At 38.5% G+C, this 72,089-nt stretch overlaps 1 protein-coding gene across 11 annotated transcripts; it reads right to left on the bottom strand.

The window, feature by feature from the left end:
- Positions 1-12,598: 12,598 nt before the first annotated feature.
- On the bottom strand, positions 12,599-69,440 carry ZFX (zinc finger protein X-linked). Of its 11 annotated transcripts, none has more exons than XM_041740767.1 (9): positions 68,121-68,654; positions 45,326-45,414; positions 44,016-44,070; positions 41,818-42,387; positions 19,255-19,404; positions 18,896-19,039; positions 18,114-18,266; positions 17,461-17,589; positions 12,599-16,630 (listed from the first exon to the last, which is right to left on the bottom strand). In XM_041740767.1, the coding sequence occupies exons 4-9, from the start codon at positions 42,368-42,370 to the stop codon at positions 15,447-15,449; spliced, it is 2,313 nt and encodes a 770-aa protein (XP_041596701.1). In that variant the 5' UTR covers positions 42,371-42,387; positions 44,016-44,070; positions 45,326-45,414; positions 68,121-68,654; the 3' UTR covers positions 12,599-15,446. The 11 variants fall into 11 exon arrangements, with proteins under 11 accessions (XP_041596701.1, XP_041596695.1, XP_041596697.1 ...); XM_041740761.1 differs by lacking the exon at positions 44,016-44,070 and adding an exon at positions 60,022-60,056 and having other exon boundaries at positions 68,121-68,653; XM_041740763.1 differs by lacking the exons at positions 44,016-44,070; positions 68,121-68,654 and adding exons at positions 60,022-60,056; positions 60,220-60,268.
- Between the last annotated feature and the right edge of the window lie 2,649 nt (positions 69,441-72,089).

Genomic DNA, 72,089 nt, shown 5'->3' with positions numbered 1-72,089 from the left:
GAAGTTCAAATTGTACCAGTTTGAAATTGAAAAAACCTAAATTGGATGCCTAACTCATATATTTCCTAAAAACCAAATGTGAATTAAGGAATTCAGTAAGGAAAGTCAAACTATAGAGCTTTTAGAAGATGATATTAGAGGGTATCTTCTTTATTATAGGGAAGGGAAGCCTTTCCTAAGACACATAAAGCACTAATCATAATGAAAATATCTCAATTTTACTACTTTATTTTTTAAATATTTTATTTTTAAGTAATCTCTATACCCAACGTGGGGCTCAAATTCAACCCGGAGATCAAGAGTCATGTGCCTCACTGACTGAGCCAGCCAGGTGCCCTTCAATTTTACTATTTTATTTTTTTAAAAAATTATTTATTTATTTATTCATGAGAGACACACAGAGAGAGGCAGAGACACAGGCAGAGGGAGAAGCAGGCTCCTCGCAGGAAGCCCGATGCGGGACTCGATCCCAGGACCGGGATCACGTCCTGAGCCAAAGGCAGACCCTCAATTGCTGTGCTACCCAGGTGTCCCAATTTTACTACTTTAAATAAAGAACTGTTGGGCAGCCCTGGTGGCGCAGCGGTTTAGCGCCGCCTGCAGCCCAGGGCGTGATCCTAGGGACCTGGGATCGAATCCCACGTCGGGCTCCCTGCATGGAGTCTGCTTCTCCCTCTGCCTGTGTCTCTGCCTCTCTCTCTCTCTCTCTCTGAATAAATAAATAAATCTTTTAAAAAAATAAATAAAATAAAGAACTGTTCATCAAGAAACACAATAGAAGAGTGGCAAGCTACAGATCCCAGAGAAAATATTTGCTGGGATTGTTAAATATCAAGGACTAATAAAAAAAAAAAAAGATCAATACTAAAAATATACAAAGGATGTTTATAAATCAACAAGAAAAAGGCAAACAATCTAACAGCAAATGGATGAACAAACCCCTCTACAGGCATGTCACAAAAGAGGAAAGAGATAATCAATAAACATGTGAGAAGATACTCAATGTTATTCATTGTTGGGATATGCTAATTAAAGCCTCAATGAAATTTTTTTAACATGCACAAAATTGGCAAACCTAAATAGTCTGAAAATATCATTCTTTGGTGAGAGTGCATAGCAATGAGAATTCTCAAACAATGCTGCACATCTTCACCAAAACCATGTTTTCAGATTTTGCTGGTGGGAGTGTAAATTGGTCTGTTTTGAAACAAAGCCTGGTGTTCGTTCAGCCTGGCATGTTCAATTTGAGTAAGGTGAGATAAAATAACCAGAGACGATGGTGCTGCCTGCTATCATAATGCTCTCATTCTTGCCAGCTTAACAAGACTTAGAGCATTCCGGGAGAGAAAGATGTGGGGAACTCTGATCCAGTACTAACTATATGCTAAGCATTAAGTTAAGTCTTTTTCACATGCCTCTTTAAAGTTGAGGCTCAAGGGGTGCCCAGGAAGCTGTTATTCTACAACAGGAAGCTTCCGGCTGAAATTCCTTCTCCTAAAGAAAAATATCTCAGGAGCACTCTTACTCCACCAGGACAAGCTACACATTTACAAATATTACCGTTCTCTGGCGTCTTCCTTCAAGAGATGTTGATTTCAAACATTTCAATTTTTCGGTACAATAACGATCACACACTGGGATGTGGGAATAAAGGGATTTTTCTCGTCAGTGCCATTTTATGATGATGAGACAAATCCCAGGGATCTTATACGTGAATTATAGGAAGGCCCAAAGAAGCAAAGTACCAATCAGAGAATAAATACAAACATAAGCAAATTTCCCTCAGCTGAGTAGGGACTTGACTCATCAGGAAGAAAGGGTTCGACAAATAAATCCCAGACATGATTAGAACACACACACACACACACACACATACACACAGGATAGATCCTGGTGAACTTTCTGAATTCCAAAGATAAGGAAAAAAATCATATAACCTTCAGGCAACAAAGGAACAGGCAATACATTAAAAAAAAAAAAAAACCCAAACCATCACACTAGCATCTAATCTCTCAGAATACTGACGTTTGGGAAACAGTGAGACATCTATGAACTGTAAAAGAAAAGGGTCTATGACCTGAAGTGGTGACCTCCCCACTAAGATATTGTTTGTCAAGGCAAAGGAGATATTTTGGGGCAGTCAGGGCCTCAGGAAGAATATACGCCCACACAGCAGAGATGAGGGAACAAACATGAAGTATACATCAGTCAAATGACAATTTCTTCAGCGCACAGATGTCAAATGGGGAAAGAGATAAAATGACTAAGAAACAGCAGTAACAATAAATCCTGTGGTGTACACTTACATCTAACTAGATCATGATAACATGACTGAGATTTGTAATACAGGAGATAAGAAAAGATTGTTGAAATAGAAAACATATCAAACAAAGCAGAATTCAAGATCAAATATGTTGAAGAGGACAAAAATGATGCTCTGGAAAAGAAACAATCATGAAGATGTCACACATCTATATAACAAAAATCTATATAGACACCAAATATATAAAGCAAAACTTGAAATACAAGAAAATCACATAAAACATCCTTATGGGGAGAGATTTTTTTTTTAAGATTTTATTTATTCATTCATGATAGTCACAGAGAGAGAGAGAGAGAGAGGCAGAGACATAGGCAGAGGGAGAAGCAGGCTCCATGCAGGGAGCTCGACGTGGGATTCAATTCTGGGTCTCCAGGATCGCGCCCTGGGCCAAAGGCAGGCGCTAAACCGCTGCGCCACCCAGGGATCCCTGGGGAGAGATTTTTATATATATTTAAAAATTCAAAAAGTAGTAAAAAATTAGCAAGGATATAAAGGATTTGAAAATATAAACAAGCTCAATTTTATTTATAAATTTATAGCAGATATGGAAGAGTTAACATTATACTAATATGTCTGTTACATTTCCAAAACATTCTGTGCTTCTCCCAAAAGTAAAACTTCAAACATTCCTCAAAAATGTAGAAGTTATACAGGCCGTACTTTGAGCTCAAACCAATAAAACTAGAGATCAACACTGGAGAAATTAATAAAAGCTTTCACTATTTAGAAGTTAAACACTATCTACTGTAAAGAGGAAATAAAAACTGATGTGTAGAACTATTTAGAAAACTACAAAAAAGAACAATTACTATTCAGTGGGGCACAACTAAAGTTGTATACCAAATAAAATGCACAGCTTTCAAGGAGTTCATTTAATAAGAAATGAAAATAAATGAAATATGAAACATAAGACATTTCAACTAGATAACAAAATAAACCAGAATAGGAAAACTAATAAAGATGCAAGAGGAAATTAAATAGAAAACCAAAACATACAAGGAATAAACAAAATTAAGAAATTACAAGTTCTTTGATAATATCTACAAATAGCTAAACCTCTGAAAGCCTGCTTAAAGAAAATCAGAGAGGGGGAGCCAGGCTGGCTCAGTCAGTGGAGAATGCAACTCCTGATCTTGGGGTTGTGGGTTTGAACCCCACATTGGGTGTAGACATTACTTAAAATCTTTTTAAAAATAGAGAAAACAAAATATACAATATTCAGGATGCAAAAGGAGATAAAACCCTTAATGAAAGAGAATAAAATCATTATCAGAATACTGTGTACGTCTTTTGGGCAATAAATTGAAAATCTAGAAGACTAGCTTCCAACCTTAGCTATGCATTATAATCACCTGATGAGCTTGCAAAGTTACTGATGCCTGAGCCCCACTCCCAGAGGTTCTAATTTAATTGGTCTGGGTATGAGGAAGACAAAGGGTAGGTCACATGAGTCTGATGTCCAACCAAAATCTAGAAGCACTAAATCCTTACAGGGCTTCAGCCATGTGGTCCATGAACCAGCAGCATCAACATCTCCACGGAGCTTGTAAGAAATGCAGAATCTTGGGCCCCAGACCTACAGAATCAGGATGAGCATTTGCATGGCAACCTCCAGGTTGATGTGTATGCACATTAACATATGAGCTGTACTGATCTAGAGAAAATGGACAATTTCCAAGGGAAATATAGACACTAAAATGTATTTAAGAAGAAAACCTGATGGATTAATTAACACAGAAGATATCAGAAAAGTAAAGACCTACCATTTATAAAGAGGCATTAGACCCAGGGCACCTGGGTGGCTCAGTTGAGTGTCCAACTCTTCATTTTAGCTCAGGTTATGATCTCAGGGTCATGAAATGGAGTCCAGTTTCAGGCACCATGCTCAGTGGGGATTCTGCTTCAGACTCTCTCTCCCTCTCCCTCCCCTTCTCCCCCTCCACCTGCTTGCTCACTGTCATAAATAAATAAATAAATAAATAAATAAATAAATAAGATCTTTTTAAAAAATGGTGAACACTAAAATAAAAAAAGAGGCATCAGATCCAAATGCTTTCACAATTGATTTTTTTCACCTAATCCTTAAAAATCAGATAATGCCTCCAGTTTTTAAAATTTTTTTTTATTTATTATTTATGATGGTCACACAGAGAGAGAGAGAGAGAGAGAGGCAGAGACACAGGCAGAGGGAGAAGCAGGCTCCATGCACCGGGAGCCTGATGTGGGATTCGATCCCGGGTCTCCAGGATCGCGCCCTGGGCCAAAGGCAGGCGCCAAATCGCTGCGCCACCCAGGGATCCCATGCCTCCAGTTTTTAAACCACTCTCGACTATAGAAAAGTTTCCATGTTTATCTTTTTTTTTTTTTTTTCAGTTTCCATGTTTATCTTATGCAGCTAGTGCTACATTAACATTCAAACCTGATGACAATAGTATAAAACAAGAAAATGCCACAATTACGAACACAGATACAAAAACTCTAAATACTAGCCAATGTAAGCAAAGAACAATAAATATTGCCTAAGTAGGGTACTTTCACTCTAGAAATTCAAGAATGGTTTAACTTTAAAAAATCTATCAATGTAATTCAGTATCCTTCATGACATTAACAAATACAAAGAGAAAAATCAAGTAATTATATCAATAGGTGGCTAAAAGGTATGTGATATTATTAGACATTCCTAATAAAATCTCTAAGTCAAATAATAATGGAGAGAAACTATCTAACCTTGGTAAATACTACTTTCCAAAACCAACATTATATTAAGTAGTTAACTACTGAAGTATTGCCATCCACTGAGCCACCCAGGCATCCCCCCCACCTTTTTTTTTTTTTTAAAGATTTTTATTTATTTATTCCTGAGAGACACAGAGAGAGGCAGAGACATAGGCAGAGGAAGAAGCAGGCTCCTTGCATGGAGGAGGGACTCGATCCCAGGACCCTGGGATCACGACCTAAGCCAAAGGCAGATGCTCAACCACTGAGCTACCCAGGCGTCCCTGAAGTATTGCCATCCAAAGGAGTAACACAGAAATGCCTGCTATAATATATATTATTCGGCATCGTTTTAGAAGTTCTAGCTAAGACGCAAAAGGGAAATAATTGACATCTTTTTGTGATGACCACACACACAGAAATTCAAGAGACTACAAAAGCACAATTGGAATTGGGAAGACAATCTGGTAAATTAGCTGAGTATGTAAAAAATATATATAAACCAATAGCTTTTCTCTATACTCTAGCAGCATCTAGGTAGCTAAATAATTATAATGTACTTATGACAAATATGACCTATATGAAGGAAGCAGTAATATTTTATTAAAGAATGTAAAACAAAACCAGAATAAAGGAGGAACATGGATGTGAAGACAGTATGATACAAGTATCAGGCTCAATTTAATATTAAAAATTCATGCAATTTGGAATAAAAAAGTCCCAATGGCTTTTTAAGGGAAACCAGGTTAAAATGCTCTTACTGTTCCTATGGAAGAATAAATGTCGAGAAAACAGTGAAAAAGGAAAAGACTTGTCTTTTGATATTCAAGTTCAGCATAAAGTACTGTGAGTAAAACAATATGCCATTGGCACAAGAATAACAAGTAGAGCAGTAAAACAGAATGCACTTCATATATAAATCCAAGGTTAAGTTATGAAATTAGTATTTATTTATTTGAATGAGAGAGAGAGAGAGTGAGCAAGCAAGCAAGTGTGCGCACACAGAGTCAGAGGGAGAAGGAGACTCTCTGCTGAGTAGGGAGCCCAGTGCAGGGCTCAATCCCTGGACTCCGGGATCATGACCTGAGCTGAAGAAGGCAGACGCCTAACCGACTGAGCCATCCAGGTGCTCCAAGTTATAATCCTAGTACATAAAGTGTAATTTCAGTTCATCAGGGTCAAGGATGGCTTACTATAACTGGCTCTCTATCCAAGAGAAAAGGGAAATTAGAGCCCCTGACAAATAACATACACCAAAATAACTTGAACTGTATATAAATCCAAACAAAATCAAAACATCATTAGAAAATCTATGTGTGTATTTGTAGAACCTTGGGGGGGGCAGAAAAGACCTTTTTAAGTAGGACAAGACACCCTAGGAATCATAAAGGGGAAAATAAATATAACTGATTATACAAATATGAGATTTTTATGTATGCAAAGATAACGTAAACAATAACAAGGTAAACCATAGACTGAAAAACTGTGCAGCAAGTGTATTAAAAAGCTAATCGGCCAGATGTTCAAAGGACTAAATAGGAAATGGGGCACAGCATTTGAACAGGTGATTCATAAGAGAAAACTCAAATGGCTATTAGCCACGTTAAAGTATTACTTAACTCCACCAGCAGTCAGGTCAAGGCAGATTGAAACAATGATGGATATATATATATATATATATATATATATATATATTTTATCTGTGATACTGGCCTAAACCGTCACTATTTATAAGACTGAGGGGAGTGGCTATAACCCAGAAAACCTCAACATCCAACAAGTGTTTCTTTAGTATCTGCTATACACCATGTTGTTACAGGTGAACTGCAATGAACAAAACAGACAAAAATCCCTGCCCTCCTGGAATTTACATTCGAACAAAAAATAATTTGCTAACATCTAGTGACATTTAAAAAATAGCACATACCCTCTCATTTAGCAATCATGTCATAAGGGAATCCATCCTACAGAAATCGAAGCCCAAGTATGTAAGGATTATATGCACAAGGACACTGATTTCAACATTCTTATAGTGGCAGAAAACCAGAAACCTAAATGTCCACTAAAGGGGGAATGGTTGGGGATCCCTGGGTGGCTCAGTGGTTTGGTGCCTGCCTTCGGTCCGGGGCCTGATCCTGGGTCCTGGGATTGAGTCCCACGTCGGGCTCCTTGCGTGAAGCCTGCTTCTCCCTCTGCCTGTGTCTCTGCCTCTCTCTCTCTCTCTCTCTCTCCTCTCTCTCTCTCTCATGAATAAATAAAATAAAAATCTTAAAAAAATAAAAGGGGAATGGTTGATCAAATTATGGTGGGTTCAATCTCTGGAAAGTTATTCGGCTATTAAAGAGAATAAACGTGATAGAGCTCGGTCTCCTGTCCCAGAGAGATGGACATAATATATTAAGTGACTTGCAAAGATACGTAATCGGACTTTGGTCAAAAACTGTGAAATCTCTGCCTCCTCTACTCCCCCAACTTCCTCATACTCTTTTTATTATCTATCTTTGTACAGGTCTGTATGAGGATAGAGGGAAAACACAGTCTGTTAAATATGGTGACCACAAGAAAATGGCTTGCAGGAAGCATGAGGGTGAGCTCAAGCTTGTCTTTATACTTATTTGTACAACACTTGTTACAAAAACACGTATTTTGCAACTAAAAAATCTAAAAAAATTAAAACTCAGTAAAGATTCTTAAAAGGGTAGTATATTCATTAGATAGGTCTCCTGAGGGAAGGGAAACAAAGCAAAAATAAACTACTTGGACTTCATCATAATAAAAAGCACAGCGAAGGAAATAATCAACAAAAATAAAAGGCAATCTATAGAATGGGGGAAGATATTTGCAAATAACATATCTGATAAATGGTTAGTCCAAAATCTATAAAGAACTTATCAAATTCAACACACAGAAATCAAATAATCCAATAAAAAATGGGCAGATGGGGCACCGAGGTGGTTCAGTCAGTTAAGTGTCTACCTTCAGCTCAGGTCATGATCCCAGGGTCCCGGGATGGAGCCGAGTCGGCTCCCTGCTCAGCGGGGAGTCTGCTTCTCCCTCTTCCCTCTGACCCTCCCCACTCCACTCGTGTGCACTATCTGAAATAAATTTTTAAAGTTAAAAAAAAATAAAAATGGGCAGAAGATATGAACATTTTTCCAAAGAAGACATGCAGATGGCCAAAAGATACATGAAAAGATGCTTGCTATCAATTACCATCAGGGAAATGCAAATCAAAACCACAATGAGATACCACCTCACACCTGTTACAATGGCCAAAATCAACAATACAAGAAACAATAGGTGTTGGTGAGGATGCGGAGAAAGGGGAACCTCACACACCTATTGGTGGGAATGCAAGCTGGGGCAGCCACTGTGGAAAACAGTATGGAGGTTCCTCAAAAAGTTAAAAACAAAACTACCCTATGATCCAGCAATTGCACTACTAGGTATTTACTCAAAGAATACAAAAAATACTAATTCAAAGGGATAACGCACCCTAATGTTTATAGCAGCATTATTTACAATAGCCAAGATATGGAAACAACCCAAGTGTCCATCAATTGATAATGAATAGAAAAGATGGTGTGTGTGTGTGTGTGTGTGTGTGTGTGTACACACAATGGAAAATTACTCAGCCATAAAAAGGATGAAATCTTGCCATTTGCAATGACTGGATAGAGCTAGAGAGTATTATGCTAAGGGAAATAGAGAAAGATAAATACCATATGATTTCACCCATATGTTGAATTTAAGAAACAAACGAGCAAATGGGGAAAAAAAAGACAAACCAAGAAACAGATTCTCAACTCTAGAAAACACACTGTTGGTTACCAGAGAGGAGGTAGCTTGAGGAATGGGCTTAAATAGTTGATGGGGATTGGGGAGGCACTTCTTATGATGAGCACTGGGTATTGTATGGAAGTGTTGAATCACTATGTTGTACACCTGAAGCTAATATAATACTGTATGTTAACTGGAATTTAAGTGAAAACTAGAAGAAAAAAAGAAAAAAGATAGTATGTTCTAGGTAATGGGATTGAAAACAGAAAGCATTTTACTTTCTTCTCAGTACCATTCTGAATTTTCTATATTCTCTCCAAAAAAAATGTGCATTAAAACAGTTTAAAGACAACCAATCGATATGGAAATAGTTGATGTTTGAAATGAAAACTCCTGAACACAGAATTGATGCTGTGGTAACAAGACAGATAAAAGATTTATGTGTATGGGCTAAGACTGGAAGATGAACAAAGATGAATCCCTTGAATAAAGCAACTGGCATTGTGGGTGACAATTTTTCTAAATATTGTTACAAAAATATGTAATAAAAATAACTTGCAAAGTTATCAGCTTTGGATAGTAAGTTAATTTCCCTTGAAAAGTTACTTTTCTGAAGAAAAACTAAAGCATACCGCCCTAAAAGAAACAGGAACTAAATAAACCTTTATTTTTTTTTAAATCATTTTTTAAAGATTTATCCAAGAGAGGGGAAGAGCACAGGGAGGGGGAGATAGTCTTAAGCTGACTCTGCACTTAATGCAGAGCCTGATGCCGGGCTCAATCCCACGACCTTGAGATCACGACCTGAGCCGAAACCAAGAGTCAGCCGCTTAACTGACTGCACCACCCCGGTGCCCCAGGAACTGAACCTTTAAGTCAGTCACACAACAACCACTCCAAGAGGGGAGAAACAGAAGTCAGCTAGGGGGAAACCTCCAGTATTGAAAGCTGAAAGTAAGAACCTCACAGTTTGCTAGCGGGCGAATGCCAGAGGGCAGCCCAGAAGTGGACTAATCCTTACTATTTTACGAACCTGGCACGAGGAACTCTTCTCTGCCTTCCGGGAGTCCGGGCCTGGGAGGGCTGGTGAGGATGCTGCAGCCATTCTCTCCCACTGGCTCCACTTCTCTGGTGGAGGACACAGCGGTCTCGGCTCCAAGTGCCTTCGGGTGCCTGGTCACACAGGTCAAGGCCTCGACTGAGGGGAGAGAGATTTGGCTTCTTGCTTTCCCAATTCAGCTTTATTAGAAGTTCACACGTTCAACTGGTGGTTTATGTCTATTTCCAATGTGGTTAGAACCCAAAGAGGAGAATGGATGTAACAGAACCTCCCAAACCACCAAAGATGGCTCTCTGCAATCTCTCTCCTTATTTTGAAGTTGCTTGGGCAAAAGGAAATGGCTGCTGAATTTAAAGCCAAATACAATCATTAAGGAAAAGCAGAAACTTGCCTCTCTTGGAAAGCAAAATAACATGGGTCTCGTTAACTATCCTATTTTCATCAATGGGTTTAGCTATTTGTGTGGTAATTCACATCACGGAAGAATAAACACGGAAGAATAAAAACCTCAGCAGGGTTTCTGTAGCAAAGTACCACAGTGGCTTTACAGCAGCAGGTCACAGCGCCAGAGCCTTTGTGTTCACCAGTACCAGCAATACAAGTAACACGAGACCAAAAGATCAGGAAAAACCAAGTAAAAGAAAATGATTCTTTTTTTTTTTTTTTTTTAAGATTTTATTTATCTATTCATGAGAGAGAGAGAGGCAGAGACACAGGCAGAGGGAGCAGGCTCCATGCAGGGAGCCCGATGTGGGACTCGATCCCGGGACTCCAGGATCATGCCCTGCCCTGAAGGCAGGCGCTAAACCACTGTGCCACCCAGGGATCCCCCAAGAAAATAATTCTTGATGTTGACCTCAAACTTGGCAAACTTAAGAATTTCCCTCAGAAGTCATGAAAATGATTTTAAAATCAGTTAGGTGCAGTTGCTACAGTGATATTTTCACTGATGCTAGAAGTGCTGAAGGGGAGGGGGTCATATCACTTCCAGTTTATATGATGTTGGAGATTTATTAATTTTGTGATTTCAGTCTCATCGTAACCGTGTGTGTTTATGCCTTGTCTATAGCCAACACTCCACTAGAATAACTTAAAACAAAATAGGAATTTATTTACAATAGCAAAGATGTCAAAAATAACAGCAACAATATATAACAAACCCAAGAATTATTTTATGAAAAAGGCAAACAATATATACACGATAAAACAAAATCCAAAAGGGCAAAACTTAATTTTGACTTACTCTAAAACAGCTGCAGAATGTGGCAAAATCACTTTTCATATATGAATTATTTAAGTAATGTTGGGCCAATTAAACACACACTTCTCAGCTTTTCTCTTCTATTTGCTGAATCTTCCTCGGATTAACCTTCCTTGGAATCTCAGAAGGAATCTTCCTTCTATTAACCTTTGAGAAAATGGAACTTAAGGGAGACTATACAAGATTTATGAAGTATAGGCTACTTAGGTGTGTACTGAAAAGGATACATACACACTGTCTGGTGGACTCACACTTCAAAAAGGTAAACCAAAGGTGTCAACTAAGTCCCCTTTAAACCTCACTGCTAAAAAAAAGAAAATAAATAAATAAACCTCACTGCTTATTTCTTGGATTGTGTGTGTCTGTGTGTTTTCTCATCTACCACACAAAATTTGCACCAGTGATTTTTTTCGTTCCTTGGGTGCTCTAAAAGTTTCCCAAACTTGAGCATGCATCAGAATCACTTGGAGGATGTTAGGACACAGATCACTGGGTCTCATGCCCAGTTTTCTGATTCAGTGGGTGGGACATGCAGCCAAGAATTTTTATCTTTAACAAAGTCCCAGGTGATGATGATGCTGTCACTGTTGCCAGACCACACTTTGAAAACCATTGCTCTAAAATATCACCCCTTTAAGATTTTGGCCAGTCCAGGCTTTTCCTTCATGGAGCCTAGAATTTGTGGGCAACAAAATTGTTAACACTGAGATTCCCAGAGAATAGAGCAATACATTATGTGACTGCCTGGGATCAGACCGGTAAAATGCTGTCTACCAGGCACTGTACTACAACTAAATTTTTCACATGCTATGGTTTTACGTGATTCATGGCTCTGGGCAGTGACACCATGTTCTCTTGACCAATGACCCCAAGTTTTAATTATTTACTATTTCAGGCCAACACCTGTTCCTACATAAAGATCTGAAGGATCTCATCTTTAAAAATGAAAGATGTCTCAAACCCATCTGTTACTCTCTTTGGACTCCTGGTAACTTTTATCTAACTTCTCATTTTTGTAACGATGCCCATTCTCTATCTAGCATGTTATTGTCTACAAATCAAAGCCCTCCAAACGTGATACAAAGGTGTCACACTAAGGCAAGGCTTCTGCTGTGGAGGTGGGGACAACACCCAGTGATTAAGTATGCTGTGGACTGATACTGAAATGAACATTAAGTGCTCTCAAAAACCACTTTATGCGTGGCAGATTCATCTCAGGGGAACTGGAGATGCTAATAAAATAAATCCCTTATGAAGATAAAAGAAAAAAATGAACTTCAAGGACACGCTCATCAAAGGACTCACCAATCATCTCTTAAGTTCTCTGATATATTACTTGCAAATTCGCACGGCTCAACTATTATGAGTATTTGCATCGAGTCACAAAATTCAAAGCAATCAAGCATTTTGCAATCCAATGCTGCATAAAAGGAATTAAGAAATGGGGAAATGAAAATAATCCACTGCTTTTGATGTTTATTAGGTTTACAAAAACTGTACATTTTTTTCCTTAAGAAAAAGCATTAACTTAGTACTGGTATCAAATAGACTAAACATCCATTAACAGGAAAATATTCTGATTTTTATTTTTGCACGTTATTCTCAAGTACACAATTACAATAATGTCACACATCCCTATATGATTTTCTTTTTATGTATTTTACTTTTTTTACAAAGTGTACAGAGGGAGGGACATACAATATTTAATAGGATATTTCTACAGAACAATAACTTATGTCCTTGTAAAAATCTGTACCTCTTTAAAACATTTAACTGAAACATCCATTTTTTTTAGCTTTGCTAATCAAAATCGTTTTAAGAATTAAAACTAGGTTGTAACTAATGTCAGTACATAACAGTGACTACAATTTCATTTTCTCTTTATACAGACACATTTTATCATATTCACTTGACCAAACCCTTAAATACCTTTTAAAGGTTTCAATATTGTGCTTTAAAAAGAAAAACATAACTGTGTATGATTCCAGACTATGAGAGAAATATAAAGTGTGTAGAGTGTTGTGTTCTTTAATCTTTCAGTTTATTTAAAAAAATATAGTTAAATGACCAATTATTTATATTTTCTGTACTAATTTTACAGCATGTTTTAAAGTCAATAAATTTCCGCTTTCATTTAAGTGTCTTTTACGTGATTTCTGGGGAAAAAAAAAATTAAGGGAGATTTTAAAGGTTCTCACAAAAAAACAGACAGAGCTTTCAAGGATAGTACTGCAGGGCAATGAATCACACAACTGTAAGTTACTTTAAAAAAAAAAAAAAAAAAAAAGCATGTTATGAGAGCCAAGAGGGCACAGAAGCTCCCACTGGGACAGGCCCATGCCTTGGCTTTAACTGGCATTCAGGTTGGAGTCCATACCAGCCTAAAGCACTTGATTTACAACTGGACAAAATCAATCTAGCACTTCAGAGGCTTGCCAACCACCAAATATTTAGATTTCTAACCCTATAAATATAATTCTTGAATACAAATATCAATGGCACAGAGAAAGAGGAGAGGAAAAAACCTAACAGCACGAAAGGGATGGAGCACCATAATGAAGTGGCAAGGCAGCTATCAAGTGGGAAGAAAGTTCCTAAATCTCCTATAATGTGCCAGATACTCATATGCTGACAGCCAATTCAAAGGACCCCAAAAACTGTTTTCCCATTTCCCAAAATCCATCTTAACATAACCAAATTCTAATTAACCAAGTATATTTTATCCATCTCGGACTCTGATTCCAAACTGTTTGTTTAAAAAATGTCAGCTCTCAAAGAAAAACAAGACTGTAAAAGACTTGGTGACGTTCCAAATAAGGCCTCAGATTTTCCTCATGCACTTAAACACACCTTTATCTTCTAACCGAAGCCAATTTAAGCGTTCAGTTTTTTTAAAGTTTGCTAACTGCAGCTAAGAAAGAACAGAGCAGGCTGGACCTGCCAGGTGTAGTCATAATTAGCACCCAATCCCTGGTACATGGCGCTGTGGCTTCCTTGATCCCCCTCGCTGGGTGACGCACAGCTCCCTCGTGGGCTTCTCAGAGAGAACTGAGGGAGTTAAGTCCAGATATTCATTAGCTTTTCAGAAAAATATAAAGGCATGGAGCTGAAGTTGTATGAAAACATTCTATCTAGAAACATCTTAATGTCTATTTTTCAATTACCAAAGATATTTAAAAGAAAATACCTTTACTCTTTAAAAATACTAGTGTCCTTATTTTCCTTCTAATTCTTCACCTGAGTAGTCTCTCTGAAGAGCATGATTTATAAAATGCTCTCTCATGCATCCCTGCATCTTTCATGTTATTGTAAATTTAATACTTTTCATTATAGATCTTAACTACTACTGGGGTTGTGTGTATAAATATGTAAAATAAGCAATACACACAGATACATGTTCTCTATATATGTGCATATATATAATTCAGGGTACATTTACATATATAAAGTCGCAAAAGATCCTACGAGCCACGAATTACCTCTAGGAGATTCCAAAATGCAGTCCTCAATAATCTCATTTGTAGCACACAACCATTCCAAGACAAAGCAGCACAGACGGAATAATCAAAATACAACAGCATCAAGCAAAATTTGTCAAGAAAGTTTTCTAAGTTTGCTATGCTGACAAAAGATGTAAATACATCAAAGAAAGCCCCCAAAGAAGTACAGTTTGTCTGCTAAACAAAATGAAAAGTAAACACGAACCCAGCCACTGTTCTTTCCTCAGCGATGCCAGGGACGCAAAAGCTCAAATGGAAACTTTCATTGTCAATATGGTCTGAAAATAGTAAGCAAGACAAGTAAATGACTCCCATATTAGGATAATTAGATCTGACTGTAAAATCTCCCATTTATGTTAGTCGATGTCTCTGACAATTTTATTGTGAGAAATTTATGGGAAAAAAAAATGAGTCAACATGAATACTTTCCAAGTTACCAATCTAAAGTTACCTTAACTTTAAGTTAAATGGTCTTAGAAGAGTACCATCAAGGTAAGCAAGGTAAATATTTAAATAAATATAAAACTTCTAAGATAGAAAAATTCAGTATAGAATCAGGGATTACTTTATTAAAAGCAACTTGTTGCTGCTTTCCCCCATTTATTAAACAAACTGAATAGAATTCAGAACACACTATTCAACAAAATGTAAAAAAAAAAAAACCAACCAACTCAACTAGAAGCAATAATTCTATTTGTATACAGCATAGATCGATGTACAGTATTGTATTTCAATGAGACTGATTGGCTTTCAAATGAAATTTCTGTTTCAAGGCCAACATCTCCACAAATGTCTACAGAAGTACTTTTAGGGCAGGCCAACTTCTTTATGATGTCGCATTATGTGCTGGTTCTTTTCTGAAGGTCTCCGGAACCCTTTCTTGCAGTACTCACAACGATGAGGATAGTCTTTCGTATGAATGGAGATAACGTGCCGTTTAAAGCCTGAGGCATCTGTAGTGCTGTACTCACAATATTCACACTGATACACTTTCCTGCCACTATGTGTCTTCATATGCTTTTTAAGCTCATTCTGTTGCCTAAATCCCTTTCTACATCTCTTACACCTAAATGGAAGATCTTTTGTGTGAACTGACAAAATATGGCGACTTAGAACAAATGGATCTGCAATCTTAAAGTCACAATGTCTACACTGGTGCATTTTCTTACCCTTGTGGGCAGCCACATGTTTCTTGAGTTCGGAAGGCCTGTGAAAGCCTTTATCACACATGTCACACTTATGGGGGTAGTCCTTCGTGTGAACTGAAATTATGTGTCGTTTCAAATCGCTTGAGTTCGAACTCTTGTGGTCACAATGCAAACACTGGTGTGTTTTGCTTTCTTGGTGGATGACAGCATGTTGCTGGACCTCTTTGGTATCTGAGAAAGTCAGAAGACAGATGTCACACTTGAATGGCATCTCTTTACTATGCTTGGTTTTCACATGTGTTTTTAAGTTAGAAGAGTCTGCAGACCTATATTCGCAGTATTGGCACTGGTATGGCTTCTCGCCAGTGTGGATTCGCATGTGCTTTTTGAGCTCTGACGGGTGACGAAAACCTTTACCACACTCCACACAAATATGAGGAAAGTTCTTGCTGTGAACCGCCAAAAGGTGGCGATTCAATAAGCCTTGTTCAGCTGTCTCATATTCACAGAATTTACACTTGTGCATTTTGTTGGTTCCCTTTTCCTTATGCACCATTTTGTGTGTAAACAAAGCCCCAGAGTGAGAGAAATGCTTCCCACACTCCTCGCATTCGATAGACTTTTCTGCCTTGCTGGTTAGCTTGTGGCTCTCCAAGTGGTTGTGTAAACTTATCTTCTTATTTGTAGTGTAATCACAGTCAGTACAGCGGTACTTCTTCTTGGAAAGGTGTTCAGGATGGTTTTTCATGTGCCTTTTCAAAAAACCTCTTGACTTAAATTTTTTCCCACAAATCATGCAAGGATAGACAGTCAAGGGATGTCCATCAGGGCCAATAATTATTGCTAAGAAAGGAAAAGAAAAGAACATGAGTGATCAAACCAAGTTCTGCTTTGGTTCTTCAACCAGTTAAAGTGTGTGTTCTGAACGTTATTAGGGAAGTATGCCTATGTTAAGCTATTTGCTACTTAACATTCCTTTTGCCATTTTTTGGTATAAGAGATATAGCAACCCTGTCATAAAAAGAACCCTGGTCTGAAAACTTCATTCAGTATGACTGTACCAACCTCAGTCCCTCCAGTTTAAAAACTAAATCAATAAATATGTAACTTCTACCAACTAGTGATCAAAGCTATGTCAATTTAGAAAATCACTCATAAAAATAAAGTTTTATAATCACAATTCCTGCTTTGGTTATTCCAAAAAACATAATTTTGTGTCAATTTACAGTAAAGCTTAAATCCACCTATGGAAATTTTAATATGCAAATTGCCATCCATGAATAGACAGGGTCACACGAACTGAAGTACTTGTCCTGCTGCTCTGTAAATTATGCCTACCTTAAGGGAACATAATCAGATTCTTTGTATTAATTTTGTTTTTAAAACAGTTAATGCTTACAATAATTTGAGGGATTTCTTTTTATTTCCACATAAAAACCACCCGAGTTTTGAATTTTTTTTCCTCATCCACAATGGATCCGTTCCCTGTTTCTTTTTATCCCAGGAAATCATTCATGAATATCACTGAATTCTTAAAATTATATTTTCAATACACAAAAGCTACATGTGGTCTAGCAGCTAAAATGCCATTACAACACCTCCGTGGATACATACTAGAGTTTCATCTGAGAGCTCGCAAAGCACGCTGCGCTGTGGAACTCTTGTGCCCTCACCTGTTTGGTACTGTCTTCTTCTTTTCTTTGGTTTTTGTTTAGCCAGTCTGCCAAGCCCAGCAGACTCATCTATATGCAAGAGGGCACTTGCAGTGCCATTCCGGTTTTCAATGCCATCAGAATTATTACCTAACAATGTGTATTAAAAAACAAAATTATACAGTATTCTTTATAAAGAATTAGGGATTCTTTATTTACTACAACAACAAAAAGTAAGCCATGATACTCATGAATGACAGAGCCCCCATTCTAGGTAATGGGCTTTATGACCACATTTATTATAGTGAGACAGTAGGAAATGCCTAGCTTCCAAATCTAAAAAACACGTCATCATTGTGCCCCATGAACTCCCTTGTCTCCCAAAATTGTAAAGTCATGGGCCAGATACAATCAACATGAAAAGTTTCAGCTTGAGAGCCTGTGTACTTCTTGCAGTACTTCCTGCTACGTAATATACACATGAAGGAAATTCCTGTTAAAAATAAAGACAAAAGGTAGACTTTATAATCTTCCTCTACTCTTGTTCATATCAAGTAACCCATACAGGGTAGTGGTGTTTCCTATTTTGGAAACCTAAGACCATAGACACCGCTCTCAATCATGAATTCATGTTCGCAAGCCAACTCCATCCAAAGAGCTGTCAAGTGACTTACCGTAAGCTGCCGCCCAAGCGATTGGCATGAAGGTTTTTATTTCATTGTCATCAATCTGTTGCTCGTGTGCTGCAGCGGCCGCTGCAGCCGCCGCAGCATCCTCCTCCCCTACGATCACCTCCATATAAACTTCGTCGGCGATTTCCGCAACATCTAAGTAGGAAATTATATCAACTTTTGTGACCAGGTTTACAGAGATCACAAGAAAGACGTTTTTATTTGAATTCAGTTAACAGACAAGTAGAAAGAAGGTTCATTATACATCTAGAACACAGCTTTCACATAGTCCTAAGCAGGTAATGCATATTTGTTGAACGAATCATTGATTTCTTGGCTTTCACCTTAAACTTTTTTTTAAGATTATTTATTTATTTATTTATTTATTTATTTATTTATGATAGACAGACAGAGAGAGAGAGAGAGAGAGAGAGAGAGAGAGAGAGAGGCAGAGACACAGGAGGAGGGAGAAGCAGGCTCCATGCTGGGAGCCCTACGTGGGACTCGATCCCGAGACTCCAGGATCGCGCCCTGGGCCAAAGGCAGGCATTAAACCGCTGAGCCACCCAGGGATCCCCTTAAACTCGTTTTTTTTTTTTTTTAAACTCGTTTTTAAAGCAACATTTTACACATCCGTCAAGAGTCACTGAGACTTCCCTTGGGATATGGCAGCAATATAATCTCTACAATAATGCTAGTTGTTTTCCTTTAAACACTGACCATATTTAAAAACAGAGAGCTACAAAAACATAAAATTTTCTCCCACAAAAAGGCCACCTACTTACTTAAATCTTCATCTTCTTGCTGAGAGTCGTTGACAGTCATATAAACCATCTTTTCCCTTGGAACTCGAATACTGCTATTCTGATCAAGTAATTCAACTCCATGATCATTCTCAGGCTCACTTTCCACAATGTCTACGGTGCCACCTATCAGGGAAGAGGACAGCTCCGAGAATTTATCTGAAAACTCCATTTCTCCCCATCTGACTTATACATTCCATATACTTTTCTACTGCTACATGGAAATCCTTGTTTAAAAGTTATCTTCAGAAAAGATTTCAAATGTTCTCAATCTAAACCACCCAAAAGAAATCAGGGTGAAGGGTCAGATCAGGATGTATATGCTGAAGCTTTCTTCTTACCTAAGTCATCCTCTCCAGGGTCAGCTTTAAAAATGTATACCTTGATGACTTCAGGGCAAGTGCCATCCACCTTACAAGGATCAATTTCCGACTCTGCATCCATGGTCATTCCAGAGGAACCATCGTGTTCTATTTTGCCAGCATCATCCACTGAAAAGGCAGGAAATACATTACAAATAACAATAGCAGACCCTTAAATAAAATGTTAGTTTCTAAAAGTCCTTTTTACAAATATAATCTCTAACAGGCTTCATATAAAATCGGAGGATTTTTCCCTAGACATGTAGACACGTGGGGCACAGTGGGAAATGTGGCTGACTGCTACGTCAAAGCAGGGGTCATGGAGGGCCTTGTGCAACCCGGCAGAGGGGTTCAGATTTGACAATGGTAGGTCAGAGGTTTCTCAATCTGGTCAGGTGTCATTATCTCTTAGGGAATGTAAGAACACAGTTTCCAGCCCAGCAGCACTAACAGAGTCAGAATCTGTAGGGGGAAGCCAGCTGTGTGGAGAGATTTAGAGATTCTGCGCAGAGACTATTCAGCAGAGCAGCGGTAACAGCAGATCACCGTTTCCCGAACACCATACTGGCCTTTAGGAAAGTGGATGCAAAGGGATTGAGGCATAAAGTAAGGATAGCACTTGTGAGTCTACTGCAAAAATGTGGGCAGCAGATGCCAAGGCCTCACATCAAGACAGAAGTAGGATGGATGGGGAAGGACGCTAGACTGGAGCCCTGTCTTAGGACTGAAATGGCAGGACCTAAGAATGAAAACTGAACAGGCAGGACAAAAGAGCCAAGGATAACTTTGGTGTTTCTGATTTAGGTGACTGAGTATCTAGGGGAAGAAATGCTAAGAAGAGAAATAAGGAAAAGGATCTCTTCCTGCATGGTGAATAAACTTAAGGTCTGGGAGGTAACATCCCTGAAAGCTCTCACACTGGTGCCTGTCCCTATCCTTTTATTTATATATTTACTTATTTATTTAATTTTATTTATTCATGAAAGACACACACAGAGAGGCAGAGACATAGGCAGAGAGAGAAGCGGGCTCCATGCAGGGAGCCCAAAGTGGGACTCGATCCCTGGACTCCAGGATCACGCCCTGGGCTGAAGGCAGACGCTTAACTGCTGAGCTACCCAGGTGTCCCTGTCCTTATCCTTTTATATTCACAGCACCCTCTGCTTGTTTCTCTCCGAGTGTACTAGTCACTGTATTGTCACTATCAGGGATTTCCCTCCATCTTTCTCATTGATAGAGGAGAGAGAACCTGTCATTTTATAAGTCATTCTCTTAGGGCAAGCGTCCGGTGATGGCAGACGCTTGGAATATTGATGAGCCAATGATTCAGTGAATGAGATGTGAAGTCAGTGGCTGGGTATTTGAGTCTGAAAGCTGAAGGCTGACACACAGATCTGGGAGCCATCAGATCTGTGTTAACTAGCCCTGAGATCACAGTGAGGACCTACAGCATGAGGAAAGAGTGGGGTAAGGCTATCCTGCGGACTGTCACAGTTTAAGGGAGGGACAAAAAGAATTCACAAAGGAACCCAAGAGAGGAAAGCCAGAGAGGCTGGTGGGAGATCCGGAAGGAGGCTAGCTAGGGAGTTATAAATCCCAAGAAGCCCATTAAGGCCCACGGCAATAATGCAGTGCACATCCAAGTCAAGGAGGAATGTCTGTACTGACTGTTATGTCTCTACTGGAAGTTGCTGATGCTCCTGGTGAAAAGCAGCATAGTGAAGGCTACACAGGGTCAGATTAAAATGGGGTGAGGATTCACTGGAAGGTGTGTGTTTCTTCAAGAAGTCTAACTTTAAACTGGACAACAAAGGGGCAGTAACTAGAATGAGGTGCAGAGTCAAGGACTTTTCTGTTTAGCTGATAAGAATACTCAAGCATATTCAGTCTGTGGGAGCAAATACAACAGACGGGAAGAAGCTGAAGCCAGAGGACATGGTGGACACTTCTGGATTGAGATGTCAGAGGAAAAGAGGAAGATGACATGAGAGGCAAAGATGAAGAAATTTTCCTTAGACAGGGGAAGCAATATGCTATCCTTCTGAGACCTGAGGTGGTAAACCTGGATGCAAACAAAGCTACAGTGTGTAAAGGGGGAAGACTGTAATGCTAGAAGCTGGAGAAGTTTGTGGCTGGTGGCTTCAACATCCAGCCTGACGTGTATTTACCCCCTTCTCAAAGCTCAATATTTTTATGACATAGCCGGCTGACTGAGCCAAGGCCATTTTGTTAAAAGCAGCCCTGGAATTTCAAAGTGAGGTAGCAGTTACAAGGATGAAGATCTCACCAAATGAGTCAGAGAGTGCTGAATAAATCTGTTATATCTTCAGAAAACTCATCTCTGAACAGTTTGATACTATTGAGGAAGCTTGCCCTTTTTTGGGCAAGGCTTGTCAAACTGATTCTAACAGATACTAGAAAATCAAGTGTCCTTGTGTGCACAAAGAACAGGGTCAGGCTAGCTGTTTTAGCATATGTTAGTTTGTTGGTACCCATAAGATAAAACCTTTGATGACTGAAAAACCTCATCATTTTGGAGCTTGCCAAATGTCATGTATTTATCTATAATTCGGAGTAAAAGACCTTTTTCTCTTTGCTTTCATTATTGTCTAGGAAAACACATTTCAAGTATACAGGTTCACCTGAGCCAAGCAAAGCCATTCTATTGTTAGACAAAAGTAGAATTCACCTTCAGGTTTTTGCCTTGAAAATTTGCCCCACTAACTCAACTTATGAAATTATTCTGAATATGAAATATTACAGAAGTGATTTTTTTAAAACCACTTTGATGGTCCTGTTAAGTACTCAAAATTTCTCTGATTTTAAAGCTACCATTAAAAATGAATTTCTAAAAATAGACAAAGAAATCTTGCATAAAACTGAGTCATCATATGTATGATTTCCATCTAAGTGCCTTCTTCTAATGTAGTGATGAAGAACTAGAGGTCTGGAACAAGGCCTCTCCAAAATAGAAGAGCATAATTTCTGTAAATTAAGACTACTTCTAATAATAACTACCATTTGCATGGCATTTTGCTATTTCCTTATCATTTCTATGTGCTTTTATTTGATCCTTACCTTTTCCAGATAAAGAAACAAAGGCTCTGAGATGGTATGTGATTTGCCCAAAGTCAATGAACTAATAAATAAGAGATGGGAGAGAAAAGAGGTGCCTGTCTTTAGAACCCAGATCTTAGGGCACCTGGGTGGCTCAGTGGTTGAGCATCTGCCTTTGGCTCAGGTCATAATCCCAGTATCCTGGGATCGAGTCCCACATCAGGCTCCCCACAGGGAGCCTGCTTCTCCCTCTGCCTATGTCTCTGCCTCTCTCTCTGGGTCTCTCATGAATAAATAAAATCTTAAAAAAAAAAAAAAAAACTTAAAAAAATAGAACCAAGATCTTTATTTTCATCTTCTGATTTTTTAATTTACTGTATAAGACTTATTATTTAAAAAAACACCAATAGTCCCACCAACCAGAGACTCCATCATGTTAGTAAATTTTCTTCCCAGTTTTTCTATTTTTGTTAAATCGGCATCAGTGTCCTCAAGCCTTATATAATAACCTTTACAACTCAGCCAGCATTTTAAACTTCAAAACTGAGAAACACTGGACTTATCAATGATCTCATTAGTAAGAGCAAAACTATAGCAAAATATAGGCAATACTTTATACTGCTTGAAGGAAGCTTCAGTAAACTCTCCTAAAGACCAAAAATTGAGGGATACTTATTTGCAATGGTAATAGATACCACTGTGCCTAAAAAACATAGCTCATTAAGATCTCAAAAAATCCAGTAGTTTCTGGAAAAGAAAAATTACTGGAGTGGAGGTAGGAAATAAACCACTTCAAGTAAATTGTTTTTCTTTTTGGTTTTGGGGTTAGAGAGAAAAAGAGCACTTATGGGGGGGAGGGGCAGAAGGAGGGGGGAGGGAAAGAGGGAGAGAGAGAGAATATAAATCTTAAGCAGGTTCCAGGTCCAGCGCAGAGCCCAACACAAGGCTCAATCTCATGATCCTGAGAGCAGGACCTGAACCCAAAACACAAGTCAGTCACTTAACTGTCTGAGCCACACAGCGCTCGTTTTGGTTTTTTTTTTTCTTCTTCTTTATGAAGTCTCCACATGCCAGGCTTGAATCATGACCCTGACATCAAGACCTGAGCTGAAATCTAGAGTTGAATGATTAACCAACTGAGCGCCCCCAGGTGCCCCTCAAGTAAACTGTTAAATGCTGATCTAATTAGAAGATCAGTAAAACTAAGCTGATGGAGAATCTATGTAACAAGGAAGGATGGTGGTCATGATGGATAATGTAACATTTACTGACCACATACCTTGCACCAAGCATGATGATAAGCCCTTAAAATGTAACCATTTACTCCTCATAAAAACCTTATGAAATAGGTAATACACTACTGGGTACTTACCCCCAAGGTACAAATGTAGTCACCCAAAGGGGCACCTGCACCTCCATGTTCACAGCAGCAATGTCCACAATAGCCAAACTATGGAAAGAACCCAGATGTCCCCTGACAGATGAATGGATATCTATACAATGGACTATTACTCAGCCGTGAAAAAAAATTAAATCTTGCCACTTGTAATGACATGGATGGAACTAAAGAATATTATGCTAAGCAAAATAAGTCAATCAGAGAAAGATAATATAATCTCACTCATGTGGAATTTAAGAAGCAAAACAGGATCAAGGGGAAGAGAGGAAAGAAAAAAAAAGATGAAATCAGAGAGATTGACAAGCTATAAGAGACTCTTAATCATAGGAAGTAAACTGAAGGTTGCTGAAGCGGGGGTGTGGGTAGGGGAATGGGGTAACTGGGTGATGAACAGTACTGAGGGCACATGATGGAATGAGCATTGGGTGTTTTGTTTTGTTTTGTTTTGTTTTTTATGATAGTCACACAGAGAGAGAGAGAGAGGCAGAGACACAGGCAGAGGGAGAAGCAGACTCCATGCACCAGGAGCCCAACGTGGGATTCGATCCCGGGTCTCCAGGATCGCACCCTGGGCCAAAGGCAGGCGCCAAACCGCTGCGCCACCTAGGGATCCCGAGCATTGGGTGTTATATAAGACTGGTGAATCACTGACCTCTACCTCTGAAACCAATAATACATTTTATGCTTATTTTATTTTATTTTATTTATTCATAAGAGAGAGAGAGAGAGAGAGGCAGAGACACAGGCAGAGGGAGAAGCAGGCTCCATGCAGGGAGCCTGACGTGGGACTTGATCCCGGGTCCCCAGGATCAGGCCCTGGGCCGAAGGCGGTGCTAAACCGCTGAGCCACAAACCCAGAAGGCTTAAAAAAAAAAAAAGAATAGGTAATACTGTTTTGTTATTCTCACTTAATCTCACTTAAATTTCTAGACAAATTTCTTGCAACTTTTACCAAGATAGAAAAATACATATTGGATTGCAGTGGAATTGTATTGTGAACAAATTAACATCATAAAAAGAAAGAAGAGATCTTTACCATTTGATCTCTTTCTTCCTAGGTCTCCTACCAAATACTCCTAGACACAGCCCTCAGTCAGCTTTCCTAAAACAAAGACCCAGTTGCATTACTCTCTGGCCCAGAATGGTACCCTATTTCCTACCAAATAAAATACAAACTGCATAGTCTAGCATCCAACCTCTGACCAAGGCGCCTTGTGCCTTCGGCCTTGCCTCCCCCATCAGGCCCTAGACAACCCCATGTGCCGTGAGCTTAAACAATACATTTTTATTTCCATGCCTTTATGCTTATTGAACTTGTATATAATTCACTGTAGGAATTGTACATCTTACTGTTTGAAAAAAAGTATTTTTAAAGTATAAAAGTAAATTAAAATGTGATCAAAATCCTACTACCCAGAACTACCAATTTACAGATTATTCAGACATTTGCCTATGCATATTTATAAATTAAAGAGTGAACAGATATTTTAATGAAAACTAGAGACTGTAATATGTCATTTTTAAACAAAAATTATTACATTATAATTTACTTGAACTCAACTTTAATTCCACAGTCAATCTCATTCCCTTGCTCTCCAATCCCCTGCCCTCCCCCGCCTCCTCTCATTCCATCATACTGGCTTGGTAGAACCATAAACTTGCCTAATTTCAACTTTCCTCTCTGCCTCTGCACCAGCATCTATGTCACTAATCTGATAGGAAACACACATGCACACTGATGGCTTCACTTTAAATTCATGACCCTGAACCTGAAGCAAAGCTTTTCTGCTACTTTCCCTCTCTCTTATTTACTAGTATCCTCTCTCCTCAAATCTCTAATTTCACCTCCCCATCCTCATTCTCAGTTGATGATCTTATTTCACAGAGAACAAGTGAAATGATTGGAAGATTCACTGACAGCCAGATCTACACACCTACCAGCAACCAAACCCAGCCTGTTACCAAAGACAAATCACCTGCATTCCTAGCTAAAGCCTGCCCCCTCTTTATTGCTCCAACATTCTCTCCCCGCTACTGGATTGCTTTTATCAGTATATAAACAAACAATTCTCTTTCCCCCTTTAAAACAAAAACTCTTGACCTCATTTCTCCAATTCTTGTCATTCCATATCCTCTAAACTCACTTCAATCGGGCCCATGACCTCACCAAAACTGCTCATCACTTGACTCTAATTCACTTTCCTCACTTGGCTTCCAGGATGCAAGTTCTTGCTTTCCTCCTCTCTCACTGGCCATGCCTCCTCAGTCCTTTGCAGGAGCTGCCTCTTACTTAGCCTCTTAATGTTGCAAACCTCAGGGCTTAGTCTTTGGTCTTGGTTTATTTACAATCACTCCTTTGACAATGTCATTCTGTTTTATAGCTTAAATTTTATCTGTATGCCAACAACTCCCAATTTTGCATCTCCGTTCTAGTCCTATTTCCCCAACTCAGATTTGTACATGTCTTTGATGTCCATCAGGTATCTCAAAATTAAATCTGTGCTCAAATGTCATCTCAGCAAACCCTGACCACATCTGTAACCCAAAATTCTCCTTATACTCTTGTCTTCTACCCAAGAAGGTATCACTCATACTACATCACTTATTTGTCTGTGTAACTCTTTAGAACATAACATAAGGGAGGGAAAAGCACTGGCATGTATGTTCCATTGTATGTATCATTGTTCACTGATGTATCCCAAATGTCTACAATACACTGACATAAAGATACAACATTCATTTCTTAAATGCTGATCTTCAAGTAAATGTCTAGTCATTATCTTATTAGTTCTTAACCCTCTAAAGTAAATATATTACAAAAACATTTAGTCATAGTTTGCTCATAACACATGAATTAATCTTTTTTTTTAAAGAGAACATCTGTGCAAGAGAGGGACACAAAGAATCTTGACCAGGCTCCATGCCCAGGTGCAAAGCCTGATGCAGGGCTCAGTCTCATGACCCTGAGATCATGACCTGAGCCAAATCCAAGAATCGGACACTTAACCGACTGAGCCACCCAGGTGCCCCATGAATCAATTTTAAACCCAATATCTGGGGCACCTGGGTGGCTCAGTGGTTGAGCGTCTGCCTTCGGCTTGGGTCCTGGGATCAGGCTTCCCATGAGGAGTCTGCTTCTCCCTCTGCCTATGTCTCTGCCTCTCAATCTGTATCTCTCATGAATAAATAAAATCTTAAAAAAAAAAAGTCTGTATCTACTGTCATCCTACTATGAAAGATACGGAAATGAACACATCAACATACCTTCCCTTCCACCTTTCATTTTTTTTTTTTTGAGAGTGCACACACATGGGGAATGGGGGTCAGCAGAGGGAGAGGGAGAATCTTAAATAGGCTTCACGATTAGCCCAGAGCCCAATGATGGGTTCAATCTCAAGACCCTGAGACCATGACCTGAGCCAAAATCAACAGTAGGGCCCTCAACCCACTGACAACCCAGGTGCCCCTCCCTGTCCCAAATATTTTATAGTTACTTTGATATTAAATGAATGCCAATGCTCACTACCAACCCTTTTACCATGGTTTCTCCAGTCTATACCTCTCTATATTGACTGATCCTTTGGTTTGCTAGATTCCTTACCAAATAGGGCTGTCAAGAGGTCAAATGGATGTTACAGTTCCTGAGTTCTTGAATATTTGAAAATGTCAGTCTGTGGCCTTCATTTCCAAAACAATTTGGCTGGGAATAAAATTTTTAAGTTACATTTTCTCAGAACTTTGAAGAGTTGTTCCACTATCTTCAAACACTGAGTATCTCTGTGTTGATGTCCTTATAACTCTTTACTAAGATCATTAAATTAAATTTCACTAAACATCACTAGGATTATGACTTGCTGTTTTTATCATCCTGTCAATTTCTTGAAACAAGAAAGATTTTATATTTCAGGAAAATTCCCTGAAAGATTCCAATTTTTATCTTAGGACAGGTTCTTCCATTATAAATATTTTTGTAGTTCGTTCATTGTTCCCTTCTTTTAGAATTCCCCTTATGTGTTTGTCTCCTTTATCTGTCTCCTGTATCTAGCCATCTCCTCCATAATTATTTTTGTACTTTTTTCCTTAATCATTTCATTTTTGTGATTTCCTAAAGCTGGATCCTCTGCCTGTGCTTATTTACTGAGGCATATTTATTCTTACCGTTGCTTCTAGGCTGGCTTTTATCTTGATAGTTTTATTTTTCTCTTCAATTTCTTTCTGAATTCTGTTTCTATCTGCTTCTATTGTCTTATATTCTTTGAACTTCTGCATCTCCTTTTTGACTTTTAAAAAAGAGAGCATGAGCAGCCCAGGTGGCTCAGCGATTTAGCGCCACCTTTGGCCCAGGGCATGATCCTGGAGACCCGGGATCAAGTCCCATGTCGGGCTTCCTGCGTGGAGTCTGCTTGTCTCTCTGCCTGTGTCTCTGCCTCTCTCTCTCTGTTTCTCTCATGAGTAAATAAAATCGTTAAAAATAATAAAAATAAAAAAGATGTTGGAAATGTTCTATATCTGCACTAGACATATGTGGTTATTGAGCACTTGAAATATGGTTGGTGCAATTCAGAAACTATAGATTTAATTTTATTTAATTTTCATTTAACTAAATTTAATTAGCCACATGTAGCTAATAACTACCATATTGGAATACACAGGCTCAGACAATTGTTGGGATACACTTACTCTGTTTCTTTCAGAGATTCTTCTTGCAATTAATAATAATTATGTGGTCCAGTACAATAAGAGTAAATCAAGAAAGAAGGTGGCATGGGAATCCAAAAAACAGTAGATAAATCTCAGGAAATGAGAAAAGGAAAATTTCAGAAAAAGGTCTGTATGACATTAAGCCTAGAAAGCAACTACTTCAGAATGGAGCAGAAACATAAAAAGCTTCAAGAGGGGAGTCACTGGGAAAAGGAGGATTCAAAGAAAAACCTAAGTGGACGGAGAAGTCAGTCAAACTTAAGGACAGATTTCTCAGAAAGCACAGACACTTAAGAAGGAAAATCCATGCTATGAGGATGGAATCAGTCTCAAAGACAAAGTTTAATTAAGCTTGAAGTCTATAAACTATGACCAGTACTCACAAGGAGGACATAGATTCAGTCACTAAATTCCAGCCTTCCAGAATCAGAAGCTAGTTATCTGAAAGATCTTAAAAAACAGGCTAATTTTGAAAGAAAAATAAAGATGATTTTACATCCTAAATAATTTATTTCAAGGACAGTCTAAATACACAAATCTTTTCTAAAGTTTAACAAGAGCCCCAGGTTTGAATGTTAGGACTGACACAAGGAGGGAAATCAGGCCTTTCCAGAAGACCATACAGTCAGTATAGCATTCAAGAAAGAATTTGGTTCCCTGAACCAAGAGCCTGTTCTAACTTACTCTGACAAGTCCAATAGTCTTACTACTTACTCACTTCACATTTTTTAAACTTCTAAACACAAAATCCAATCAAAAGAAAAACTACAGAGTAAAAACTTGGTATTATTCAATGTCTTAAGATTTCCTGTGTGGGCAGGTGGCTACTTAATAGTAAAATATACCATAGATGGGCAGTTCCCCTTAAAAGGATACCTGAGCTTATGAACAATTGTTATGTCCTAGACATTGTGGTAAGTGGTGTCCGTCTCTATTTTATCATGAAATCAATGACAACAGCTCCATGACCTAGGTGTTTTATCTCCACTTTACAGATGTGAAACCGGAGCACCTAAAAAACTAAGTAACTTACAAGAAGCATTCTGCTGAGTAAGCAGATGTTCCAGTAGATAAATACATTTTGTAGTTCACTTCTGGACCTCCCTTTCTTAGCTTCCTCCTTAGGAATCCCCTTTCTGTAGTTAAAATTCCATCTTATTTTTATTATATAGCCTATAAAAAAATCTCAGAGAATTAGTTATACTCTGATCTCCTTTACTTCTTGGAACTTTCCTGGAGAGCTTCAAAGATTTAATGAAAATAGCCTTATTTTGTACAAAGGGTCATTCAAGTGCCTAAGTTACAGTGATATCCAGCATAATGTTGAGAGAGAGAATATACAAAAAATATTTGCCAAATTGCACTGAATTGGTCTAAAACATAACTAAACCTAGTTAACCAACAAAGGATTTCTTAATACTATAAATTCAAGAGGAAAAGAAAGGAGTGACTATTACAATCCCAACTTGTGCCTGCCTTTACCCAAAAATTCTCCAGACAACAGCAAGGTCTTAAGTGAAGCCAGTCCAGAGTTAGTCCTACTGGTCCAGATGATGCCACCAGAGAAACTCTAGTGGACGACTAGCTAGCTGTTACTGACAGGCAGGCTCTGAGCTGGGCGCCTGCTGCATGTGATCTCTAATTATCCCAAACCAGCTCACAAGACAGGTAGTAGGCCTGCCATCTTACAAATAAAAAAACGAAAGCCAAAAAGAAGTCAATAATTTGCTCAAAATCATACAGCTAGTAGGCAGCTGGGCTGGCATCCAAATGGAACGCTGGCTGACTAAATCGCAGGCACTGTTTCCATACACCAAACAGCTTCTCAAAGATCCTGAAAGGAGACGTGTTTTCTCTCTCCCCATCTCTCCTCCTCTCAATTTTCCCTGCCCAACTCCCATTATCCCACAAAGTAATCATGGATCTGTTCAAAGGCCAAGCTGTTGGACAATTTTGTCTAGGTCACAAGCAGATAAACAGCAAATATGAGTCACAAGGCTAATCTGAAGCTCCAACTGCTTCTAAGGCTTTTGAGATACAGACTTTTTATCCAATCTTATTTTTGGTGGGGAGAGGGGAAGACAACAATAAATGTGCCTTGAGTGCTTTATTCTTGCTACAAATCGACATACAGGCTAAACATTAAACCGAAAACTCTTAATTCACTGATTTTAGTGTTTTTTTTTTTTTTTAAAGATTTTATTTACTTATTTGAAAGAGAGAGAACACAGTGGGGAAGAGCAGAGGGAGAGGGAGAAGCAGGCTCCCTGCTGAGCAGGAAGCCCAACATGAACCTGGGATCATGACCTGAGCTGATGAAGGCAGAAGCTTAACCGACAGAACCGCTCAGGCGCCCCAATTTTAGAGTTGATTTCTAAATAAGTTTTGGAATGCCCACAGTAAAGACAATAACTTCAGATGGATTAACAGGAAACTTTTTGAATTTTATCAAAACAAGCTCAAAGCTTCTTCAATGTCTTCTCTAAGACTTTTCTCACATTTCAGTAACATTCCCATGAGGATATATATTTTTAAAATTCTATAATTTTATTCTGTGGTTTACCAAATGGTTAAGAAACAAAACTGATAGAGTACATGTATAAAAATAATGGTAAGATGCATAAACCTTCAACAATCTACCCACAGAACAAAATAAACAAATATTTTACCATGTCTCCTGTGCTAATAGCCCTGAGAATCAATAAACCATTAGATTGTATTAACCCTCAGAGTTTATGCATTAAACATAGAAGTTTGGATTTATTTATTCATTCATTCCCGGAACCACTTTTGAGTGGGAAGCAGAGGGCAGAGGGAGAGACTCTTAAGCCCTGACATGATGCTTGATCTCACAACCCTGAGATCATAACCTGAGCAGAAATCTAGTAGGATGCTTAACTGACTGAGCCACCCAGGCCCACCCTTCTCCGCCCCACACCCCCTTACACCAAACCATTTTTTATTAGATGTCTACTATGACCAAACATTGTGCTAAACTAGGAACTAACATCAGACCAACTGGTCAGGATATCTCACCTAGGAGGCCAGGGGCATCATGTGGACAGCGGTAGGCAGCAACCCTGTGGACAGATCTTCAGCATGTCCAAACGTGCTCCTCATCTGGTAATGGTTTTGTCATCTGCCCAGCTCCACAAGCCATAAATCAGGAAGAGAGCTTTGAACTCTCCTTCTTCCTCAGGTCTAAATTTAATCCAAATCCTACTTCCTAAATATGTCATGAAGCCGTTTCTGCCAAACTCTACTGATAAACCTTTTTTCAAACTGTCATCATCTGTTTCTTACCTGAACTACTAAATCTCTCATAGTGTACTTTTTGTTTGATTTTACTCTTACCTTGTCTGCTCTCAACATTGCCATGAGGATGATCTTTCCAAACTACCAATCTGTGTTATTTTTTTTTTAAGATTTTATTTATTTATTCATAAGAAACACAGAGAAAGAGGCAGAGACACAACACAGGCAGAGGGAGAAGCAGGCTCCACGCAGGGAGCCCGATGTGGGACTTGATCCCGGGACCCCAGGATCATACCCCGAGCCAAAGGCAGACGCTCAACCGCTAAGCCACCCAGGCGTCCCTAACTGTGTTATTATTAATCGGCTTACAACCCTTTAACAGCTCCCCTACTTTACAAGGTAAAATAGGCTTCTTAGTGCATTCAAGGGCCTTTAAGATTTGGGCCCTGCCTATTTTGTCCTATTTCTCACCATTTCCTCCATTTTCTTCACCAAAGATGTTATTTGCAATCTGAACACTCCAAGATCTTTCACATCTCCTTGCCTTTAAACAGGCCCTTTTCCCTCCTCTCTGCCATTCCTCCTGCCTTAGCTGTCCACTCATCCTTCAAACTGAGTTCACCTCAAATTGTTTTTTTTAAAGATGTGACCATGAGATTGTTTCACTTTTTAAAAAATCCTGGTCTTTCAGAGATATATATACTGAAATACCTATATATGAAGTATGTGTGGAATTTGCTTCAAAACAATATGAGAGGGAAGGAAATGGAGCAGAGATAAAATATAGAGATGAAATATAGAAATGAAATATAGGAGTAGAGATGAAATATTCAGTTTCCATTGAACTCTGGTTTGTAATGCTTTCACGGCATGTAGCTTACTCAAGTATACCAAAAATTCCCCCACCATTTCCTCCCTTAGTGCTTCCAAAATACTTTGTATTTCCAGTTATCTATCTTTTGCTTCCAAAATACTTTGTATTTCCAGTTATCTATCTTTTCATAATCAACTATAATGATCTGCTTGTCTTCCCTCCAGGACTGTGGACTCTAAAAAGCCAGAGACTTTCACTGTTTACCTTTAACAGCTACCAAGGTTCCTAACTTATCGTGGTGGCCAATAAATGTTTTTGAATGAATGAAGACACAAGGAAAGTAAATACAGGCAAAAGTAAAAATAATAGTTTATGTGTGATTTCTTCTTCTCATTTAACCATAAATTTGGGGAAAAAAACCTATTCCTTAGGTAGCAAAACAATGGAATAGGGTTTGGAAGCTGTCTGGGTGGCTTCTGCTATGAATTAACTATGAAAATGTTTAAGCCCTTAAATTATTTCCTAATACTGCTGAAATTGGGTATTCAGTAACATTGTAAATGTTTTTTAAAGTTTAAAATATTATTGTAAATTTTAATAATCACTGAATTCTATTTGCTTTCTTCATTCACCACTAAGCACTATTTAAGCCAAACTCTACTACTTTGTAGTATGAGTTTTATACACCTACGTATATAAATACACACACACACACACACACACACACACACGAAGAAAGACAATATGAGAGAGGAAGATAAACACTTTGGAATAAAACACACTTGATTTCATATCCTCAACCTAATGCTAGCTGGATGTGTAACTTTGGTCATGTTATTACTTAAACTGGTCGTGTTACCTAGTATGTAAAGAACAGTGATAACACCAACATTATAAGGTTGCATAAAGAAAATAATATATACAAAGTTCTGGCCCACAGATACTATTTATTGAAGGTTTACTATTACCTATTTTTATTGTTACCAACTTGCTACAAATCTCCAATAAGGGGATCCCTGGGTGGCGCAGCGGTTTGGCGCCTGCCTTTGGCCCAGGGCGCGATCCTGGAGACCCGGGATCGAATCCCATGTCAGGATCCCGGTGCATGGAGCCTGCTTCTCCCTCTGCCTGTGTCTCTGCCTCTCTCTCTCTCTCTCTCTCTGACTATAATAAATAAATAAATAAATAAATAAATAAATAAATAAATAAATAAATAAATAAAAGAAAATAGTTAAAAAAAAAAAGAAAAAAAAAAAACAAATCTCCAATAAAATAATCTTTCCTGGGATAACAAAGTTAAAAAAAAAAAGTTTTTTGACGTTGTCCATATTGATTTAACAATCAAACTACAAATGTAGTCATAAACATTTTCCCCCTGAAAAATAAGCTTTACTAACAACAAAGTTCACCAAACTTAATTCCATCTTCTGATGGAAATGCAAACTGACTCATTAGAAAATAGGTCTGATGAGTGTGAAAGCATTTTGCATGCATTAGCACCTGAGCTCTTCCTTGAAATACTAATTCAAATGGACTTAAATTCTCTAAATGCCACCCGACCAAAAGAGCTTAAATAATCTTAGCTAAGAACCAATCTAATGATTTATTAACATTTAGCTTTTATACAAGCAGTTGCATATTATAGAAAATAGTATTTTGAAATCAACTTTATCTTAGTGAAAATATCCTTAGCCTTAGAATATAAAAACAACTAAATGGATAGAACATAGCTATATTATTACTCCACACTCACTGTCATAAAATACTTTTATTAAAGTTATGGTTCGCACAAAGTAAAATTTCCAATTTTATTTATTTATTTATTTTTAAATTTCCAATTTTATAATCAATGTGTTAAAATCTGTCATACTTTTATTTAACCAAACTAGTTTAAAGAGTTCTAAGTTTAAATTCTTTGCTATAATTTTTCTTAATTCATGTATTTTAAAACTGCTTAACATAACTGACAGCACACATTTTATTCAAATGTATATTAGAAATGAAGCATCATATAGGTTTACATTAGAAAAGAGACTCTATGGCTAAGTGTTCAGTTTTTGACAGAAAGGATCCCATGTTCCAGAGGCATATTAGTTGTTTCCTTTGATGTTACTATAAAAGATAGACAAACATACCCAAGTATCCTTTTTTCCATAAGAACATTTTATGTTGCCATCACTTATTGTGTTATACCTTTTAAAACTGAATTATGCATTTTCGCCTAGGCTTAAAAATTTAGACTTTAATATTTAGGGTTGTAAATTTTGCAAATTCACTAAGTACTCTGATAGCACAGAACTAGTGTAAGGATAATCAATGAAACGGAGTTAAGAGTCCAAAAAAAATAAACTTCTCACATTTATAGTCAATTATTTTCAACAAGAGTGCCAAGAACATCCAATGGGTATAGTTTTTTTTCAACAAATGGTGCTGGGACAACTGAATATCCACATGCCAAAGAATGAAGTTCGCTCCTTATCTACCTCACACCCTATATAAAAATAAACTCAAAATGGATCAAAGGCCTAAATATAAGAACCAAAGCTTTATATAAAACTTTAAAAGGAAACACAGGTGTAAATCTTTGTAACCTTGCATGAAGCAACAGTTTCTTCAATAGGACACCAAAGCCACAGCAACAACAAAATATATAAACTGGACTCCAAGATTTAAAACTTTTGAGCATCAAAGGACACTCAGAGAAGTGGAGACTAACTGACAGAATGGGAGAAAATATCTGTAAATCATGTATCTGCTAAGGGATTTATATCAAGAATATATAAAGAATTCTTTCAACTCAATAATAAAAAGCTAAGTAACTCAATTTAAAAATGGGCAAGGCATCCGAAGAAACATTTCTCCAAAGATCATGTACAAATGGTCAGTAAGCACACGAAAAACCACTTCACATCATTAACCATCAGGGAAATGTAAATCAAAACCACAACAGGATATTGCTTCACATCCACTAGGATAGCTATGATTAAGAAAAAAAAAAAAAAAAAAAAAGACAGTATTAACAAGTACTACAAAGGGTATGGAGACACTGGAACTCTCATACACTGTTGGTGGCAATGTAAAATGGTGCAGGCCCTCTGGAAAACAGTCTGGCATTCCTTAAAACATTAAACATAGGAGTTACCATATGACCCAGCAATGCCACATATAAAACATATGTCCACAAAAACTTGAACACAGCCATTAATATCATAGATATATAATAGCTAAAAAGTAGAAACAACTTACAAATGGACTAAAATATATGCCCTGAACACCCAGAAAATGGAATATTCTTCAGGAATAAAAAGGAATGAAGCAATGAAACATGTTGAAAACATTCTCTAAGTGAAAAAAGCCAGTCAAAAAGATTATGTATTATAGGATTCCACTGATAGGAAATATCCCTAATAGGCAAAGCTATCTAGGCAGAAAGTAGATTAGGGGTTGCTTAGATCTGCAAGGGACAGGGATGGTTGATGGGGGTGATAGCTAAAGGGTATGAAGTTTCTCCTTGAGGTAACTAAAATTTTCTAAAACTTGATGGTTGCACAAGTTAGTCAATACACTAAAAACCTCTGGACTGCACACTTTAAATGAACAAACGGTATGACAAATGTCACATGCTGTTATGTTATGTTAAAGCTGTTACCAAAAAGACTAACACTTAAATTGAATCTAGGATTAGAGAGGAATACCTAGCTCCTGCTCATCTTCTAACTGTTCTAATTAAAAGACATGGAGATGTCAATAAGATCTAAAGAGTAACTTCTTGTTGACCATGTTAATATCAGAGGCACCCGGAGAGTATTTTGCTTCCTGCAGCTGTTGTAAGACAGTGCCTGACTCATCATCATCAGAGCTTCTCCAACTTTCCCTATTGTACAAACTGATGTTTGACAAAACAGCATCTTGACTCTACAGCTGCAAAGTGAAACTCCAGGAGGCTGAAGACCACTGCAAAGAAATTAGGGATGTCTGGCAGCTGTCTTGGATTAAAGGAGAACTAAAAAACAACTTAGTTAACAAATGGATGACTCAAACATTCCGCTTCTCAGAGACTTAGAAAACTCAAGTGCCATAAAGCAGTACCACCATATCTAGCCTAATCAGAACCAAGTGAGAACCAATAGGTTTCGGTAGGGAATAAATGTATTATTAATACATTCGATGTGGCACAACATCAAAGACTTGTAGCTATAGCCTTCATATATCCAACAAATATTTACTTCACACTTAATAGGCATAGGGTTTGATGGAGAAGATACATCAATGGCTAAGATGTAGTGGATAGTTCCTATTCTCAAGAAACCAACCATCAAATTTAGAAGCAATCTTAACATCTAGACTGCAAAGATGAGATAAAGAGGTCATCCTGGCCTCAAAGGCAGCTCTACTGTGACAAAGAACATTTGTGTCTATATACATTATCAGGACACTATAAAGAATGAAGATTGCTACTTCATCATTTTATTTTATTTTATTTTATTTTATTTTATTTTTCCATCATCATTTTAAACAAAACCTTCAGAGGGAAGAAATCTGCCAAGACACTAAGACTTTATAAAAGCTGTTTATTAGGCTCTTAGTTCCAATGACTTACTGAAATTTTTGACAAGTATTTCGATGTGTGTTCACGTTCTTTGATGAGGTGATGAATAAATATCACAGGAATTCAGAGATACTACTACCATCTCTCATTATGCTATGTTAAAGTTAAGTGCTAATAATGGCATCTTTGCATTCTCAATCATGGAGAAAATCAGGCCATAGTTCCTCTATACACTTATCACAAAGTCTTTGTCAATTCTAAACTTCTGAAATCAATTCAGGTTTTAAGTTGAAATGTAGCACTGGGAGGCAGAAACAAGAGAAATGGTAATTAATTCTAAAGTATTCAACTGGTGTGATTCCAAACCAGAAGTAAATTAAATTTTTTAACATGACCATACTTTGAAGGGAAAAGGGATGATGGTGTGGAAGGTAGGAAAATGAATGAAGCAGTACCTGCAAAAGGACAAAAGATACTACCAAAACTCACCATCCCTAAACCCAATTTAAAAGCAATCAGGGGCACCTAGGTACACAGTCGGTTAAACATTCTACTCTTGGTTTCGGCTCAGGTCTTGATCTCAAGATCGTGAGATTGAGCCCCGTGTTGTGCTCTGTGCTTGCCATGAAGTTGGCTTTGGGATTCTCTCTTCCTCTCCCTCTGGCCCTCCCATTATGCTCTCTCTCTCAAAAATAAATAAAGCTTTAAAATTTTTTTTTAAAAAAGCAATCAAACCATTTCATCATAGTAAAATAGGGAGATTAGGTAACACGTCCGTGTTCTTTGTATTCTTTGAGCTTGGATGTGACATTCTATTTTAAAAGGAAAGGAATGATGCACCTGGGTGGCTCAGTCAGCTTAAGCATCTGCCTTTGGCTCGGGTCCTGATCCCAGGGTCCTGGGCCCTGAGGCCAGCTTCCTGCTCAGCAGGGAGTCTGCTTCTCCCTCGACCCCTACCCCTGTTCTTGTGTTCTCTCTCTCTCAAATAATAAAATCTTAATTTAAAAAAAAATCTAGTATATTATGTCAACCGTTACTAAATCAACTTATAGTGTTTTTTTAATGACATTCTTGGAGGGCTAGACTTCCTAAGAGAGTAATAAAGGCAAGAGACAGTATGCAGCTAAAGGTCAAACCAAAGCTATGTATGCATTTTACTCCTCAGCAAACAAGTTTAAGTGAAAAGAGAAGTCAAGGAGAACCAACAGTGCTTTCTCCTAAATATTTCTCCAGATCCTCTTGTTCTCATAAAGCATGATGAACACAACTTCTTGCTTTCTCCAGCCTTGCCTCTAGGTTGCCTGGTTTTGCAAGAGAAAATCTGGCAGTCTTATTTTAAAATGGTATTTTCATACTGAATGGTGCATCTTACATATAAACTTCAGACTCCGAATCTCAACCAGCCCCTCAATGCAGCTAAATAATCTATCCTGTAAGTTCTTAAGCTTCCTGCCCTGGTTCCTCCCTTTAAGAATAAGGCTTTTCACCTTTTCACCTGTATTCTTCAGCTTTCCACCCAACCTCTGCAGTTCCTTCTATATTGGCAGGTGAATTTGCTGCACAAAGAAAATCACTCTCAACATTTAAAAAAAATTTAAGATTTTATTTTTAAGTAATCTCTATACCCAATGTGGGGCTCGAATTCACAACCCCACGATCAAGAGTCGCATGTTCTATCAACTGACTACACACCAGGCACCCTGCTCCCATCATTCTAAAGCTCCTTTTACTGCCTGTCTTGGACAGGGTACTCACTCTTCCTCTCTAGGCCTCATTGGACAGTCCCCCTCTGCTGCCCTGGACCTCATTCTCTGCCCCCTTCTCTGGAACTGCTCCATCTGGTAACCTTTCCCTTGTCTTTAGTCTCCATCCAACGGTTTGTGCCTGCACCAATAAGACTATAAATATGCTCAACACACTTTCACTATCCAACCAAACATCAAAAGCTGTACTCTTGCCTCTTTTATCCCTTCACTGACCAAAATGGCCACTTATAAAAACTGCTTCACCTACTTCACTTGCACGAAACTTCTCAATCCATTATGGTTCATCTCTTCTATTTCTTCTCCATTGGCCCATGCTTTTTTTTTTTTTCTTTCTTTTTTTTTTTTTGGCCCATGCTTTATTCAAACTATTTTAATTAAGATACCAATGATCTCCTAATTGCTCAATTAAACAGTTCCACTCTCTCTACTCAGTGATGACACTTCCAGGAATTCTTTTCATCTTTAGCAGTGTTAAAAACACTTCTTTAAAGATCTTTCTCAGGGGCGCCTGGGTGGCTCAGTGGTTGAGCATTTGCCTTTGGCTCAGGGCACGATCCCGGGGTCCTGGGATGGAGTCCTGCATCTGGCTCCCTGCAGGGAGCTTGCTTTTCCCTCTGCCTATGTCTCTGCCTCTCTGTGTCTCTCATGAATAAATAAAATCTTTTAAAAAATAAAGATCTTTCTCCTCCTTCTCTTCCTCAAACCCCCTGATTTTCATGGGCTCTTCTACTCCATATACTTATTAAATACCCAAAGGATGCATACTTGACACTCTTATTCTACAAGCACTCTCTGAGGAACCACCACCCACTTCCACATAGGATACTATCTATATTCTGTTGTCCCAAATTTCTTCCTCGAGCCACAACTCTTTCAAAAGCACTGAATTTGTATTATCAACTGCCGAGAAAAAATATCCATCAACTGTCCCCAGCAAGCAACTCAAACTTCTAACAGGTTCTAAATCATATTCTTTCCACCAAATCTCCTCCACTTCTTAGGTAATAGCATGACCAGGCACCCAATCCTCCAGGTAGAAAGATTAGGGTTGGTCCTCCATGAATTCTTTCTCCCTCAGATCCCCACTCCTATTCTGTTATGAAATCTCATCCATTTTACTTCCTAAAAACTCTCTTGAATCTAGTTCCCCGTTTCTGTCCCCATTCCCATGAAAGTAGGATCTTCTTTATCTCATAAATGAACCATTTCAACTACTCTCTACTACTAGTCTCTCCATCTCTTCTTATTCTGTATTACTACCGAAATTACCTTGCTAAAATAAATTCAAACTTCAAATGGCTACCCTATTTTTCCCTGTCAGATTGGCAAAAACCAAAAAGGAAAGTTAATATCCTGTGTTGGGGGACTCCTGGGTGGCACAGCGGTTGAGCGTCTTGGCTCAGGGATTGATCCCGGGGTTTAGAGATCGAGTCCTGCATCGGGCTCCCTGCATGAAGACTGCTTCTCCCTCTGCCTGTGTCTCTGCCTCTCTAAGTCTCTTATGAATAAATAAATAAAATCTTAAAAAAAAAAAAAAAAACAACCCTGTGTTGGTCAGTTGTGGACGGAAATGGATCTTCTCATAAACTTGGTGGGGGAGTTATCATTAGGCAAAATATTGAGGCAATATCACCGGAGTTATAAATGTGTATACCCTTTGATCCAGCAATTCTATTTCAAGAAATTTGTTCTAATCAATTAACCAGAAAGTACACAAAGATATAGAAGTACATCCTAAAGTTCCCATCATTCCCAGCAAAGGCCAGGACTTTTTTTTAACATACTAATACAATTTGCCTGGAATGCTCCCTCCCAACTCATGCCCCTCTTCACCTGGTAAAACTAGTACTCATTCTTCAGTACAAAGGTCAGCAACTCCATCTTGTCTCCACAGCAACTTGATCACACCTCGGTATTTCAGTGCAACCTATCTTTATCTCCTGCAGTGAACTGTAAGCTCTCTACAGACAATGGGTTTTCTGTATTCTGTATCTTTTTATCACTTATCCATATCTGCACTACTTAGAACAATGTCTAACAAAGAGTAGGGAGCCCAAACACATGCGTTGAATGAAGGCGTTTTCTTCCTCTTCACATAAAGAATTCTTGGATTTCCAAAATCTGGAACTTTTAAAAGGTATTTCCTAAAATGCTGGTGGACTCCAATATATGCTATGTGAAATTCCTGTTTTATAATAGATATTCAAGCAAACCAAATAGTCTTGTGGTTTTAGGTAAGCAAATAGTCTGAGTCTTTGTTTGAAGTTTAGTTCTTAAAGGCACAAGAATCCCCATACTGGGTCAGCACTGTGGTCTATCCAATTGAGGATTTTATCTCTGAAAGTGGCATCAAGAAATATGTTGTAAGAAGACACAGCTATCCTTCCAGACGTTAAGTTAAAAATGTACAAGTGTGTTCCAAAACATCTTACTTTTCTTCCATACCCTACTATGAGTCCATCATACTTGAAATCATGTTTTGGAATCAATCATTCAATGTTTCAACACTATGCCAGAGCTCTTTTCCATGCTATCTGATATATAAATGGCATTTTACATGTAAGTAGAGTACACAGGTAGTAAATAAGTTAGCACTGTACATCCATTTACGAGAACATAAGTAGTTTGGTTATACATTTTTTTCTAGGTTGAACTCCTTTTTAAGAGGATTCCTAATTCTAATAGAGGCTCGTAACAGCCTAATCACATCCTTTATGATTTCAGAAAGTTCAGTTCTACTCTTTTACATCTTTGTCTTTCTAGACTGAAGAAATCTCATCTTTCTATTGTGTCCTTATAGAGAAACGACTCTTTACTCTGCACCATTTCACTTCTCTTAATTTTGAGTAATCTTACAGGCTCCAAACTGAAACAACAATGCAGGTAGGTATATGAAATTTAGTTTAATTTTATAGAAGTCAAGAAAATTTCACCCCTGATGTAAGTTAGGAAATACAGCCTTCAAAAATACCTTTGACAATCACTGTACCCCAAGACTTACATGAAATCATAAGGTAGTCCTCACAGTTGTTTTTGTCATCATCTTGCTGCTCCACAGGGATCCCACTGGCATCTATGACTGCTTCAGAGGCACAGTCTGCTACCAATACTTCTTCTGAAATGACGTCTGTTGTCAGAGGATCAGTAATAATTTCTGCTGCTACTACACTATCATGAACCACATGTTCAACATGTCCAACATCAGATACATGTATAGAATCACTTGTTAATACATGTTCTGGCGTACACATTGAGGCTGAAGTAATGTCAGAAGCTAAAACATCATCTGGGACTGTGCAGTGTGCTAAAGAAACTTCTTCGGTTACATCTGAGCCAAGCACTTGCTCGGGAATGATGACATTTTCAGAAACATCTGCTTCTTCTAAGATATCTGAGCAGTGAACATCCTCAATAACAACATCCTCAATAACATCTTGGATTACAACTGAGTCTGGGTCATCAGGAACAAAGTTATGTACAGTTATATCTGAATCCACAACATCTGAAACAAAAACAGTTTCTTGAACTTCCACAACAATTTGATCACCATCCATGTGTGTAGCATCAGCTCCTTAAAAGAAAAAAAAATTAAAATCACAAATTTCGGTTAGATGTGCATGACTACCTCGAATAATATAAATGTTATTTAATTCCTACCAGTAAAACAGACTAGCTCCTCAGTTTTCTTAAACATTAAGACAGATTAAAGAAGAGGGAATCTATTTTTGAATCATATCAGAAACAAAAATTTTTACTACAAGAACTTTTATTGTCATTCCAAATCAAGTGATAGGTATGGAAATACAGAAAAACAAAGCAACTGAGCCAGTCTCTCTCTCTCTCTCTCTCTCTCTCTCTCTCTCTCACACACACACACACACACACACACACACACACACAATCATGAAAGTAAAATTTCAGGCTCACTAAAGTTAAACCTGTATGCATAGGGATGATCAAAAAAATAAGTAACTCAAGTTCAGGTGACAAATATGCCATTTTTCTTCATTATATGTGTTTTCATTTGTTTCCTTCTTGCTCCATCTCTTTCTCAACTCATACTTTTTCTTCTTTCCAGCTCTCACATTTATCTCTTTTACTTCCCTTCCATTTTTACCCCTTTTTTCCCCTTTGTTCTAGAACAGTATCTCACCAATATCCTCCATTTATGACTATGGAAATTTAGAAATTATCCTCTGAATGTAGGATATAAAACGATCAAGGCATAAATGAAAAGAGGGCCACAGTTACAGAGAAAAGACAACCGGCTAAGGAGTCTCTGTGGATAGATGAGATGCCTAAAGTGCAGCTGTTCCGGGGCGGTAGAGGCCAAGGTTAGCTGGAATGGGGCCTGCCCTGACTTCACCAGGGTATTCCATCTCCATCCAGCCTCCTCCTGTCCCCCCATATCCCAATTCCCCAGGCAGCTCTTCAGAATATAAGAAACCTTACTTTAGTGCACTCTGCAGTTAAGGAATAAAGGTAGAGGGTTGAATCAATTGAAGCCCCATTGAGATTAAATGACTTCACCAAGATCACACAATTTGCACAGATTATGGTGCTCTGTAAATATTAATCTGAATGAATGTCACAAATAGGAATCAAAACCAAATACCCTTGCCAAAAATAGAAGATAAAAGAAAACAAATCCAGTATCTTGGATCTTGATCTAGAAAAAAGAAAGTTTTATAGAAGTCTTAACCGAAAACGCTATTCGGTTGATTAGTGCTTCTGGACATAACTCAAATCAGGCTGAGTCCAAGCAGCTGCCTAACTCAATGACTGTGTCACTGGCCAGGTCCTCAGAGACATATGGCTTTGTTTAACAAACACAAATGACCAGCAAGGGCCAAAATATCATTTAAAGTACAGGAATTCTTATAGCCAGTTAATATCCATTTTAATTACATCTAGAAATATTAAAGAATATGTTCGCTTTAATTTCTAGGGAACTTCCACAAAATGCTTTATACTCCTTTGTTTTCCATATTCTCAATATTAACATCAGCAACAGATCATTATAATCTCCATTTTGTAGACATAAAGATGAAAGCATTTGGTGGCAAGAAGACTAGTTACAAAATCTAAGAGAGTACCATTCAGACACTTATTCGTTTTGTGACCTTGGGCAAGTCATTTAACCTCTGAGTTTCGGTTTCCTATCAGTAAAATGAGGACAGTAGTATCTGCCATGCGTACCTCACAGGACTGTTGTGATGATCAAATGGGAATGTATGGGAAGTGTTCTGAAAAACTGTAATGAGAGGTTTCATTATTATTAGGACATAAGAAAATGGAGGCCCTGACAGATTAAGTGACTTGCTCAAAGATAAACAAACACCATAAGTGTTAACAATCAGGGCTAAAATCCAGTAAACCTTCAATCCACCACTTAGTCCATAACCCAGGCTCACTTGTGGAAAGATTAAGCTAGTAAATAGTGTGCGTTCTTCTCCAAAGAGCTTAGTCTTTCAATCACGTTAATTATACTCCATGTTGTAATGAAGAGAGAATTATACCTTTCTTTGCATTTATCACTATCAAACCGAAGTTACCAAATGTAAACTAAAAGACTATTCCAAGTTGTTAAGAAAAATACATATACCCCGCTGGATTTAGAGATTGAAGAAAAAGTTAAAATTTTAAATCATCAATATTTTATTTCCTGATAAAGCTAATCATTATTTCTTTAATATACTGCAAGATCATTTCAAGTCCAATGGAAAATAGTCAAAGTTTTATTTGTAAGGGTAGCTAGCTAATGTGACAAAAAAACATTTTACATTATTAAGCCTAGCATAATCACTTTATAATGTTAGACAACTGGAATCATAAATAATCTGAAATTACGAATACATTTTTTTCTATTTTTAGAACTTCATGAATTTAATAGTCTTGGTAGTTTGGAGAGTGAGGTCAGACTCCATCTTCCTGAAGCAGAGGGCTCCTTTTATCACCTTGTGAGAGACAGGGTTTTAAAAGTAGGATGGGGTCAGAATGTGGAGGGCCTGAGTTTATACTTTTTACCTGTTGGGTAATGGAAATCAGAGACATGACACGATCCACATGAGAGTTTACAATCAGTATTCTAACTGGCGGGCTGGACAAAAGAGACTAAGGGTAAGGAAAAGAATTTAAAAGTAACCACAGACTAAAAATGAGATGACAGAGCCTGTCTATGGGAGAGGCAGTAGAATGAAGAGTTATAAGCAAGAACATTTTCAAAGGGAGAAGTAACAGGACTTAGTGCTATAAGTGGGTAAGATGAGAAGAACTGGAGAACACTGGTGTTTTGATACTGCTACTGTTAAGGAGAAAAATGTGAATGTTGGCTGTGAGGGTAACACATTTTTGAGGATGGGAATAATAATATGCCCCTTTAACAAATGTAGGCTTGACAGGATAAAAGATACCTAAGTGTGAGTATCAACATGAGAGTCTAGCAATTCGTCCACTTGATAGCCAACTCCAAGTTTGGTAGTTGGGAAGCAGAACGACCCAAGTTATACCTGTTGCATCAAAAAATGAGTTTGGCTCTTGTGGTTGTAATTCAAGTCCATCTTCATCCATGGCCTTTAATTCTCATCAGTCACAGCTCCTAAATCAAAAAAACACATAAACCAAACATTACTTTCATATCATGTACTAAAAATCTCATCATATTTACATTTCTGAAACACTCAAAATTATGTGACAGATGAACACCTATCAAAAATTTATCTAAAATGAAAGAGAACTTAACTGATGTCCAGTGATATATGGGCATCTGTATGACAAGGCAAGGCGGATAAATATGTCAGCTGTGCCTAGCTTTTTAATTAAGATACTGCTTTCACACACTAGGTATACACATATTGATGAATTTTTTAAAGATTTATTTATTTCAGAGAGAGAGAATGCAGATCAAGAGTGGGCAGAGAGAGAATCTCAAGCAGACTCCCCACTGAGCATGGAGCCCAAGGTCAATCTTACAACCTGAGATCATGACCTGAGCTGAAATCAGGAGTTGGACACTCCCATCAATTGTGTCACTTAGGTGCCCCACACCTTGAATTTTGACACAGGTATAAACCCATATAATCACTACACTACCCAGATCAGGATCTAGAACATTTCCAGCACCCTAGCACTCTTGTCTCCTTTCAGTCTGTGTAACACATATTCCCAGAAGGGTAGCCAGTTTTATTAAAGTTCAATTTAAACACACTCTATAGCTTACTAGGGGGAAATTTCTGCATGATTTTCCTATCACTTCTCTAAATTTAGATAGTCTGCTATCTTTCAACCAATACATTGAACAACTGTAAAAATTCAAAATGCATAACTGTAGTAAACACCCTTTGGGAATTCTGCCTAACTTATATTGACTTCCCTTAACTGACCCTCTAATCTAGAGAAGTCAGTTCCCTCCGTGTATGTATGCTCTCCTGGCCACAGCTGACTGGCAGTAGGTATAAAGTAAAAATAAGTTCATCTGTGAGCATAACAAAATCAAAGTCCTATCCCTGAGAATCAGAAACCAGGAGCAAGGATCACTCTTCTCCCCACCACTACCGCCCTTGGTTTTAACACAGGAGATGAGGATGGCCATTTTCCAACTTCAGGTTAGACTAGGGAGATAAAGTTTACAAATAAAAAATAAAAAAGAATCCAGTGAATGTCCAGAGAAACAAAGTAGAGGGAACAGGGAGGGGAAGGTTTACTAATAGCTTTTTAGCTCCTGGCTCCAGACCTTTCTGAAGTCCAGCTCCAGAACCTTGTTGCCCTGGATTTTTTTCAAGACATCCCAATGACCTTAAAGCTCCCTTTTCTACCTAAGCCCAAACTTACGAAAACAAAAAAAAAAACCTTGGAGGCTAGGTTGCTCAGTGGGTTAGGCGGCTGACTCTTGGTTTCTGCTCAGGTCATGATCTTGGGGTCCTGGCATCGAGCCCCACATTGAACTCCTCTGCACTCAGCAGACAGTCTGCTTAAGGATTCTCTCTCTCTCTCCCCCTTTGTTCCTCCCCTTGCTTGCACGCATGAGCTCTCTCTAAAATAAATAAATCTTTAAAAAACAAACCAACAAAAAACTTAACCAACTAAATAATACACTAATACTAATCAGGGATTGTGGTTTACTTTTGTTCTAAATACTGCATAAGCCATTTCCCTCATTGGTTTCCTTATCTCTCTCACTTTCTAATCCAGCCTAAATGGTACAATTAGATGCATCTCTCTTTAACTTTTATCATTTTTCATTGATGATGTAAGTGCTGAATGCTTACTAAAATTTCAAATAATAGAAAGCGTCACTTTTTTTTTTAAGTGTATTATTTTAGTAATCTCTACCAACATGGAGCTCAAACTCAGTCCCAAGCTCCACTGACTGAGCCAGCCAGGTGCCCCAAGAGTCATTTTTCTAAAGCATCAGCTAGATGATGTCATTCTTCTGTTAAAAAATATCTAATGGCTCCCTGCTGCTTCCAAATAAAGTTCACACTCCTGCCATCTTCTAAATTCCGGTCCCAAACTATCTTTCCATCATTCTCTCCCCTAACTTCCCTTCAAGAATCTTCCCCAACCACCACATGTACACACTTCAGCCAAACAAAAACATCCCATGTCCCCTGATAAGACCCCAGCTTTACACTGAGCTCAGGATTTCTTCTACCTGGAACACCTTTCCTTTATCATTTCTGCTTGGACCTTTTCCTCAAGTCCCCTTCCCTACAAAAAAAGAAAAAGCTGCAAATAGTTTCTCCTTCCTCTGAATTTCTACAGCACTTTTATCCTTTTTCTGATTTTACTTGTTTGCAATATTTATTTATATAGGTCTTATTTTTAGATACTAAACTTACATACAAATACTTCTTAGATACCCATGAAAAACTTGAACATTAATGTAATAAATAGATTTTCAACATGTCATCTCTGAGACATATTCTTTTCATTTTTAAGGAAGGACATGTTTCATGTTATTTATTCAAACTGCTTCAAATTAAAAGAAACAACAAAAAGATTTTCAGCTATGGAAAATGGAAAGCATACATGCTCTAAGTTGTCAACTGTTCTCTCCCTATTAAAATCACCTCTGGCCAGGGGTACCTGGGTGGTTCAGTCAGTTAAGTGTCTGTCTTCGGCTCAGGTCATGATCCCAGGGTCCTGAGACTGGGGCTCCTTGATCTTCTCTCTCTGCCTGCAGTTCCCTCTGCCTGTGCTCTCTCTCAATGATTGATAGATAGATAGATAAATAAATTCTTTTTAAAAATAAGTAAAATAAAATCACCTTTGGCCATGATTCTTTCTTGTCTCACCTCTTTAAAAGTGTAATTACAAAATGATAATAGTAAATGAAGCTTCTAAGCATAATGCCACAGCACTATTTGAAATCAAGCCAATTAAGAGGGCAATAAATAGGATTAGTTAATGTATCAAGGCTCTCTCTCTCCAATTTCCCTACATAACCCCAATCCCATCAGCTCTAAGAATTCTCAACCTGCACACTAAACTCCTTTGCTAGGTATTCTTCCTCCTTGGCTTTTCTACTAGAGTTTGACAATCAATCCCCTGGATCCTAAAACTCTCTCCTTCCCTCATTTCTCTTTTCACCTTCCCAACTGTGGGTTACTCTGTCTTCCCACTCCTTACTGCAGCCCAGGTTACTCTGTCTTCCCACTCCTTACTGCAGCCCTCTTCTCTTCTGCTTTTTATTCCATAGTTTCAACTACCATTTACACAAAGATGAGTCCCCAAATCCACATACTCAGGGGTAGCACCTAACGCTTCCATCAGACTGCCTGTGGAATATTTTCATCAGAAAAGAACCCTGCTTTCTCCTGACATGACCACTATGGCCTTTTTCCTTCTTCCCTGCTTAAATTCACTCAGGTTGTCAGACCTTCTTCATTTCTTCTCCACAACCTCTCAGGAATCTGTCCCTCTCTTCATATTTCCACTGTCACCACTCACTCTCAGCTTCCTCTTTCCTGATCTCCCCCCTGCCGCCCAGGGGATGAAAACAGCCTCTCCACTGGCTCTTCTGCTCCTTGCTGCCATTCCCGCAACAAATGACAAGGAAGCCTGTTACTAGTGAGGGCTGAGGCCAAGCACTGAGGAGGCATTCCTGCAATCTGCCACACACTGATCCCTTGAAGCACCACTTTGATCATGGCCCAACTCCCTTGCTCAGAAAGCTTGTAGTTCCCCAATATGCAAGGTGCTCTAAAATATTAACCCCAGCTACCACAACAGACTTATTTGCTGTTATTCCCACCATTTTACATCCTATCCATTTATTTTCTAACAGATATTCTGGCCCAAATGGAGAGTATCCACTCATATTATTTTGACTTGGGTGAGCAGTAGTTATTAAACAGTTTTGACTGATTATTTTTAATTCTATCCTGTCCCCATAAAAACTTAAATCAGGAAAAAACATACATTGTACTTGCAAGCAGAGATGACCATCCTTCAACTTTGTAACCCTTGTGGGGTTAGAAGTAATTCTGACAAGCAGAATGAAACCAATGTTCTTAAAACAAAAGCTACTTAGAAGAGTTCTCTGGATTGCCATTAAGTAAGAGTGGGGAATGCACACTAATAACTAACTGCAATTGCCCCTGTCTTTGCTGCAAGAACCAAGCACAGAGATCAGCTGAATGTGGAGACAAATAAGCAGAATGGTTCAGAGAACTGAGACTCTAATAGTGTGGATGAACACATCCTAACGTTTTGTCCGATTACCAAATGTCCTCAAAAATACTTCTGGGACCCGACTCTCACCTCAAGGTCAGTAAAACAGTTCCTTCCCAGTTGCAGAAGTCATGATCTTAAACACGGTGTAGAAGAATTCACAAGAAGAACATGCAGTTTTAAGGGAAATAATGGTTTGAGAGAAACTCAAAAAATTCACAAAAATTTTCTTCCATTCTTTGAAATGCAGCAATAAAAATACCACACGAAATTAATAGGTATAGCAAGGGCATTTATCTATCTAAAATTAGGGCTAACGAATATATTTCCGTTTTGGATCTCTTGATACCTAGACATTTTGATGATCTTTCTTTTGAGCAAGTTAACAGGGTGCTTACACATTCACTTTGCTTTTTGCAGCTATTACGTATGCAAGAATTACTTCAAGAATTACTTTCTGATTTTGGTTTCCCAAAAACTCACTGCCTTTTGATTTTATGACTCAAGTCTAGTTCTTCTCCCTAAGTCAAACTCACAGAACTAAATTGTACTATTCACAGTAAATCGAATTGCTCAAGCTTCAGGAAAGGCAGATGTGTCTCTAACAGAATTCTTCTTTTTTTCTTAGGTAAATTCTACCCTCAACGTGGGGCTTGAACTCACAACCCTGAGATCAAGAGTTGCATGCTCTACTGAGTCAGCCAAATGCCCCAAGAATCTTTCCTTCTTTTTAAGACTTAATTTATTTGAAAAAGAGCGCACACACACAAGCAGGGCAGAGGGGCAGTGAGAGAGCGAGAAGTAGATGCCCCAATGAGCAGGGAGCCCGAAGCAGGACTGGATCCCAGGAGCCTGGGATCATGAGCTGAGCTGAAGGTAGATGTTTAACCAACTGAGCCACCCAGGTGCCCCAGAATTTTTCTTAGAGCAAAAGTGGAACAGGTGAAAATTTACATTTAAAGTGTAATTAACATCTTCCCTCCTAAGCTATATTTCTTTCCAATTTTTCCCCCATGTTCAATGTTGGCCATTATTTCTTCAGATACCCGATTTTCAAGTATGGAATTATGCTTCACTTCTCTTACCAATTCAGCCCTTAAATTAGTCTCTAAAGCTACCCACTCTAGAATTTATCAAGTCCTTTTTATTTTCACTGTTATTTCTAAAAAGCTATGGTTGTCTTACATCCAGAACCCAATGGGGCCTTTCCAATTAAAAAACTTGAGCCCCTCTAGGGGGCACTGAGCTGGCTAAGTCCTAAGAGCATGCAACTCTTGATCTCAGGGTCATGAGTTCGAGCCCTATGTTGGGCATAAAGCTACAAATAAATAAATGAATAAAAGACCCAAGCCCTTCTTGACCTCAAGAAATTTTCTTCTATTGTTTCTATACTTCCATTTTCTCTGTTCATTCATATTAGAATTTCTATTAAATGATATAAAGACTCCTAAATCTAGCCTTCATGTTGCTTTTTCTTTCATATTTTCTTTCTCCTCCATTTTCAAAACCCCTAAACATTTTTTTCTAAACTAGCTAATTTGATCTTCACTCCAGCTCCTGAATTTTTATCTAAAAGGTCATATTTTAATATCAAAATAAACTTAGTTTCTTTTTCACAGCCATCTTTTCTCCTTTTTTTTTTTTTTTTGGATACAGGATCTTCCCAACTATCTCTAAAGATATGAAGTTAACTCTGTATTCTAAATTAAACTGCCTCCTCTGTTGTCTCAATCAGTTGGATTTGGTGCCTCTTTCGGGCTGTTGATTTTCCTCACAAGCATGATTCTTCTAGATTGTCAATTCATATCTGTAGATGAAGGTCTAGACCAGAGTTACATTCTGATAGCTGGGCTGTCACCTCAGTTCAAGTGAGAATCCCTGTTTGCCTAGCAAAGAACCTAAATTATGACCACATTTAGAGGTCTAGAGTCTAGAAGAATGAAGTCAGGGAGAGAAAAGAACCATGTAACCAGCTAGGTTTTCTTTTAATGGTGGATAAGCATTCCATTCTCCAGGTACTGGAGGTCCAATAACCCTCAGGTTAGCTACAAGCCACCTAAAGCACTGCCCCTTTCTCCACACAGTATACCCACTTTGGAATTTCCTACGGACAAATATGTAAATCAGAGAGCTGAATTTCTAGCATTATCTCAGGAGGAAAGTCACACTAGAAGATATCTATACTGACAAACAAATGACTTAGCTTTTCATACCTTAAATTGCTTGGCTATGCCCATGGCTTGCTCTCTCTCCTGGGACACCCCTGCTTTTGACATTAGGGATAATGCAAAATGAAATTTTGGATGGTCCTTCCAACTTTCTAAATAAGGCCACAGGTTCACTAAGCTTTCTAGGGTTCTGCCATTAAATAATTTCCAAGTACTTTATTCAACCAAAAATTCATCATATTCTGGTTTACAAGTGACATACCTCTCAGGGTTTTTTTTCTCTGGATTTATTTTTCTATTTCTTCCTCAATCTTGAAAAGAAAAAAAAAATGTAAATGTGTGTGTTCTCTAGTCTATCTTCAATTTGAAGTCATTATGAATTTGCATGTGTCAAAACATGGAAATATATAAAAACAAAACCTAGAAGACAGAAATAAAAGAAAATCAGTAGTAGTGACCAGTTATAATTCTTATCAACATTTAACAGATCAAATACTCAAAAACTAAGGAAAGAGGGGCATCTGGGTGGCTCAGTCAAACATCTGACTCCCGGTTTTGGCTCAGGTCATAATCTCAGGATCATGACATCTAGCCCCACCTCAGGCTCCACACTTAGCTTGGAGTCTGCTTGGGATTCTCTCTCTCCCTCTCCCTGCCTCTCACCCTGCTCTCATGCACACACTCTCTCTCTTAATAAATAACATCTTAAAAAGAAAGAAAGAAAGAAAGAAACCTAGGAAAGAGATACATATAATTAGCAATATTAATCTAATAGCTCTATTTCAAATTCCATTCCTATTGAATATTTTGTTCTCAAACAGGCTTGCCTTCTGTAACAATAAGAAGAGAAAATGCTTGCTGTTGTAAATGTCAGAGCCCTGTCCTTCCTTGCCCTGTTCTACTTGGAACTTCTGTACACTTGCTCAAAATTTCAATGCCAAGTTTTTGTTACAGATTAGTTTTTTCCATAAAAACCATCCTGAGCCAATCAAGAATTTAACAGTTTTGTTTGAAGTCTAAGAGTTTGAACTTTCAAAACCTGTTAAAATTTGGTCCTAATATGGTAAGTCTTCTCAAAGCCTTATTTTTCCAAAACCTGGAGATTAAACTACATTGTACATGGAATAGTTAAACAAAACTGTGTGTGGGGAGGCATTTTTAAAAGGTAAATTTCGGGATCCCTGGTGGCGCAGCGGTTTGGCGCCTGCCTTTCGCCCGGGGCACGATCCTGGAGACCCAGGATCGAATCCCACGTCGGGCTCCTGGTGCATGGAGCCTGCTTCTCCCTCTGCCTGTGTCTGTGCCTCTCTCTCTCTCTGTAACTATCATAAATAAAAAAAAAAAAATTAAAAAAAAAATAAAATAAAGCTTAGAAAAAAAAAAATAAAAGGTAAATTTCTGTCAAATACAGTACATGATGAAGAAAGATTGGTATTATCAGACACCGTTTCCTCCCCTTTTCCTTTTTCTTGCACTTGCCATCTTTCCCAAAACTGGGCTTTTAATTCATCTCTGAACTGATTATTCCTGTAGTTGTTAATTGACTGTTTACCTATCAAATTCCTTCTTAATGAGTAATGTCTCCTTATATTAGAAAATCTTTCTGCTGGTGTATTATATTTTGTTTTTTTTTTCTTTTAGATTAAAGCATTCTGTCATATTACTTCATTCAAGCTAGTAAGTTACTCTCCTTAGTTTTATAAATCTAGTTTTCTAAATCTGTAATACATGTTACAGCTTTAGAATTTTTAAACTATTTTAAATATTCTTAAACTATGAAACTTCTTAAAATTAGTCTTGTCAGATCACCAACACAATAACTTAACTAATACTGATCCTATTTTTCCCTTCATCTGCATAAACACATGCTTATTATGGTTTTACCTAAATACATTACTTTGGGTCTGCAAGGTTCTGTAAACTCAGTGCTGACACTAACAATATTCTCTGTATGTGTTAAATACTGGCAAGAATATAACACTAGGCTTTTCAAAAACTACAACAAAATTTTTAAATTCACAGTTACAGAATTATGGACTGTTTTTATTTGATTTTTTACTAATACAATTAGTAGTATGTTTTGCACCTATAACTTATTAAATTCTTTAATAATTAAAAAAAAGGCACTTGGGTGGCTCAGTGGTTGAGCGTCTGCCTTCAGCTCAGGCTGTGATCCCAGGGTCCTAGGATCAAGTCCCGCATAAAGTTCCTGGCAGGGAGCCTGCTTCTCCCTCTACCTATGTCTCTGCCTCTCTCTCTCTCTCTCTCTCTCTCTCTCTCTCTCACTGTCGAGGCGAGGGGAGAAAAGGGGAGGGGAGGGGAGGGGAAAGATGTGATGAGGAACACCTGCTTCTTATATGAGTAATAATGGCATGCTCCACTGAGTATCAGCTCCAGGTTAAGTATCAGCAGCATTAATTCCATGATCATTATCTGGAGCAAAGTTAGGGAGCCAGCTAATTTATACCCCACCAAAAGAATCCAAACCTGGCTCTTTTCAGAAGTTTGGGGAGACAGTAAAATACTATTAGATAATAATCTGAAGGGGGGGTGGGGACTGAGAGAAAGCACAAACATACATAATTTGAAATGATAAAGAAAAAAATTAAAAATCTTGTAAGAAAATAGCCTATAATTCTATGCTAGCACATTGAGGGGAAATGTAAGTTACCATTATTAACTCAATAAAGGAAAACCCAATCACCATGAAATTGGGGGAAAAAACTCTTTAAATAAAGGAAAATTTTATCCTTTCAGAAAGCTCTAAGTTTTCCCCAAAGCTATCTGAACTATGCCAGAACAGAAAAGCTTTTTCTCTTACAAAATTTTGGCTTAAAAAAAAAATGTAATCGAACAACAAACTTCATTAATTATGAATCCCAAGTGAAATGTTTGCAAATGTGATCCATCCATCATGTAAACACACACACACACACACACACACCCCTGGACAAACTATGGTCATTCTGGAATTCAAAGATGGAGTCAAATAATGGCCTAAATTAACAGGTCAAAAAAGAAAATCCCAATATTCTCAATAGATGCCAAAAAGTTGAAATTCAACATTAATTTCTGTTGTTCTTATTCTAGTTTTGGTAGTATTCTCTCCAAGTTTGGGCAGGGATATAATTTAATAATGAATTAGAATGTCTCCTTTTTTGTCCCATTTTGATTTCCCATACTCTGAGAATATCTACTTTATATTCAAAACAAACTACTCAGTTAAATTGTAATAGATATTTTTTTAAAGGTTGTAAGTAATCTCTACACCCAACATGGGGCTCAAATTCACAATCCCGAGATCAAGAAGAGTCACATGTTATTGACTGGGCCAGCCAGGCTCCCCAGAAAGATATTTTCTTAAGAGTTAAAAAACACAATAGGAATGGAGGGGGGCCTGTGTGGCTCAGTCAGTTAAGCAACTGACTCTTGATTTTGGCTCATATCATTATCTCAGGGTTGTGAGATTGAGCCCCGCATTGGGCTCCATTGTGGGTGTGGAGCCTGTGTAAGATTCTCTCCCTCTGCACTCCCCACTTGTTCTCACTCTCTCAAAAAAAAAAAAAAAAAAAAAAAAAAGACAAGGACACCACACCCATTAACACTACTATTAAGATTACATGGAAATTTATAGCCAATGCAATTAGGTAAGATAATAAAATACAAGATATAATTATTATTTAAAATAAATTTTACTTATTTATATATGATCTACCTAGAAAATCTAAAAGAATCAACTGAAAAACTACAATCAGTATAACTTTATAAAGTGTGCTAGTGTAAAATAGACTTGAAGACAAAAGCTTTCTTATGTAATACATTTAAATTCCACTGATAAAAATACCTGAAAACTCTAAGTGTGATTAAAAAACACAAATGTATAGATAAATCAATTTTGCTCTTCAAACCCACAACTATATTTTTTGACAAATAGGGACAAAGCAGGAAAGAATATCTAATGGGAAAAAGATAGTCTCTTCAACAAATGGTGTTGGGAAAACTGGGCAGTTATATGTAAAAGAATGAAACCGGACCACTTTCTTACACCATACACAAAAATAAATTCAAAATCGATAAAAGACCTTAATGCGAGACCTGAAACCATAAAAATCCTAGAAGAGAACACAGGCAGTAACTGGTTGACATAGGCTATAGCAACTTCTTTCTAGATGTATCCTCAGAGCAGAGAAACAAAAGCAAAAATAAACTGTTGGGATATGATCATAATAAAAAGCTCCTGGACAGCAAAGGAAACAATCAACAAAGCTAAAAGGCAACCTACAGAATGGGAGAAGATATTTGCAAATAACGTATTTGATAAATGATTAATATCCAAAATATATAAAGAACTTACACATCTCAACACCTAAAATATAAATAATCCAATCAAAAATGGGCAGAAGACATGAAGAGACATTTTTCCAAAGAAAACATATAGATGGCCAATAGACACATGAAAAGATGTTTAACATCACTGATCATTATGGAAAATACAAATGAAAACTACAATGAAAGGGGTGCCTGGATGGTTCAGCCTGTTAAGTGTCTGCCTTTGGCTCAGGTCATGATTTCAGGATCCTGGGATCCAGCCCTGCATCTGGCTCCCTGCTTGGCAGGGAGTCTGCTTCTCTCTCTGCCCCTCCCCCACACTTGTGCTCTTGCTCTCTCTCAAATACACAAAATCTTAGAAAAAAAAAAAAAACTACAATGAGGTATCACCTGACAGCTGTCAGAATGGCTAAAATCAACAGAAGAAACACCAGGTATTGATGAGGATGTGGATAAAGGGGACCCCTCTTTGCACTGTTGGTGGGAATATAAACTGGTACAGTCATGGTGGAAAACACTATGGAGGTTCCCCAAAAAGTTCAAAATAGAACTACTCTATGACCCAGCAGTTGCACTACTAGGTATTTACCCAAATACAAAAATACTAATTCAAAGGATTACATGCATTCCAATGTTTACAGCAGCATTACCTACAATAGCCAAATTATGGAAATAGCCCAAGGGTCCATCAACTGATGAATAAAGACGATGTAGGGAATCCCTGGGTGACTCAGTGGTTAGGTGCCTGCCTTCGGCCCAGGGCGTGATCCTGGAGACCCGGAATCAAGTCCCACGTCAGGCTCCCTGCATGGAGCCTGCTTCTCCCTCTGCCTGTGTCTCTGCCTCTCTCTCTCTCTCTCTCTCTCTGTAGGTCTCTCAAGAATAAATAAATAAAACCTTTTAAAAAAAAAAGATGTAGTATATATACACAATGGAATATTACTCAGCCATAAAAAAGTATGACATCTTGCCATTTGCAATGACATGGATGGAGCTAGAGTATTATGCTAAGCAAAGTAAGTCAGAGAAAGACAAATGCCATATGATCTAACTCATATGTGGAATATAAGAAATAAACAAAGGAGGGGGTAAGAGAGGCAAACAAACAGACTCTAAAAAAAAAAATTTTTTTTTTTGAGAAGTGCAAATAAACATGAGCACAGAGGGTGGGGTAGGGTGCAGAGGGAGAAGGAGAGAATCTCAAGCAGACTCCCTGCTGAGTGTGGAACCCAATTCGGGGCTCAATCTAACAATTCTAAGATCATGACCTGAGCTGAAACCAAGAGTCAGACATCCAACCGACTGAGCCACTCAGGCACCCCAAGAAACAGACTCAACTACAGAGAACAAACTGATGGTTACCAGAGGGGAGGTAGGTGAGGGAATGGGTTAAATAGGTGTTTGGGAATAATACACTATATGTTAACTAACTGGAATTTAAATAAAAACCTTAAAAAAATTTTGTTCTTCAATGTTGAATAGTTTCAATTCTCCCTGAATTAGCCTCTACATTCAATCGAAATCCCAATACGCTTTTGTTGTAAATCAGTTGACCTTATATATGTAGGTCTGCTTTCAGACTATTCCATTGATCAATCTGGCTTTGTGTTCACTGTTTTAATCACTATAACTTTATAATAAGCTTTGATATATAGTAGTGTAAGTCTTCCAACTTTTTTTTCAAGATTGCCTTTGCTATTCCTGGCCCTTTGCATTTCCATATAAATTTGAGAATTGGTCTATCCAAAAAAAAAAAAAAAAGAAGTCCTGTTGGGGTTTTCTTTGGTATTGCATTGAATCTCTGTATATCATAACTGATGTCTCTATAATATTGAGACTTTTCATCCGTGGACATTGTAACTCTCCCCACTAACTTAGTTGTTTTACTTCTTAGTAAAGCTTTTACTAAAGGTCTTAGTATGTTTGTATTTAAATTCCAGTTAACACATAGTGCAGTATTAGTTTCAGGTACACAATACAATGATTCAACACTGCCATACAACACCCAGTGCGCATCACAAGTGCACTCCTTAATCCCCATCACCTATTTAGCCCATCCCTCCATCCGCTTCTCCTCTGGTAACCACTAGTTCCTTTTCTATAGTTATCTGTTTCTTGGTTTGCTTCTCTCCTTTTCCCCCCTTTGCTTGTTTTGTTTCTTAAATTCCACATATGAGTGAAACCATATGGTATTTGTCTTTCTCTGACTTATTTCACTGAGCTTAATATTCTCTAACTCCAGGACACCTGGGTGGCTCAGCAGTTGAGCATCTGCCTTTGGCTCAGGGCATGATGCCAGAGTCCTGGGATCGAGTCCCGCGCTGGGCTTCCTGCATGGAGCCTGCTCCTCCTTGTCTGTGTCTCTGCCTCTCTCTCTCTCTCTCTCTCTGTGCTCTCATGAATAAATAAAATCCTTAAAAAGAAAAATACTCTCTAACTCCATTCATATCATTGCAAATAACAAGATTTCATTCTTTTTTATGGCTGAGTAATGGGTACTGGTTTTAATTTGATTTTCAAATTATTTGTTGTTAGTATAGAGAAATACAATTAATTTTTACATATCAATGCTAACCAATTATAATACACTAATATTAGAAATAAATATCAGAGAAACCAAAAAAGTCCCATAAGTTTGAAAATGAAGTTCTAAATAATTCAATGGGCAATAAGAAAATACTGAAAATCAGAGTATATTTAGAAACAATAAAAATCAATTAATGTCAAAATCACAGCATCTAGAGATGCCTGGGTGGTTTAGCATCTGCCTTTGGCTCAGGGCATGATCCCAGGGTCTGGGGATTGGGTCCCACAGGGAGCCTGCTTCTCCCTCTGCCTATGTCTCTGCCCCTCTGTCTTTCATGAGTAAATAAATAAAATCTTTAAAAAAAATCACAGCATCTATAGTTCAGAGAAAAAATTATAGTTTAAAAGGTATATGAAGGGGGATCCCTGGGTGGCGCAGTGGTTTGGCGCCTGCCTTTGGCCCAGGGCACAGTCCTGGAGACCTGGGATCGAGTCCCACGTCGGGCTCCCGGTGCATGGAGCCTGCTTCTCCCTCTGCCTGCATCTCTGCCTCTCTCTCTCTCTCTGTGTGACTATCATAAATAAAATTAAAATAAAATAAAATAAAATAAAAGGTATATGAAGAGCAGACATTAAATATCAATGAGCTAAACTTTCCACTTAAATATTTTAAATATCAGAATAAATTCCAATAAATAGAAGAAAAGAAATATTAATCATATCAGCAGGTACAGAAAGGATCAATGAAAGAACTATTTGAAAAGCCTTAATAATACTGGCAAGTTACTGGTAGTACTGGTCAGAAAAAAAAGAAATTAATGAAATTAATATTTTAAAGTCATTATAAAAGCCTATAATTTATACCAGTATATTTGAAAATTTATAGTTTTCTAAAATATTGTTCCTTTTGTATAAATAACAAGAAAACCTTCAAGATAAGCCAAAAAGACTTATCACCATACTATTACTGTATCAAAAACCAAATCACAAAAGATACCAGTTTCACAGATAAATTCTAACTTTCAAGAAACAGAGCATCCCTATTAAATATAACTTGTTTGAAAATATAACTCATCTTATGAAGTTACCATAAGCTTGTTATCAAAACAAAACAAAGACTACACCAAAAAAGGAAAAGTATATGGCAATAATGAAGGGATGCAAATATCCAGGGCATCCAAAAACAGTTTAAAATAGAAAATCTAGGGATGCCTGGGTGGTTTAGTTGGTTAAGGGTCCAACTCTTGATCTCAGCTCAGGTCTTGATCTCCAGTGAGTTCAAGCTCCATGTTGGGCTCCATGCTGGAATGGAGTCTACATTACAAAAAAAAAAAAAGCAATCCATCACACCAACATGCAGTAAAAGCACTAGAAAAATCAACTATTTAAGACAAAAACTCTAAAATAATAAATAGAAAATAAACTAATAAATAATATCTACCCTCTCCAAAAAACCCCACTACAGTATTTTTAATAAAATATTAGAAGCACTCCGTTAAAGTACTTACAGAAGGATGCCTGATACCAATGCTTCCATTCAACACTGTTGAATAAAAATAATAAAATACTTTATTCCCACCAAAAATAATAAAAACACTCCAATAAAAATAATAAAAAAGAAACAGGAGGCAAAATCTAATGGAAAATAAAAAATAAAACCTTCATGATTCACACTCAACTACTTAGAAAATGCAAAAGAGGAACACCTGGGTGGCTCAGCAGTTGAGCGCATGTCTTCAAATCAGGGTGTGATCCCGCTGTCCTGGGATCAAGTCCCACATCGGTCTCCCTGCATGGAGCCTGCTTCTCCCTCTGCCTATGTCTCTGCCTCCCTCTCTGTATCTCTCATGAATAAATAAAATCTTAAAAAAAAAAAAAAAGAAAATACAAAAGATTTATTAACTGTTATTACTCACACATTTCATTCAATCTAAAGATATTACCAACTCTAAGATGCACCCTTGTTTACATACAACTAAGAAAAAGCACTGCCAATTAAACTGATGCCATACTTTATCCAGAATTTTCATTTTAGATTGAAGCCATTCTTTTAGACTTATACACAGTTTATCATATCTTGTAAATATATAGACAAAAAAACAGAAGCAAAAGGCAATTGGTTGGAAATTCCTAAAACTTCACATTCAGGGTCCTATCTTGGACTGCTTTTTTCCCTCAAAGCTATTCATTCAATCTTTCTTAACAATATTGTCCTCTGCCAAGAGGATTGTTGGTGACACAGCTTTTCTTAAAATGCTCCATTATCTACAGGATTTTCTTTCCAGTCAGATATCCACTTCACAATTTCTTCTGCCCTCAGTTGTACTGTTTGGCATGAAGTAAACAGCACAACAATGCACATACTCATTTAAAATTTAGGTGATGACAAAGTGAAGAGTCTTGACCAACTGTGTGCATGTGTATGCAATGTAATACATAATACACATCATGACTACTGCCTGAACAACAATGATTATAAAGCAACCTATTGAAAACCTATTTTGATTTTATAAATGCTAAAATGTACAGGGGAAAAGTGCATCTCAGAGTCTATGAACTACAATAAGAACAAAAATCAGCAAGGTTACATGATGAATATACCTTAAGTCGGTAGTGTTCCTTATACATTAGCAATAACTAAATAATAACAAAATCCTATTTACAACAAATATTGCATAGTATCCAGCAAAAAAACATCCAACAAAAGTTGTGCAAGAACTTTATGTAAAGCAGCAGTGCATGCTAAGATTCAAATCCCAGCTCCACTGTTTAGCATGCATCTATATGTCTATATATTTATTCTATAAATATGACACAAATACAATAAAAATCTGACAGTTTTTCATAGACATTGACAAACTGATCCAAAAACAAAGAAAACAGCTTTAAAAGTCCTGAAGAAAAAGAACATATTATAAAGAAAAAAAAAAAAAGATTTGGTTATAAAGCAATCAGTATTCAATCAGAGTGGTACAGATATAGACTCAAACAGATCAATGAAGTCAGAAGAGAAACTAGAAACAGATGTGTATATATGAGACTACAATAAACCTCAGGAGTTTCGTTATAAATCAGTGGGGAGAAAAACTGCATTACTCAATGAATCCATATTTAAAAAAATAAAACTAGATCCCTACATCACATGAGAGAAAAAAAAAATCCCAGATGAATTAATGACCTAATATGAAAAAGCACAGTATCAGTATGACCTTGGGGTAAGGGAAGAATTTCTTACAGATAAAAAAAAAAAACACATAAGCCATCAAGGAAAAAAAAGACTGAGAAAACGGACTACCTTCACATGAAGAAATCCTACACAAACTAAAAGATAAGCCACAAACTAGGAAATGGTATTTTCAGTATGTAAAATTACAAACCATTAGTACTGAGAATATAAAAAGAATATCCATCTACCAATGAGAAAAAGGAACAAGCCAATAGAAAAATAGACCCAAGGATAGGCACAAGCAAGTCATAGAAAATTCAAATAGCCAATAAATACATGGAGGAAAAAGCTCAACCTCAATAGTAATCTAAGAAATGCAAAGTGAAAATAGCAATGAGATACAATTTATACTCAACAGATCGGAAAAAATTGCAAAGGCTAATCTTTTGGCAGTAGTCTCCAGAAATAGAGGCTCATACGCAGCTGGTGGGAGTGTCGGATAGAACATGATTTGATGATTCGGCAATTCCCAGTAAAGTTGACAAATGTACTCTTGAATGTAGCAACTCTACATCTATAATCTCAAGAGAGAACCCTGTATAAGATGTTCACAGCAGCATTGTTTGAAACTGCCCAAAACTATAAACAACATAATGGCCCCTCCATAAGAATAGATAAATAAACCACAGTATATTTATACACTGAAATACAAGTAAAATGAGCTAGATCAGTTTTCAAACTTACTGGTTTTAGGACCCCTTTATTACATTCTTAAAAATTGAGAACCTCAAACAATTTTTCTTTATGTGGGTTCTATCTATAGATACTTTTATTACAAATCAGATGAAACATTTTAAAAATATTAGTTCATTAAAAATAACCAACTATACATAAATATAACACTTATTTTAAAATAATTATTTTTCAAAACAAATCAGTGAAAAGAGTAGCATTATTTTACATTTCTGCAATCTCTTTGAAGAGAGGCTTACTAGAGGACAGCTGGATTCCCATGACTGGCTTCTGTGTTCAACCTATTATGACATCATGTATCATGTAGCCTCTGCATAGCACTCATGCAGTGCACATAGGAATGTGGCCAGAAGAATCTTAGAGAACCCTGGGAATTCCTAGAGCACACTTTGAGAACTCCTGAACTAGATCCACATACAAAATGGATAAATCTCAAATACACAATGTTAAGTGAAAAAAATACGAGATGACATATGCAGTATGATGCCATTTATGTAAAGTTAAAACACCAAAACCAATACCTGATAATAGTTTTGGTACATACATGTTAACATGTATGTTAAAACACGTTACTTCTTGCACAAAAAAGAGGAATGGGATGGGGGGGCACTCTAAATCAATCTGTAAGATTTTATTTCTTCAAAAAAAAGTTATGAAATACTTAATAAGCTATTAAGTTGTTACATCTGGGTGATACTTGCTCTTCAGTTCTGAAATATTTCACAATTTAAAAATGTTAAATGTATTTTAAAAAATCCTATACCTACTTCTCATTGAGATTTCCTTAAAGTGTGCTTCCTCTAAATAAAGTACAGTTATGAGATACCCGGATTTATTTTTAAAGATTTATTTATTTTAGAGACAGCATGCCCTAGTGGAAAGGGCAGAGGAAGAAGAGAGAATCTCAACCTGACTCTGCACTGAATTCAAGAGCCTTGTGCAGGGATCGGTCCCAGGATCCTGAGATCATAACCAGTCGTTCCCAGGATACTGATATCATGACTGGAGCCAAAACCAAAAGCCAGACACTTAACCAACTGCACCATTCAGGTGCCCCGAGATACCTGGACATTTAAAAAGTTGTTTGGGAAAATAATTTGACAGGAATAAAAACAGATTGATCACATAACCCCAAAAAGTTAAGCAGTGGGGGAAGGGGTTACTGAGCTCATGTAGTGTGCCTTAAAATGTACACTCCTTGGTCAAAGGACACACAGACTAGATGCTTTAATACTTGAAAACTAATCAAACTACAAGAAGTTTTATCACCAACAAATGACATAATTGTTTTTAGAGATAATGATCACGTGCCAGCTACTGCTCGAGGATAAGAATAAAGAAGACCCTGTCTCTACATTCACAGTTTTGTTTGTTTTTTTTCTTTTTAAGATTTTATTTATTTATTCATGAGAGACAGAGAGAGAGAGAGAGAGAGAGGCAGAGACACAGGCAGAGGGAGAAGCAGGCTCCACGCAGGGAGCCCGACATGGGACTCGATCCCAGGATTCCAGGATCACGCCCTGGGCCAAAGGCAGGCGCCAAACCACTGAGCCACCCAGGGATCCCCTACATTCAGAGTTTAGAAAAGATGACAAAAAATATAAATATACAGTTAAAACATCATAGGTCAAATGCTTAATTAAAGTTGTCCACACTGATACGAGACAAAGAAGAATGAGCCTGGAAAAACAATAGTGCCAATAACAAGAAAAAAAGCTAGACAGCGAGACTTGAGGGTTAAAAAAATAAGAAAAAAGACTCTCTACAAATAGTACTGGACATCTCCAATATGCCACATAAATTTGGTTTCAGCCATGTTGAGACAGTAACACACCTGGATCGAGACGGTCAGTAGGCAACTGGAAATACTACAGGAGAAGCTAGAAAAGAGGGTGGGCTTGGTAAAGGACACTAAAACCAAGGGTGAAAATTCAAGAAAAAGGACAGAGGACTGACCTTGAGGGAAATTCCATGATAGAAAACAGAGACAATGCACAGAGAGTTTCTGAAACAAAGAACACTTTTATTTGATACATGTTGTGGAGGTTTCCCAATTTCTGAAATAGTGGATTCAGGAGTAAGTGCAATGAAAAGAAATAAAAGTAATGGTGAAGGGACTGAGAAGACAAGTGAGGGTTTTTTGTAAGATGAGCAAAGAAAGCTAGGAATGTTTCTAAGGAGCGCGGGAAAGGCCCTAGCAGAGTTAGAGGGCAATGATGCAACAGCAAAATCACTGAGAGTCCTGTCCCAGGCAGGGGGGGGGGGGGGGGGGGGGGGGCAACAGGCAGAGCAATTGTGGGCATGAAGGAGGCCAATTCTTCCTGCAGGGAAAGAACAGGAGGAAAGCCTAGGTAGAGACAGAGGAAGAATGTGCAGTGGAAAGGAAGGAAACTCAAATGCTTAGATCAGATTGTTGTGTATCTTTCTGGTTTAAGCAAAAGATTAGGTAATCTTTGTGAGGCTGAGGGGTTTCAAGGACGGGTGGAGGAGTTTGAGTAAAAAAATCAAGTCTGGAATGGCCAGTGTGCACAAACACAAATACACAAGCAAGGTCATCCATGACAATTATTTGTCCAGATGGGGTTAGAGAGGAAGCATTTACAAAGAGCAATGTGGAAAAGAAAAAATTTTTAATACCCTGTGGCATGTTTTTTAAAAAGGAAACTTGCATCTATCGGAAATATACACACAAATTAAGAACCAACACTTCATTTATCCAAAATGATTGGGTAATAAGGTGTTACACCAGTCAGTTTTCCAGATCAAGGTCTACCCTTTCAGGCAATAACATTTCATATTTAATGGTTTTCAACAGTAATCCTTCTAACCCATTCATTTATCAGTCTTAACTATACAACCTGTGTCTCAATCTTAACCATCTACTCTTCCTATAACGGAACATCTACTGCTGCTGCACTGTGTGTGCAGCTATTCTTTTTTTTTTTTTTTTTAGAGCTCTTCGTCCTTCCCAGCTGTCAAGATATAAAGCAACTGGTTCTTCTAAGTTTATGTTTATCCTTAACCATCTCAACAACCACTGCCCACTAGCTTAGCAACTTGCTTCTAGTCAGCATCCTAAAATGCAAGTGTTTTTCCAACTTTTCTAAACCATGGCCCCTTACGATAAACATAAGAATCTTCAGATCCCTCCTGTCCTCTCATGGAGCATCAGTCCTCTGACCTCTTGCAGTCCAGGAAAATGGAAAAACAAACACCTTTCTAGTGAATACTTATACTACCTATAGATTTAGTTCATAAAATTCTAAGAAACACATTCCCCACATGTGAATCTAGGACAGTCAAATATTAACCAAAACATGAGAAGGTCTGGCTTAGCTAACATCCTTAGTCCCCTCTCAAACAAAAGGGTAGTCACTCTCACCAGAGTAAAGAACTGAGATTGCAAAAAACCATTTGAAGGCTACTACCTTTTTAGTAATCTTTCTTCTAACTTTTCAAACTGACTTCTTAAAAAATTACCATGAGAATACTTACAGGTTCATTGCTCATCTTCTTAAAGTAATCCGAAACACACTAGTGCTGCAATTTTCAACCATGGTAAATGAAAAGTTAGAACCCTCTCACTCTTTGTTTTCTAGTGAAATTATAACTCAGAGCTAAAGGTTATTTGGAGTGAAAAGTTAGGATAGAAAAGAGGAGCAGCTCTTTAGTACAAACCGGTCGTTGAAAAGGTAACAAAACTGGCTGAACTTCTGGAACAGTTTTGATAATCACTCAGGTAGTGAAAACACTGATCCACTTGCTACTCTATTTCTCAACTTCGAAACTTTTCCTAGTCCGATGGAACTGCTAAGTGAATATAAAGCCCAGCTCAGGTGTATTATCATCCTTCTACGCAAGGGCTGCCCTGGCCACCCCCAACGTATAAGCAAGCCCCTCCACCTGGCAAGCAAACTCTTGCACCTTCTCTAGCAAGAAATCTCACCACCCCCCTACCTTCACCATCGACTCCTGCCAAACTACAAATACTGGCTAGTTTGTTTTTCTCAAATACTTGCTACTTTGTGAAGAAACTTCACCCTTGAAATGCCCTTTCCCCACCCGCTACCTCTGCTTTAACAAAGCCCCCCTCCCCATCCTGAAGTAACCTCAAAAATGTCACCTACTTCAGGAAACCTTTCCTCACGCTCCAAATGGAAACTCTGCCTTCCTCTGGAACCCCCGTAATTGGCTGTACCTTTTTTCCCCCGCAGCACTTGAGTGCAATTCACCAGGACTCCTCCGCCTCTGAACAACGAACTTCTTGCAGCTACCGTCTGCATCACAAGAACCTTTCTAATCTTTATCAGCGAGCACAGTGCATCGCTAACACTGGGTTCCAAGTTTACAGGGGAGTTCTGCAGTGTGCAATCAAGTCCTCTCAGGGACGGAATGCCACCTAAGAATTTTTCAAATCAAATAAAGAAACTAAAAAAAACCATGGCAAGCAGATGAATAAATACTGCACGACTAAGGAAATAAAAAAACTTTTTGACCTCCTTACTCCTCAAAAAAAAAAAAAAAAAGTTAATACCAACAGATCACTAATAGCTTAAATGGACCTTTTCTAGAAAGTTGCTTTCAAATAAATGAGTTCAAAAGACTCCTTAAAAAATTTATTGCTCTGTTTTCGTGTTGTGCAAATTACACTTTTCCCCCCGTTGGATAAAAGCGTGATGAGAACTGTTCCTATCGAATTTTATTTTTTATTTCTTTATTCGGGTACTAGAGAAAGCAGGGAGTGCTGCAAAACTGCATCGAGGGCACCATAATAGCCACGTACGACGTGGAGTAAAAATAAAATGTCGTGGGGTTCCATTTGCCGTAGCGAGCCCAGATGCCTGGGCTGCCACCCGTCCCGACATCCCTCGGGTTGCTCCAGGAGCGGGAGAAAGGCGCAGGGCCAGGGACGCCCAGGGACGAGATGGCCGCCTGCGGCAGCTCAGTTAAAATGCAGCGGAAGCAGCAGCCAGTCACGGGGCTGCGGGAGGCAGGGCAGCAAGGTGGCGCTGCCGCCGAGCGCCTAGAGCCTGAGCGCCCATCATGGCGGCAAGGGCAATGGCCGCTGTGGGGAGCAAGCACGCCCCCTCCGCGCGCACAGGCTGCCGTGCCGGGCCTCGGGGGCCCGTCACCGGAGCCGCCGCCGCCGCCCGCTCTCCGACCCCCCCTCACGGGCTGTAGCGGAATTTTCTCTTCAGACGCCGCCTTCAAGATGGCGGCTCCCCCTCCCGACAACCCCCTCAATCGTTCCCTGCAGCAGGCGCCGAGCCGCCGCCATCTTGTCCCCCGTCCCTCCCCCCCTCGCCGATATTTACATAGCGAAAATCGGCCCGGCCGGCCTGCGGCCTTCACCTCACGCCTGCAGCCTTCGCCTTCTTGCCAGGCCTCGCCCCCGCGCGGTGCCCCGGGCAGGCCGCGGCGCCGACCCGACGCCCCTCCGCCGCCTCCCGGGCCACCGGGCGACCCTCCCCCAACCCCCGCCCGTTCACGGAGCGCGCCTCCGCCGCCGCTCGGGGCAGCCGGGCTCCTCCCCGGGCCTAACTGCGGCCTCCTCGGGGCCTGCTCGGCGCCACGCGCCGCACCGCCCGGCCTAGCGCGGAAGGGCGCCTCGCGGGCCGCCGACCAGGCCGGGACCAGGCCGCTGCGCGCGCGCTAGGCCCCACGGCCGCGGCGGCGCCCGGAACTCACCGGACGGGCGTGCGGGCGGTCGGCGACGGTGGCGGGTGCTGCAGGCCGGCCTTTCTCTGGAGCACTGGGCCGGGCTCCGGCTGGTGGGGCGGGCGGAGGGAGGGAGGAGGGGCCGAGCTCGGAGCTGACAAAAAGCGGCCCAGCTCCCCGGCACGGGCCCGCCGTCAGCACGTCACGTCACCGCCCGGGAGAGAGACCCAGGAAAATGCGGAAGGGTAGATAGGCCCCCTCCTCCGCCCGGTGTGTCCCCTTGGCGCCCCGGGTCGGCGCCGCTCACGCTCCGCGACCGGGGAGCCCAGTGGCCTTGCTGTGGCGGGGTCTCCGGCGGCCGGAGTCTCCGTGACAGCGCCCCCCTTCTTTCCACCTCCTCCGCGCTCCCGCCCGCCGCCGCAGCCGCCGCCGCTACATACACGCCGCTGCCGCCGCCTCGGCCGTAAAGCCCGCGCGGGGCCGCGGTCCGTCGACCCCGTGGAGAGGCAGGCGGCCGGCACCCGACCCGGCCTGGCCGCCCCCCACCATCTCCCGTGGGCCTCGGCCGCCCCCCGGGCCCTCCCCGGAGACCTACCGCCTCTCCGCGCCTGTCTTGGCCGAGGCGCCTGCTCGAGTTGTTTGCAGGCCCTCAGACCCCCGCCCGCAGTAAATGTGTTTTCTTCATCCCTGTGGCTGGAGAAGATAAATTTAGCAATCCCCGCCGTCCCCTGCCTTCGCTTAAAAAAAAAGAAAGAAAAAAAATCTTTGAAATAAATGAAAATAGGCTTGCCAGTCTAAATGGGTGTGTGGGCACAGAGAAGGGGGAGAAGGGTTATCCTACAGCTACTACCAAACCGTTTAATTTTTTTTTAAACAAGCATTCAGTCAGAGAACCTAACTTATTTTATTAGTTTGCAGGATACAAAGATGAGGAAAAGGGTTACCTTTTCAAACTGGTTTCGCACATTGCAATGAACAGGATTTTTTAATGTATATTTTCTATATATCTGTATTGCAGAGTTTGGGAGCCTATGAAATTTAAGTCTTGTGTAATTGTTTCATAAATAATGAATTTTTCACAGTTTAATATAGAGAGGTAGCAGAAGTGGGTATGGATTTTTTTTACAAACTAAGCCTTTTAAAGTTTAAAAAGACTTAGGAGAAAAAGAAAAATACGTATTTGATAAACAAGCATCTATCAACTCCAAAAATGTGTATTTGTGTTTCCATTAAATTTTTACACTCTTTCCATACTGAACTTGGGACCCAAACTAAGTTACTAGTTAAACCTTAAACGATGTAATCCTTATATTAGTCCAGAATCTGACATGTTTTCTTTCTTTAATTCACTAAAAAGATTTTTAAACAGTGAAGAACACAAAGGTTATAAAGCAAATAGCATATTGATGTGAAGTCTCTTTAAATACAGAGGCCATGTATTTAGGTTCCTGTCATAACTTTTTAAAACTCCCAGAATGCAAATTGTCCACTCCCTCAGACATTTTACAGTTATAAAATGCTTTCAAGAAGGAAAAACAAAGGTATAATAACAAGAAATCTCAAAGGACGTACTGGATGATAATTTTCCCTTCCAGGCTTTACCTTTAATTTTTTGCAAGAGATTAAATTTCCTTTCATTTTTAAGAAAGAATGACAACATGTCTTTGCCATGTCTAGAAAATTGCATTACATTGTTGTGATACAGACTGTATTCACAGAAAGGTAAATAAAGCTAACTTTTGTCAAGTAAAAAAATGAGAAATAGCTTGTGTGTGCACTAATATAATTTCAAAAAATTGATAACCAGTATTTTAAGTACTTTCCAATGGCCTCCATTTAATGCTATGGTATGTCAAGAATGGGGTCTCGTCACCATGCAGCTATAAGCAGCATGAATACAAAAACCTAATGTCAACATTCTTGTTAGTTCTTCCATCATTACCATCAAATACTTCTAAGTACACCAGTAGAAAGCACTACAAAAGAGTATCAAGGATTATAAATGAAAAAGATGTTTCCTCAATTTAGAAGTCCAGAAGTAGTTTAGGTCTTCAAACTTTTCAAGAGCCCTGTGCCATTACTTTTCATGCAAAAGAGACTGTTAAATTGTTGGGAAACAAGGAAACAATGGCCTAGTTCTGTTAATTACATTAGATAAAACTTCATTGCAGTACAACAAATACCCTACAGATGATTGTACAGATGAGCTCAACTATACTTCTTTTAAGTTGTCAAAAAAGGGAAAGTAACTTGTACTTCAAATCCATTTATAGAAGGCCATAAACAACACTGCATGATAAAAATCATTTTACTAGAAGTACACTGAATATAAAATACTCAAAATGAAGGAGCAAAGAAAGTATAAACAGCAGAGATCAGAAATTGTTCAGTGTTATAATAACATACAAAACATAGTTGATGAAAATGTTCATAGTTGGAGCTAGAGGACACCTAACATCAATGAAAGCATTTGGTGATCAAGCACTGAGTGATTCAGGACCTGACAATGTGGCACTTGAAGGACAGCCTATCTTGCATTGATACTTTTTGTTCACTGTTTTCGTATCTGGGACCTATAGAATTCTGGGCACAGAGTCAAAAGATGTGGTGCTTGCCCTTGGGAACTGCGAATAAGGAGGCTGTGTGTGGCAGAATAAAAACATTCTTAAGTGCTTTCATTTTCTTGCTTAAATAAGCACACAATAAAAGGAAATTTTATTTAGGTAGATGGAGAACAGAATATTTCAAAGGTATATGCTGTGAATACAGGATAGATGGTTTCAATGCAGTTAGATGGGTTTGGGTTATGTGCTAAAATTTATTTGTTTCTTCAGAGCTGTTAATGTATATCAGATAGTTAAAAGCATCTACTCAAGGTTTTGACAGTGTTTTAATAACTTAACTAAAATCTCTGACATGTTTATAGGTCCTTGAGCCAGAAATAATACGAGGCTTTTCAATCACTTTTCCAGAGAAAGATTAGTCAGAAAAGAAGCTGTTAAAAAAAAAAAAGAAGAAAAGAAGCTGTTGATTTTCACTCCACATCACCGACTGATGAAAATCCAAATGGGAAACCATAAATTACTGCCTTAGAAAATAGAGACCTTCTTGAATGAAGTTGTGGTAATTCATTATTTCATATCCCAAAGATTGAAAAATATTCATTTTCCCCTAGAAAGGCCCTAGTTTTATTGAACTAAGCATGCCCTATAAAAATGAACCATTTATCTGATACTTGATACTTAAGTCATACTTATCTTAACATGAGCAAGTTGCATCATGTTGGAATTCAGCTGGCTATAATTAATGTCAAGTAAGAATTTTTAATCTGAGCCTTTAAGCCACACACCCTCCCCAAGGGAAATAATTTTAAAATAAACAGTGACTGACAATTAGGTGATTTTCAAACAGTATTTTTTCACACAAGTCATTAGTTGAATAAGACATTGTTTAGTTCCTGAAAGTCACCAATAGCCAAATTCTCATGGATTATAAATCATAGAACACAGCAAACAAATTAGCTCCACTAAAAAGGTGAAAATCGATATGTGAGGCCTAGAAACAATGACCTGTCGGGTGACCAGACTGAAGCCTCTATATACAATTTTCCACTAATAGAACCAGGGTTTCTGGAAGAAATGACTGATTCCTAGGCTGGAGCAGAAAAGTACATAGTGAACCAGGAATATCTCCTCATAACAGAAAGCAAGAAAGGAAAATGTCAAAATTACTAGGGGTGTGTCAAAAGGTTTCAGGGGTCTTAAAGCCAGTTTAAAGAGGCTCTAGTTGGCTAAAGATGAAAAAATTTGAATGTCAAAAGAATAACTGCTGTGAAATGAAACTCACCAAGTATGTTTGTGAGTTTATAATGACACTTTTAAAAATGATCGATTGCACAGCTTTGTTAATATACTAGAAACTAGTGAATTGTACAATTGAGTGAATTTTATAGTATGTGTATTATATTTTGAATTTTAAAAGTGATCACCTTTGCAAAAT

The sequence above is a fragment of the Vulpes lagopus genome, chromosome X (genome assembly GCF_018345385.1).
Source record: "Vulpes lagopus strain Blue_001 chromosome X, ASM1834538v1, whole genome shotgun sequence".
Lineage (NCBI taxonomy): Eukaryota > Metazoa > Chordata > Mammalia > Carnivora > Canidae > Vulpes > Vulpes lagopus.
Note: the sequence above shows the minus strand (reverse complement) of the source record. Positions and strands in the feature narration are given on the sequence as shown.

What these genes read in the sequence shown, in the direction of transcription:
- ZFX (XM_041740764.1), bottom strand. Translation starts at nt 45,386, where the DNA reads ATGGATGAAGATGGACTTGAATTACAACCACAAGAGCCAAACTCATTT. An exon ending in GGACTACCTTATGATTTCAT is followed by an intron (nt 19,405 to 41,817) that starts GTAAGTCTTGGG and finishes CTGCCTTTTCAG; the next exon opens with TGGATGATGCTGGCAAAATA. An exon ending in GCAAGAAGATGAAGATTTAA is followed by an intron (nt 18,267 to 18,895) that starts GTAAGTAGGTGG and finishes TTTCCTACTTAG; the next exon opens with ATGTTGCGGAAATCGCCGAC.